The following is a 72,089-nucleotide window of genomic DNA, read 5'->3' as shown; positions in this document are numbered from 1 at the left end:
GAACCACTTCTGTAGTGATGACAACATGTAACAAATGTAAATATACCAGAGAATAAACTGTTATTTTCCTCTCCTAGCACTACCACAACCACATGCTATACTCATTTACACAAAATCAGTGCTGTTGATACAGCAATTGCTTAGTCTGAAAAGTCAACCTGACAAAACATTCATTTATTTGTAAGCTACATCTTCTTGCTAGCTTTAGTATCAAAGAGCATCTTTCTCTATCCCTTCATATTGTGGTTTTTCTCCCACAGCAGAGGTGGCTGGGTTAGTTTTTCCTGCTTTTCCATCCTTACAACTACATCCAACTATGTAGTTTTAAGTGATTAAGTTCATGCAGTCTTGTAAGCGAGTGTCTAACCAGCATGGAATCACACATTTTACAGATTCTACCCATAAAAGCAGCTCAAACAGCGCAGCAAAACTGCTCTGGATCCATTAGCTTCACTTTAAAAACTGTAATCCCTAAATTATAGATCTGTTTTTCTGTCGTTCCTCTCATTCTACGCTATGCTGGCGAAGGTTTCTGCAGAGCCATCCATAATCGTATCATGTTGTGTGGCAGTTCTATTTTACTTTAAATATTTAGCTATAAAAAGTGGCACAAGATTTGTAGAGGAGCAGCGATTTAAGGGAACTAATGATCTGGGACTTGCGGGGAAATGGTTTGGTGCCACTGGCTACCCTGCTTGAGAGCGATGCCTTATCACCCTGCATAGGAAATAAAGGCTGAGAAGTCGTGATGCTGGCAATGGTTTAAGTAACACTTACTTTGGAGTTTCTCTGCCAGGCACAGGGCTCTTCTGTTGCTATTTAATCATGAGTTTAACTTGTGTTTGCCTCTTTCTAGCAATGACAGTTAATCTGCCTGACACAGATTGCAAAATAAATGAACAGATCTGTGTGTGGTTCTCTCCCTTTTTGACACAGTTTTCTCTGCAAAGTACTTAACCTGTTTCCTAAAATGCTGTAGTTTTAAAATGGCACTCTATACACATAATGTGAGGTAAAATTTTCTCTGCATTCGAAAGATACTGAATCTTAGTATTATTTGAGTTTGAAGTGATGGCATTGCTGTGGTTTCTAAAAACTAAGTAAAATCATGACCTAAGGGCCTGAAGCCACACATTTCTCATCTCCTAAAGAGCAGACAATCTGCCTTTCCTTTCTCCTCCTCCCACATCCTTCCAGGTCTGTGCTAAATGTGAACCCTGGCTAAATGTGAACTTCTTTCTACAATTAATAAATGGTCTAGGAAATAAGAGGAGACCTAAACGTATTTGCTTTGGTAATATAAACTAATAACTGCAAAGTGCAGTATTGGCTGAGAGTCATGGTGTGTAACTGATGTCCTCAATGCTCTTAGTGATAGCAGAAGACTGGAAAAGCCTGTCCCTTGAACCAAGACTGACTGAAAACCAATACACCCTGCAACTTATGTCCAACCCCCTCTGAAATGAAATGGGAATCTGATCTTCATTCTATGGCGACACTTTTCTGGTCAAAATAAAAATAAGATGGTAACAGTGCTTAGACACAGGAGGACCCAAAGTCACATTCCTGTTCTTGCTCCAGATGTAGATAACAATGAATCCACATTTTGAAGCTTCCTAACAGTCTGGGAAAATTGAAAGAAATGTTCGCATTAAATATTAAACTATTTTTAAAAAATCTATATGCTCTGCCTAAAACCAGGCTAGAGCAGCAAATCTGCTCTAAAACAGGGCCAGGGTGTTAGTCCTAATGAATTTCTTGCAGGTGTGATGACTGGCACAGGTGTGGTCTATCAGCTCAGTAACGAGGATGAAACGTGGCTCCATGGCTGCTTATAAGTAAAGGCTCTGTCTGTGCCAGAGTTATTCACTATCCCAAAGCCTCAAGGTTCCCTGGAGGAGGCTGCCAGCAGGATTATTGCTGTACTTCTTGATCATGGGGAATGAACTCAGTCACGAGAGGTATTGCTGCGGAGAGTCTGGCAAGGTTGAAAGGCTGACAACTGAGCAAAGAACTCCAGCGGCTGATCCCCCTGCTGCCCGGGCAGCCCCAGGGGCTGTGTTGTGGAGCAGTGAGAATCACCCCCCAGAGGAGAAATCACAAGGCACCGCTACAGGGACGCAGAATGAAGATGTAGGAAGAGAAAATGAAATAGGCTCATCCTCTCTGCCTGTGGCACGGATCATGGTGAGAACTACAGAGCTCCAAGACCTCGGTCAGAGCCAGCCTTCTGCAGAACAGCCAGACGAGACTGAAAACAAGCCTGTTACACTGAGTCTGGACACACAGGCTTGTGCTCCAGCGCAGGAAAGCCCTGCGGCAGCTCAGCAAGCCGAAGGAGCCACAGGAGTCACAATAACTGCCTTGCCTCTGCAGACCCCAGCAGGAGCTGGAGATGCAGAAGATGCGGTGACTGAGCAGGTGACAGCGGAAATCACCTCGGTGGCACGCAGGAGAACAAGGTGCAAGCCGAGCCCGGTCTGCAGGTGGCTGAAGAAACTCAGGTCCCCTGCAGAAAAAGCTCAAGTCAAGCCCAAGGCAAATACTAGCAAAGAATGAGGCTTCCTGTGGACTGCAAAAGGACTGTAGTGCCCTGTTCTGTACCCTCAAAAAAAGACTGATAAGTATGACTTGTGTATAGTAAAAGAAAACTATTTTTTGTCATCTTTAAACAGTATGTCTACTATATAGTTCTGGCTTACAGTCCCGGGTGGAGTACAGAGGGTATTCACTCTGCAAGTGGTGGAAAGGGGAGGTTAAACGTCTCTGTTCCCTTAGCAAGCAACTTGTGAGGTGCATATTTGGCTTGTCTTTTTCTGCTGCTCATTGGGGGTTTGTCTGTAATAGTTTCCCTTTTGAAACTCTGCAAAGGTGCTGTGTAAAAATTTGCCTCTTCCTAGTGCTTCCTACTGTTATTTGACTTCCTTTCCCCTGCTTTTAATAACTTGCTCTGCCTGATGGCCCAAGATAAGTGCATTACTATTATCAAACTAAATAAACACATTATAAAAACACTAGATGTTTATAAATGCATAATGGTAAGAGTGGGTGTTGTGTGGGAAGGCTGGTAAACAAGGGGCTCTTGTTTTGTTATTCAAATTAATTGCTTTGTGTATATTTTTGTATTTGTAAGTCAATAAAAGTTAGTTTCATTGCCTCAAATGAAGTGTTGAGTACAGCTGCAAGGGGGATAAGGGAGGGAGGGGAATGGGCTGCCACTACCTACTGGAGCTGCAGAGAAAGCTACTGAGAACTTGGGGGGCTCCCAGCAGAGGAGAGAGGGAAATGAAGTATAAAGATAAGTAACTGAAGCTGTAGAAAGGTCTTTAATTTGATTACTGTAGCTATGTGGCTCCTATTGATGTCTTGGAACTGACCTAAGCACATGGGCTAATGAAGGGGAAAGGTGCTTCAGAATGCTGAACCTACTAAAAGAAACCAGCCCAGAACCAAGACTCTTCTGGGAGCTGAAAAAGACGGGGAGCTGACTTGTAGGCAAAGCCAAGGTGTGGGCTGAGAGGCATCCCAGCTTATTAGAGAGTCCCAGCCTGCTGGGAGAAGCTGGGAGGGTGAGCGGATCTGCCGGGAAAGCTAATGAGCTGACACCTGCGCTGGGGAACTCGCTGGCGGCTTCTCCGAGCTGCCCACGGTAGCTCCGCACCTCCCAACCACAACCTGCCCCTCGCTGCTGATAGCAGCTCTGCTTTGGGGCCCTCGGGAGATTCCACCCATTTCTAGCCAGGTCATAATGACTAGAAGGAGGGAATTCTCCACTCCTGTCCTCCTCCAGCTGTACAGAAGCCCCAGTTTAGCATTCTGCCTGATGTTTCTTATCTGGATAGTGCATCCCCAGCTTGTGGAAGGTGGTTGGGGCAGCAACAAGCTTCAATATTGTCCAACACCGTGTTAAATAAGCTTGGGGTGCACCTTAGTGCTTCCCTTGCAGCAGAATTAAACAAGAAAAAGACGAGTTACAGCATCTCTCTTTCTACACCTCTACCTTAATCAAAAGTGGTTGGCTGTGCAAGCGAAGAAATAAATAAGCAGGAGAGCAGCTGGTTTCCAGCGTGTGCTCGGAAGCACCATCTGCTGCGCTGCCTCTTCTCATGCAAAAGGAATCCCTGGGCTGCTGACGGCCTGGGAGGACGACATTTGCTTCACACAACCTCCAGGTCCCCCAGAAAACATCACAGGGAGCTTTTAAAGCTCAGACACCCCAAAAGATGAGCATATTTATTACTGTAGGTATCAGATTATTCACAAGCATCCTGACGAGTGCTGAACTGGGCAGTGGGGCTGGGATTGGGATGGACACACCGACGTCCCCAAACATGCTCTGATCCCTGTCCCACGGGGACACCTGGACACGGTGTCGCTGTCACCCGCAGGAACGATGCTCACGGTGACACCACAGCCCAACACCACAGTTTCTGGGGGGCAGAAATCACGAAATCACGCCCCCACACCCCCCCAAGTGATTTTCCCCCATTTCAGCACACAGGTAGCTTTTTTTTTCTTTAAATGCAGGTTCCATATATTACTTTGTGTGGTTTTATTAGAGGTGGGTGCCACATGTTATTGATTCCGTTCCATATAGTGATTAATTTGGTTCTGTGTGGTTTTTTGGTTGTTTGGTCCCTGAACAAGGGAGCACTGAACCACAAGGAATTTGAGAGTCATGTTTTCTGTGTGTGGAAAGAGATGAAGTGCTGAGCTCTTATTTCTGAGCTGGACTTGCTGCTGTCAAGCAGAGGATTCTCCTTGCAGAGCAACTTTCATCCCACTTCTTTGTGCCACTCTTGAGCACAACTGATAACCCTCGGTGTTCATCCATTAGGAGGAACCCTGGTTTTCATTTGGCAAACATGCTTCAATATTCAACACGTAGCTTAGCAAAGGAGATCACGTAACAGCCTGTGATTGCCCCCATTATCAAGTAAGGAACTCTGTTTAAATCCGGTTAACAGGTTACCTGAATACTACCCTAGGATTTCATTTTAAGACAAAACCTTGAGAGGTTTTACCTTCCTGAAGTGCCATGTACTATTTCACTATCACAATTTGGTAGCAACAGCCAGTGATGGTGTGAACTGGATATGGGACACGGTCCTGTTTGTTCTCCTGCCACTGATCTGCACTGTGAGCCCGAGTCAAACTCTTCTTCTGTTCCCTTCCTGGCTTTTGAATAATCTGCCCATCTACACTGTACCCTGCTCACAGTAACGGGATGTGCTCAGTATAAGCAGCTCTGAATTCAGCAGGTAGTAGAATGCAATAATCTCATATATAAAATTACACACAGAGTGGAACAGTCTGGGGCAGGATTATTGCTCTGCTTCACTAGGATGTTACATTTCCCTGCACCGGGGTACTTTTGAAAACGTGGCTTTAAACTGAAAGTCTTCACAAGCAATCTCACTGCACAATTCAACGCAGCAGTTCAGTGCTGCAGCTCTGGATACGTTAAACAGCGTATAGCGAAAAAATTATTAGGTGGAACTCACTGTGAGGAGGTGGCAAAGCTGCTCAGGGTGGATCGCAAGCTCTGTTTGAGAACAGCCTGACGTTGCAAAGGCTTTTACGCAGAATTGAGGAGCTTCCCCTCTTTGCTGTTACGAAAACATTTGTGCTTTTCTTCTTGTTCCTTTATGAGAAGGGCATTTCTTGTAGTTATTTGTTTCTTTGTCAGTTCTTCAAGCATAAGTTGATTCTTTACTTTTAAGGGAATGCATTAGAACACAGGTATTTGCTGCAGTGCTTAGTGCTTCCTGTAGAGATCCATTTGGAAAAGGAGGGTTATAAATGGGGGCACTCTCTGTTTTAGCTCCCTGGCAATAGGGAAAAACTTTGATTCCAGAACACCAGTGAAAACCTAAAACTTAAGGCTTTGGTAAATCAATTTAAAATCTGTTATCTGCCACATGTTTCAGCTTATAGAAAGATAATGTTATTACTTCTTTCCTTGGGAAATCACAGCAAATAAGCTTTAATCAATTCACTAGCAAATATCATAGCACTGCAAGTAGGTCTGAGGCAAATGTTTTAGCCTTTTAGTGTAGGGCAAATAACCTCACATAGATTTGTTCTCTGTGTGTTGACACCTCAAATGACCTGAAGCTATCAATGTGAGTAGTCTCTTGCATGTGTTTGAACCTCTTGCATTCACCCACATCTTCATGCAGACAATAAAAAAACCCAGTTGTGTTGAAGGAGACTCTTTGTTACAATCTGGGTCAAAATACACATCAGCATTTATTTTATTTTTAGCATTAGCAGAGTAGAAGAAAAGCAAAGCCACTGTATAGCTGCAGAAAATAGAATACATGTTAATCCCAAGCTGCTGGAGGCTGAAGAGCTGTTCCACAGGACCCCATTCCTGTGAACAGGCACCACCCCTCCAACTTGTTAGTAATACAGAAACCGCATTTACGGTGCAAGAGCCACCTTAGCAGCCTGCGTGCATTTGTCCTGCCTAACCGCTGAGGAAAGATATTAAACTTTTCAACATTCACCTGCCTAACTGTATGGAAATAGTCTGACAGAAAGAGGACCCAGCATGACACTTTTCTTCAGTGTGAGCTTGTAGCACAAGATACCGTCTTGTTGCTTGGTGAACAGGATCTCTGAGAAAAGACTTCTTAAAAAATCCAATTACTGCTGCTGCCTGCTTAAACCAGAAATGTTTTAGAAATGCAGTAAATCAGCACGATGGTGACTGTAAAAAGCTCATAGTTATGAACACTACATATCTGTTTAACTGAGATCTGCTGTAGCGTGGTTGCAAAGTGCTGCTTTTTTTTCCCCTTTCAATTAGCCGGCATATTCTGGCACTTGAAAGAATAAGCACCGGGATTTTCATGGCTTTCTTCTGATAGAACCAAAAAATGGGAGGAAATCTTTGCAAGAAGAAAGGAATCAGCATTGCTGAGAAACCTAAAGGGCAGGGGGCCGAAGCAGCCACCACTGAACAGAAATAATAGAACAGGGAGCCCGTTGCAGAGGGCACAGAACCAAGAATGTGAAAAATGATGGGCCAAGAACGAGAGGGAAAAGCCCAGGCAATTTTAGTCTGCCTGGGCACAGACAGCAACTGCCAGAAAGATCTGGCACAGGATGCTGCTCAAACCCAGAACTCCACAGCAAACTAACATAATAAGTCTCCTAAAAACTAACTGCTAGGCAAAAGACAGTTTTATATTATGAAAAAGCAGTGAAGCTTATCCCAAAGTACAGCTAATGTGGAGTTTCTAAAGCACTACGCGAAGCACACGCTTCCATTCTCTAACAGATTTTCATAGCTACACCAGCCAACTGCACAAAGTAACTTGCTGCATGGGTCTACAATTTGGCAAGGAGAAAACCTGCAGGGAAACACAAAAGGCCATTTATTTCACCTAGATTCTCATGCTTAGAGTCTGTGCCCGGCTCTGCTCAAGGTCCTGGTCCATCAGGGACCTTTGGCACAGCCAGCCAGGCACAACACAGGGTTTATAAATTGGGCTGTGAGAGTGCACGAGTGATACCAGATTTTATACAATGCGAGAATAAGCTAAGAATGAAGTGCAGAAACTGGAACTCCGCACTACAAGCTCAGTGAATAAACTCTCTGGCACTCACCCATCAATAAGCATCTTCTTATGATGCCTGAAATATGAATTTTAATTGATTCCCTTTGCCTTTATAAGAAATTCTGCTTTCAGGCTGTGGCCCTATCTGAATATTACTGGTAAAGTGGCTTGCACTGCTCTTCTGGTTTAACATTAACAAGTCACTCTAGAGGAAGCTTAGTAACTGGCCACGTCTGTGTGTGTCTGCAGCAATACCCCAGACACTGAATACTCGCAGATAAATTACAAACTCTGCAGCTATGTGAGGCCCTTAATATTAAGCACATAGGCAGACAAGAGGGGTCATTAAGTTCCTCACCATGCTTCTGGCAAGACTTGGCTTCTGTTGTGCTTCTTAATCAATAAAACAACCATCGAGTTCTCACTGCAGCCCTTGTGACTTGTGGTGCAAACAGAACAGGCAAACTTCCTAAGCAAAGATTTGCTCTGCTGCGATGGTGCTGGTGCTGGCAAAACAGCTTCTTGTGCTTGTAGGCGCCGGTCCTTGTGGGATTCAGGAGAAAAGAACAACAGGAACTAATCAAGTGTCTCATCTAAAAGAAGCCTTGCTCTACATTTCTGTGTGATTCCAGCTGTATGACACTGCACCACCTCCTGGTGCATAATTGAAGTAAAAGCATAATTAGAGAATGTATGTAAAAGGATGTGGTATCTCTACTAAATACTTAACAACATTCATAAAACACGAACAAGTGGTAGCGGAAATGCTCATCTAGACAATGAGGGACCTGTCAATTACAAGTTGCACACAATTAACAGCAACGCACCAACACACTTATCTTCTTCTGCCAAAGATCCCAGTGAAACCAGGCCCTGCAAAGGAGCTCTACTGGTATGACTTGCTTGGAATAGCTGCAAGCTGCCTTGGAGAAGCGGTGCCGACTGTGCTGTCACAATAGACAGGATGATCTCAAGTCAGCTACACTTGGCAAGGAAGGTATTTATTGCCAGCACTTAGTGAATCTGTGGGGAGCTGGGCCGCTGAGCACCTGCTGCTGTGGCAGTAATACCTGGAGCTTAACCCAGATCCTAGAGCTGAGCCTAAGCCAATCAGCCCCCTCTCATGTGTATTTAGTGTTACACAGGCTATCGAGCCACCGCTGCTGCCATCACTTGTGGCATAAGCAACTCTAGTTCATCCAATTCTCCTTGACTCGTGAGAACAAGCAACGAATTCCTCCTTCAAAAGAGGGTGATGAAGAAGCCTCCTGTGTATTTCCAAGACAAAGAATTACCAGTTATACCTTTTACAGGGGATAGGACACTGAAAAGCTGAGGCAAATAACGTTGAGTGCCTAGAATACAAAAAAATCTTTTGACACTTAGTCATACCCATCAACTTAGTTATTCATTTAAGTCTTACTGGCTTAATTATACTGTTGGCTGAATGTGTGACTTATAACTCTCTTCTTCCTTTCCTAATTCTGGAACCTGAGCTGGCCCCAAAAGGAAAAAGCTGCTCATCGCTCTAAATGAGAAGCTCTCTCTACCTGTCAGAACAGAAAATGTCTGGTGAAAAGTTTCAAAAATGAAAAGGTACAAACCTTGCGTGTTTGCACTCTTTCAGCTTTCCTGGTAGAACAATGTTCCTACCCACTTCCTGAAATCTGTGTACCTGTGAGACACGCCGTGAGATGTCAAAAGAGCGCCAGGGTAACTTCTACCTGTGTATGAAACAGCAAATGAGCATCTCTTTGTACGGATCTCCTCTATCTGACTCCCAAGATAACAAAATATTAATACTTACACTGTAGAGAGATTTGTAGCAGGAAGATCCATGACGAAAAGAGGTACTTCGCACAGGCGACACTATAAATAAATGAGTTTTGATGAGCGAAACAGAGCTCGCCTCCCATACCCACCCATTGCATTTATTAGCCTTCCAAACGCTTGAGTGTATAACAGTAGGATTGCTCTTCATGGATTTCTGGGAGAGAGAAAATCCCTGAAGAAGCCGGCCTGTTTTTCCTCTGGAGGAGCACCTGCATGTTGTCAGCTCAAATTTATAACAGCGGACGATAAGTAAACAAAATGCAAATATGGAACCTCTTTTAGGTTTACTGGTCTGCTGTGTAAATCACTCAAACAGCATTCTGAAAACACATGACTAACTCTCAACTGCTTAAATTGCTTCCAAAAATGGTAGTGTTAGGTACCTGAGGCATTTAAGAGCTTTTTGAGGAAAATGCACTTATTCTATGTCTACATTGCACTGAGCTGGCTCTGTCCCGTGACACTGGGTCTCCTCTGACAGCACCTCAAAGCCCAGGCTTTCAAAAACAAGCACCAATCACTGTGGTTAAATTCTAAATAAGTGCCCTGATTCCTGCTCCGTAACCTCAAGGAGCATTGCTAGGTGCTCGGCATTTCATTTCAAACCACGCCACCCATTTTAAATTTAAGTTTCTATCTCTTGAAAGACATATGGTACAGATTTTGACTGCCTCTATTTTTCTTTCTCTCCTTAATCACTTCTCTAATGGTAATTACCAGGCATTACTCAGCTACAGCTTGTGCTCTGCATCTCCCAAGCCATGAACGCCACAGCTTCCCCTGACTAAACTAGAATCTGTGACCGTATCAATGAAACTGGCCAAAGACATAAACAAAGGTCATAAACTGAATTTATTTGACTTCTGATAAAACAACTTCTGACAGGTTTGTTGAGGTTTTGTTTAGCTGACAATTTTTGTGCCGGCACTGAGATTGTTTCAGGCTTGTTGCCTGTTTATCGTGCCTGTGGTGGACGCCTATTAGAAATACATCACTTGCTGGCATCAAAACAGAAGGGTAAGCAGTAATTAATGGCATGTTCTATAAATTTCACCTCTTTCTTCTTCTCCTTTCTGCTACTAAATATGCAAGAGAAGAGTGGAGACAACAGCAAGAGAAAAGAGTATATCCATTCCTTACCTCAATAAAAAGGAACCTGAAAATGAAATAACTTTTCTGTCACCTTATTGGTTTAGTTTACTCTCCTTCCCACAGGGAGAAGTTTACTCTGCTTCCCACAGTTATCAAGCGCTTTGTGCTTCTTAGTTTAAGCTGATCTTTCTGATCCTTCTGTAGCCCAGTAAGTGTTAAAGGAAAGAAAAAAACCCGCTGCGTGCTCCTCTGAAGTCTCAGCCTCTCTTTGTTCTGGCTTTGTTTTAAAAATTAACTTTTATGTTTTCTTGGAGCTGAGAAAGCCATTACAGAAAAGACCAAAACAATTTTTCTTTCCAGTAGATGTGATTGTTTTCTACTTCCCTAAAAGGTTAATGTTTAAAATGAATAATGAGTAGTGGGGAAGAGGAGAAAGGAAGGTTTTTCCAGCTCGCCTTTCTCTGAACTCACACAGCACGGACGTGCTGCTGTTTCCTTGCGCCTCCAGCACTTTTGTAGCCTACAGAGCTGCCTCCCCTTGGGTGGTGGCCTCCAAACCAGATTCGGGCCTACTGGTGGATCTGCTTACAAAAGGGAAGAATTTTGTCCTCTTTTCCTCTCTTAACGTCTCCTGATCAACAGAGAGCTTGACATTATGGAAAGAGCTTTTGAGCTGGAGCGGAATGTAGTTCTTTGCAAGAGGGAAGAAAATAAGGAAATGGACGAGGTCAGTGACTAGTTTAGTCCAAAAATACATGGCTCAAAATCTCAATAGAAATATCACAGTGCCTGGGTTTCCCATTGGATATGTTAGCCTAAAAATAAGAAAATATTGACCCAACAGTATGAGTTAACACATACATCGTGTTTCAGGAAGACGGCTCAGCCTTGTATTTCCCTCACCTAGGTGACTTTCAATTTTGCTGTTAATCTCTTCCTCCTCCCCACATATTATCAATTCAGATTCATTCTCTCTTATTTTTATACTAAGAAAAATTTGGGCAAATCATGATCTAGTGGTCACAGAAGACTCCAGTAATATCATATCTAGGCTTTGTTTTGTTCACCTATTGCTGCTGTGTATAATAACTTCATCTTTGCATTCCTTAGTTCAGTCTGTTTGAATTACAACTTCCTTAGGGCCAAGACCACACTGTGTGTGTGTACGTAATTATGAAGGCTTAGGAGAGGAGAAACCTGGACCTTGTGGGCTCTACTGGAGTACGAAGGATAAATCCAGAGAGGCCACCTGAGCACAGAAGGCTGTAAAAACGCCCATCGATGAGTATTGCATGTCATAGTGGAAAAGTGAACAAAAGGGGAAAAATTACCTCTGTGGATGGCATAGCTGAGTTGCACTTCATTCTACAGCTCTGGTGTCACGCGGAGTGTGATAAACTGTTGAGACAAAAAAATGAAACCTGTGTCACAGGCAGAGTAAGGAAGCACATTGCTAAGGGTGCATTAAACTTTGATGGCTCCATTTATACATTATACATGTGCAAGTCAGCAAAGCTGTACTGGTGGTAATTTTCCAAAGGAATCAGCTAATAATGTTGCAGCACACGCTGGAACAAATCACTGCACAGGTTGGTTCTGATTTTTTCAGTTTCCCTTCTGCTTATTAGCACACAAAATATGTAACTCCACACTATTTTATACCCCAGGGTATGGTCCAAAGAGCAAAGCAAGGGGGAGCTGTAAGGTAGATTGATGGAGAGATGCTTTGCCTCTATAAATGGCATGCTGATGAAGAAAGGAGGAGGTTAAAACTGGAGGTCCCCTTACATTTGAATCACCTATGACTCTCCAAAGGAAATGCCCGCTGCACAAATTATGCAAACTATACCTCAAGAAGCACGAGCAATTTTAGGAGGAGCTGGACTCCTTCAAAGCCTAAGGCCACAGGTGTTCAGAAACCACGCTGGCAAACAGCATAAAATATCCTGATAGAGAGGGGCTGGCAGCAAAGAAAGCAGCTGATACTTGCGTAGTTTTCTCCTTTGAAGCAGAACTCCAGCTGATTACACAGCTGGAATATGAAAAAAGGAAAAGCGAGTCAGGAGAGGACAACAGCGAATCTCGGAGACATTTTATATTTTCATCCCCTTGATAGAAGTGTCTTTGTCTTACGCAGAGTGTCAACTAGTCCTGGTCTGCCATGTGCTTTCCACCAGTGATTCATGAGACATTTGAGACCGACCAGAAGGAGTGGACAAGCACCCAGAAAACTCCAGTTCCGCAACAGTGGGTGAAAAGGCATCATCTGTCTCGATCATCTACTGAAGAACCCCTAAAGCTCATAAAATTTTCCAGGCTCTGAGGAAAATGTAAGACTTGGTTCATTGTTTCTGTGGCAAATAAAGGAATTAATTAATATCCTCCCTACCCATATGCTAATCTCAAAGAAGAGAGAGTAACAGATTCTGAGTCATGGGAGCAGTAGCAACATGTTAATTTGATAACAGGTATTTCTGAGATTTGAAGAAGTTGTATTAAATGGTCCCATGATCCAGCTTAAATATCTGTGTTTTGAGAGAGGACTACAGGAGAAGTGACATAAAAACGCTTTGAGGCAACAATTATGTTCTCATTCTCTTTTTGCCCAGCAACCAGCACAGTAAGTAATGAGAACCCCCAGTTGAAGTGAAACTTATTCCAGATTATAATCTAGTAGGATTAGACTCCTCTTCACCCAAAGTGAACCGAAACAGAAACACGCTGTAACTTGTGTGACTCTACGTTCAATTTGTACAACTCACTTTCAATACTCACGCACAGAGAATGTTGCCCCTGAATTTAAGTGCTGCCGAACGCTTTTCCTATTTCTAAATCTCAAAAGCAATTTTGTGCTCGTTGCGGGATGAATCTCTGCTGAAAAAGATGAATTGCTCTCACTACAGAGCATGATTTTTTCACCACTCACTGCCATCGGTTTTAGCTGTTCCAGCCCCTTCTCTAAGCTATTCCTTTCTTTTTGGTTATTCCACCATCACACCTTGCTGTAGCTTTTTTGAACTCCGAGTGCTGTGCGGCACTGGATTATTTTGTACAGCGCTGTTCTCCCTGCCTGCTGCTCTTACAGACAAGGGAACACAAAGAAGGATGTGGCTCCACTCACACATCCCCGGGTGCTATCTCAGCAGCACAAAACTATCACAAGCACCGCTCACGTTTGCAGCGTACAAAATTGAAATTCCACCAACAATGTCAGAAACATAAAGAACAAGCACTGGAATTGCTTGTGCTTTATAGATACTTCCTGACAGGAGCTTATCTCCGCCTGTACAATGCATTGTTATTCCGGTAAACACCGCATGTTGGTTTATTGTGGTTAATGAAATGCAGTCCTAACAACTCCTAAGATACAGGACTGTTAGAGCTTCTTGCAGGGACCGGATAATTCAATGTGCTGTGGGTAAAAGGAAGAAAAACGTGGGAAAGAGAAGATTATTAGCGCAAGAAAAACAAACTAGAGGGAACTTCATGACCAGAGGGAACTTTTTATGACTTTCTGGCACTCAGGTCTCAATTATCAGAGACACAACTCACATCATAAACAAAATTTATCTCTGGCTGCTTTATTACAGACCTTTCCATAATGAAGTTAAAGGGAAACCAGAACTTCCCAATTTGAGAGTAGCCTTTTCTGATCATGACGCTAGTGCAGTGCTAGGTCAAAAGGAAATCAATAACGCAGCCCACGGGAAGGCTCTATTTATGACAAATTCTGTAAATTGATGCTTATGTGCCACTGGCAAAGAATAATATTTTCTTTAAGGGGCTTAAATCTCAGAAGATAAAGAGAGGTTGTATGGAAGTCAAGGTATATTTATACACTGACTGTATAAACACACACGCCGTGGCTGAATTTATCAAATTTAAAATATGAGAGTATGAGTGGTGAGAAAAAGCTCACGAGGGACCTCCCTCCGACCCGTGAGTTTTGTAGGAAGGGATTTTCAAAGCTTTATTTTCTTTGAAGAGCAAATTGGTCAGATAGAGTGAGGAGCAGCTGGGGGCTCTACCACCCACCTTTACAGCAACTTTGTCCTACTGCTATACTCATAATTCCCCTGTTTTACAGTTTGTCCAGCTTAGCTTCTGTACAGAATATTATTAAACAAATGCTTTTTTGGACAAAGAATTCCACTTCCACAACTGTTTTATTCACAGCACATGAATGATGAAATATCTCTTGCGGCTTCTACCCCCATGAGGCCAAGGAAATCACGAAGCACAGGCACATTTTAAAAGACTCATTCAGTAAAAGGTGTCTTTGGATGCTGGTGGAAGGAGTGTGTGTGCACACATCTCTAAGGGTTTTCTTGTTGTTTCTAATTCAAGGAGTAATGGGGACTTTCAGAAACCCAAGGACAAGTCAGCTACCTCTCAGCTCTCACAGCCTTGCAAAACAATTTGCTCGTAATTGCCCTTGTGCCACTGAAGATCTTCCTCCAATATTTTCTCGCTGTGACAAGGAGGGGAACGGCAGCTTGTGTCTCTGCATACGATGTGACCCTTGATCAACAGCATGTGCCTGTTTCCTACCTCACTCACAAATTCTCTTCCTCGGCATTATCCATTGGCTTCGGGTAGTTGCTTGCCTTTACCAAAGTGATTAAAAAAATAAATAAATCTGCTATTTTATATATAGCCTTGTATTTATCACTCCTTAGTTTCAGCAGTTCCCTGAGGTGACCACATTAGCATCTTAAATTATTCCACGCTCCTTCCATAACAAAAGTAGGGACTTCAGATGTGATGAATTGTGCTCTGAACATCTCTACTAACATCAGAGAAAGCTCAAGGCACCAGATTCCTACTCTACGTGTTCCAGTTTATTAAAATGTGGGATACATTTGGACAGTTGCACTTTTGTATGTGTCTTCTCAAACCATAGGATAAACACTTGCAGTTTTATGAACACTTATGAACAGCTGCACTTTTGTTTCTGTCTTCCCAAACAAAACCAAACAAGTGGACAAACCTTGCAAGTGAAACAGGCACATGTGCATTATTACACTAACCATGCTTTATAAACCATCCTTATCCTCTGTGGCGCTTCACACTCCATCCTGCAAAGGCTTAGAACCAAGCTCAACATTAACTATGTGTTCGCCCGCTAAATGCCTAAATCTTTGCATGATTAAACCTTTAGATTTATAAACTGGCATGGGTGACTGGTTTTGTGCAACACCACGGTTGTAACAGCATTAGAAATGGCTGGGGAAACATGCAGAATTTGGGCAAGTTTCTCCTGCCCTGTTTTCAACTGTCTGATTGACTCCTCAGCACAGCTTTCCCTGCTCTCCCGGGGAAAAATGTAATTATCTCAATTTAACAAACAAAATGTAAACTCAAATAACTGTGTTACTCATAGGTCACACAGGGAATAAGTGGTAAAGTTAGAAATGGAACCCAGGAGCCTTGCCTACCACTTCCCTACTCTAATTTAAATTAAGCATGAGGAAAAATAAGCCTGCCCATCTGGACATCCACAAGATAGGGATATTTTATTGTAAAAATACCTTTAATCGCTGCTTCAGCAATCGGGTTTGGAATTACAGATGGAGTGGGAATCTTCTTGCCCTTGCCAAAACTGGCTTTGAAGCTTCCGCTTTTCCTCTTATTTCATCAAAGTCGCAGGAATAGAAATTCAGGATCAAACTGTGTCAGTAGAAAGGCTTTTTCATTTGCACCATGGATGCTCGAGCTGTTGGCTGGAAGAGGCCACCTCACTGCTGCAGGAACTGGCCAGCTGGTCATCAGAACAATGCGGTTTATTAATTTATTTGTGTCTGCTAACATAGCGAGGGTTAGTAATTAATAAGGCTTTGAGGGAAATGTTTCTGCTGGATTTACTCCAGTCAGAGTCCGGGATAAATGAACTATGACTCAATCAATACAGAACAGGATTATTTTATTACCCTGCCCATTCCCAAGTGCATCAGAAGAAATCTCAGTGCTTGCTTGTCAAAGGACACTAAGAAAAAAACAGAACCAATCTGTAAAAGTGTAGAAGGCATTTTCAAAAATGTCATGTTAACTACAACCGCATGCGAAAAACATATTGGGGAATAGGAATGCAGGATGTGTTTCTGTGTACAGTATCAGAAGTTAACACCCTGAACTATCAGCTTGATGTGTTAGGTCTCTTTTGCTAGCTCAGATACAACAACATTTTGCTTGTCATACCTGACTGCTTCTAAAATAGTATTTTTTCCCCAGGATACTATATATGCAGAATTATAACATCAGAGCTTGGACTGACAGCCATAGTCAGGTTTTTAGAGGGCTATTCCTGGCTAAATTTGATAAAAAAACCAAACTAATTCTACTAGCAAGTTCTTTGATTAACCAGACAATGGTGATTAAGGCTTATCTTCACGGTTACAGCCACAATAGGTTACGGGACCATCTTAAAGACTCAGCTCTTCCAATGCTGCATGTGCCCTACATGATCTTCTGGCCTTAAACACCAGCACAGCCCCAACTCCCATGCCTACCAAGGACAGGCTCTCAGAATAAAGTGAGGTCTGTCCTTAAGTTAAGACATCTGGGAGGTGCACAGGGAGTTCCTTCCATATTCACAGCAGTTAAGATCTGCAAGATGCACAGAAATAGTTTTCAGCAGGTTCTGATTGCTGTACAAAAGGGAACATTCTGTCTTACACAGCCCTTCTTTCTTCTGTTTATTGTAAAGAAGGTTTCAGAGCACTTGGTTTTATGTTAAAAAAAACCAACACGCAACACAAACCATCATCTATTCTATGGTTTCTTTGGTGCTGAAGTCATTTAACCATAATGATTAATCCATAGGAAGCCCTAATTCAACACATGTGGTATTCAAAGGCCCTCTGCCTTGAGGTGTAAGGCATGGTTGTGAAGTCTATACAGGAACCTTGTGTGGAATTGAAAACAAACCAACCAAAAAAGCCAAAAACAAGAGAAATGTAATACTGAACCACATTTCATAACCATATAATCACTCTGTAATTACCCAACAATTACAGTACACAATGCATTTGTTTGAGCACTTTTGAAATTACCACTAAATTATGTAACTGGAAATGTACCACACAAGTAGGAAAAATTACAACATAAATATGATGTAGTTAAATATCTAGAGTTTAATAGCTCTTCATTACGAATGATATCCAAGGCTGTTATGCTGTCATGAAGTCACCTTCTAGGCATAAGGATAAGCATTATTTACATATTTGGAAACAAAACTGAAATGTAATTCCACTGTCATTACACACAGGCAACTGTTATGACAGTCACTACTATAAAAGGTGACTTTATATCCTACTTCAGTAATTCACATGATCCAACAGGTAGAAGCTTAAATGTACTATAAAGCTGAAAAGAGAGGAATGTCTATGAGACAGTGCCACCCCTCTTGTTTCCAGAACATGTTGACATTTTTCAATCATCTCAAGTTTCCATTTCCCCTGCTATTGTCCCTTTAAGGTTTAAACTGAGATCTCAGGAATTCCAGCTCACTGGAGCCACGATTTCTGACGCTGGGCCTCCTCTGCATGTCCTGTTGTCTGGTTCTATCTTGCCTGCTGCATTACGCACAGCAGTAGTGAACCACCCAAGCGATAACCACTGCACTTCAGCTAAACTATGATGAGATGCCATGTAAAACAAAAACAACTTGCACAACTCTCAGGTTTTCATGAAAATTGACTTCTGTCTGCGCCTTCAGCAGAGCAACATCCCTTAGGTGATGCAGCTGGGACGACAGCTCTGCAATCTGTGAACCCACACAAACAGAAGTTTGAATCTATAACATTGACTAATTACAGTTTTGCTTTTCGTTTAAAAATCCCATTAATCCCCCAAGTCTTCTCTGCCCCCTTTACTGCTCTTGGCTCAGCCGTTCAGAAATTAAGAGGCAAAGGCAGGTAGAGCACGGGACACCTGCACCCCATGGCACTGGAGCTCAGGAGCCTCCGCACGGCACAATAAGAACCTGGGAAAGTTGAGCTCAGAGGGAAGAAATAGCACAGGCAGAACCCCATAATCACAACTTTGCTTTTTGACTCAATACAAAGGTTGTAATTCAATTTCAGAGTTCTGCTTCAGTGCATCTCTTATGATGTTAGCAGAGCATCTCTCAGCTGAGTTAAAGAATTGTATCAATCAGCAGACATTATTTTACAGAGAGAGAAAGCAACAGAAAGACAGTTTATCTACGTCCGTCTGCACTGTGTTCCAGTTTAATTACTTATAATTATAAGGTAGCGGGATGTGAAAAGCTAATTGAAAATTTTGGGTGCTTACGTCTCAAAGTCTGAGAAGAATCTGTGAGCCCATCTGGTTAATAGGAAAGGGATTTTATTTTCTAGATCATTGATTTATCATCATTAAGGGCCCAAATACAGCGTTCTGTAAGTCAGCTTCAGGAATATGTCTTTTCCATTACGTTTACACTCCAAAATTGCTTCTAGCGCTGTGAATGTTAAAATTGACTGGATTCAATTTCGTGAGATCGCCTTCTTGCTCTGTCAGGGGTTGTCTCACTTAGCTTTCATAATGAAAGCTTTTTCGTTCTGTTTTTGGTTTTTTATTTAAAATAAAGGCCCATGTAATCATTCTTTTTTTTATTCTTACTAAAAAACAAGGCCCAAAGTCTATTGATTTTGAATGGTAACAATGTTGTGATGGCACCTTTTGTGTAAATATACCCAACTCACTCTTGCCAAACAGAATCCAAATAATCAGAAGTGAGGCTGTTGTTTTACTACAGGCTACACAAGAACAAACCCCCTCTAGCAACCTGAAATTCCTTCCCCGCCCAGTGCAAAAGCTCAGGGGCTACTCCAGAACATTAATTAAAAGCCAAATCCATCACATCTTATATCAGCTTGACTTACCATCCAGACTATTGAGAGTTTGCAGAAGAGTAGCTGCTTATAAAAGAGAGAGAATGCCCTGAAGGAGCCAACCTTTACCTCTGGAAAACCTAGGAGTAGCATTAATACCCATTGTGGAAGTTCATTGTCAGCCCTTTTTTGTGTGCAGATGGAACAGGCAGTTAGGAAGAAGATTTGATGTCTCGTAATAGCTTATTCCTAAATCTTACTTGCTCATTACTTCTTCCACAGACGACCTTACTGAAAGTAACTCTTCTTTCAAACTACCTGAAAATGTACCAGCACTATAATAACTGGCCAAAGAACTCTGGTTAAACTTTTCAACAATTGAATGACCGGTATCATTAATATACACAGAATACCAGGAGCTTTCTTTTCAGCTTTCAGTTACACAAATGCCAGCTAAGGATGCTGCTTTTCACACTGATAAGATTAATACATGAGAAAACAGAGAACACCAGTCTCAGAAAGGAGGGAAGATGGCCAGTGTAATTTATAGCTCAAAGAAATAGACAAATACAACAATAACATATAGTATTGATACAATACTACGTAAAGAATATGGTCTTGTAGTTAAGCATCTGCCCCAGTCTCAAGACAGATGGGTAAAATGATGGATTTTTCAAGGAACAGTATAAAGAGAGACATTGTGTTTAATCTTCCCAGGCCTTGGTCCCACATCTGCTATGCTTTCTGTATAGCGCTTATTACAACACATCAGTTACTAACAACTATTATATATAATGCTAATGTTAACAACACACATAAAAGTATAAACACAAGCCTGTCCAGAGAGAGCAGAGTTCAAGCGCCCAGTGCTCAGCCACTCCGCCAGCAAACGGCTTTGCACCAAGGCAAACTGCTCCCTCTGGCATCAGTAACTGCACCCAGACACACTAGTAAAGGTTTGGTACTTCTGAGGAAATCATCTTAGTACTCCTAATGATTTATTTATTCAGCAACTCCTACGGGAACTGCAATCCATTCACCCTTCTGCCCTTCCCCAGCACAAAGTACTTAATTTTTTCCCTTGATTTTCTTTTTCTTTCCTCCCTTTTCCTTTTACCCAATCAGCAAGTCTTGATTAAATTTTTTCAGGGTTGCAATCTCAGAACAAAAAAGCACAGAGATTTGCAGCCAAAGCCTTCACTTTCACAAAGCTGTGTCAAAGGGCCATTTTCTGTAAAGTACAACTCTCATCTGCCATAAGCATACATCTTTTTCCTGGTTAGACATAGCTATTTTCCAGAAAGCAACCCGGTTGCCATTGCTAAGACTTGGCTGCCTATCATCCTGCGTGTCCTGGTTTCCTTTGGCTGTGAACTCCAGTGAATGAGCAAGGAGAGAAGGAACACGAGGCACCTTCCCCAGGCGGCGGACACAAAGCCCACTCTCCATCCAACAAAGACCACCCGGTTTAGGTAAGGAGACTCGGAGCAGATCGCAGCATTTTCCCAGGGTTCTTAAAAGTGCAGTGAGGCTGATAGCAACTTGTTCCTCCTTCCCTGCTGAGCCATTCTTCCATCTCTCTTATTTCTCTCACCTCCCACTAGCACAACCAGTTACATCCTTACCTGCCCTTCTGCTACTGCAAACCTTGCATGAATTTGCTATTTGATTTCTTCCAGCAGGAGCCCTGTGAAAGCTCAGATTGGCTTCCTGTAGAGGAGAGAACACCAGTCTATAAACACTAGGCTGGTGGAAATCAAATTTGCTGTTATGGTTCTTGAAAGAGACATCTTTTTTTCTGCAGCATTAGCTCCTGTGCAGGTCTGTCTTCCCAGCTGGGCTTGCAGCACCGAGGATACTGATTGCTAAACACTTTCCAATGAGCACATATTGGAATTCAAGACATTTGCAATCATCCAAACCAGTCTGTGGAAACCCAGTGACAAGATGCTCTCACATTTACAGCCAAGCTATTAAACCCTCTTCCCTGTCTGCAGCGAGCCAGCCCAGGCACACGTTCACGCACTGACAGGGTTACAAAGGAGAACACAAGCCCAAAAATGATGCTGAAGTGTACTTATTTATTTTTACTCCCTAGCTATACTCGTGATTTCATGAAGGCTTTCTGCTTATTCTTATATTCATTTGTAACTTCCTAAAATAATCATGTTTCCAAACCACTCTAGAAACTGCTATAATGAAAACCCCAGGTATACGAGCTGTATAAAGAGAAGCAAACTGGCTCAAACCCACCACCTGGAATGTACCCTCAAGAACCTCAGATATGACTTTACTCCCGACCCCCCCAAAAAAATCACATGCAAGCATTAACCTTTATGTCCGAGCTTGCAATTAAGGCACCAAGCTTAAACTTGCAAGACCTCCATTCAGTTTCTAGTTCTGCAAGTGAGCTCAGGCAAGTCATTTCATTTTTCTCTGTCTTAATTCTTTATTTTAAATGAAGAAATAACAGCTGCTTTTAACAGAAGGAATTGTAAGGAGGGAAAACAGGGAAGCTGAATCAGTTGGTACTTAGACTGTACTCAAACACGGTACTGGAGACAGCAGTGGCATACTGACAACTACAACTACATACTGGCTCCCTAACCAAACACAGGAGGAAAAAAGTGCCACATCTCCTGCATGAGAACATATGCCCAGATGTGCATGTCTGAGCACATGTATGTGCACACATTCCTGCATATGTCCATCAGGATACATGTGCACATGAGTGTGTCACATGGCTGGTGGGTCTTTCGAAAAGCAACGCTACATGGCTACAGCTTTAAGCTGTCTCATGATTTGAAGTAATAAAGCAATCAGCCTTCGTACTACAGAAGAACCAGGAGTTTTAGAATGATTGCACCTCTATCGAACAAATTCCCTCTGATACCTCCTTTTCTTCTACTATAAAATTAGCAGGGGCCTGGAAAGCTTATTAGCATGGGCTCTAAACTTCATCTGTAATGTGCTCACATCTCAATATCGTAACAGGAAGCCAGGGAGAGACGTGGAGGGTGAAGATCTATATGCAGAGAAGCTTCAGGCATTAATGAGTGAGGCTTGATTAAAAACCGGTCTTAGCCACCCACCCATCCCTTGGGAACTGTTCTTTTGTTGGGTACAGATGATTTTGCAACCTGTTTGGTAACAGTGATAACCCTCACCTACCAAATATCAAACGTGGTTTTAAGTTGAAGCCTCATATTAAATGTCAGAGATGCAAAATCCACACACTCAGGTACAGTGTGAAACCTGCACAGAACGTGATACAGTAGGTTGGAACAATATATTCCCAACTCATAGTGAGAAGCAAACAACTGCTGCAATGCTTCATTTCCAAAGCATAATGCATGTTTGTTATTGTCCATATGAGTGGGTACGACATTCTGTCATCCTCCTCAGCACTGTAGCAGCGCAATCTGCATCCAAATCTGGAAGAAGAGCTGTATTTCCAGAGATGCTTTTAAGAGGTGCCTGAGAAAAACCGCCTCCTGACAGGAACCAGGTAACGGGTGGAAAATACAGAAACCCATTTGCTAAACGCCACTTGAAAAATCACAGGCAGCATAATTGACTTTTACAGCTTGGATAATGTAGGTCACTGCGTTAGTGCAACAAGAAAATGAATGTATGTTGGAGTGAAAGACAGAGGGAAGTAATTACAAAATATAGATTAAATAACCATCAGATAACAGGCATAATAGTAAGAACAACTAGGGTGAAGATAGAGGAGAAACAATTTGTTAAATGGATTGTAGCAGGGTTCTAAGGAACCACTGGGCTCAGATGCTGGGCTTTTTTCTCCTTCACTGCAAACTCAACAGAATAAGCATTCCTCCCTTTTTTGGAGCTGATATCCTACTTCTCACGGTATCAGCTTACAGCTTGCTCGGCCTAGAGGGCTAATAAGTCAGAACCTGATTATATTAACACACAGTTCTTAACTCTTGCAGAAACAGGAAGCCATAAAGTCTTCAACAAGTACGAGGGATCACAGTCAAATCCTGCCAAGCCCTGAATTCTGGCAGAGACTCACCAAAAGCTTTGTACTCCCAGTGCTTCTGCACTTCAGCCCAAAGAGGTTTAAAAAAATATAACCAAAACCCATCTGCTCTCCTCCTAAACAAATGAACAACCCCAAGAAACCCAAAACAAAGGAAAAATATGGCATGGGGGACTAGAGATGATTCCCCCCCCTTAAACAATTTCAGTCCAGCCTGGCTTAATAGTGCTCTCAATGTACCAGTGACAGATAGCTGTTCAGTGAGCTCTCAAAGTAACATTTGGAAGACTGTCTGTCTTTCAGCAGGTAGTTGTTTTCATATCACATCAAATCACCATCACAACAAGCTCTCCTTCGGGGAGGGCACATGGCAGCGGAAAAATACACAGATCCAAACTTCTATTTGCTAGAAAAGGGTCTCTGCAAACGTACAGTGAGTGACACCCGAGATGATCAAGGTTGAAGAGGACAAGGCAGAAGGGATGTCACATAGCTGTTGCTGGTACTCAATCAGTGCCTTGTATCAATGTTTAAGTGACACTAACCTGCACTCCAGAAGAAACACCTCTGTTCATCTCTACTCCTGCAAATTCACATCAACCAGCTGATGTGCGGATGACACCCAATAGCATTCTGATTGTCATTCTGATAAGGTCAAGGATAGAAGCAGGAAAAGATTGAGAGAGTCACTGAAAATTTAGTGGAAGTGAAAGATGCATAATTTTCATACTGAAGAGGAACAAAATCCATCAGCTCAGTGTCCCTTGCACAGCTGCCCCTGAACCTTCCTTTATGAGACCAAAGGAAGCTGCACAACAGCCACAGAAAACCCTCGAGAAGCAGGAATGAGCTTTACAGGTACATCTATGTTCCCTAGAAAGGCGTAGAACATCCTTATACATATCAACATACAAGGCTACCCGCCAGCTCTTCTTTGTCCCATGAGTGCAGAAAAGGCATTGCCAAGGCAAAAGGGGACACTAAAAAGGGCTCTACAGAAACTCACTTGAGAAAGAAACCTTTGGTCCTTCTGAATGAGGAAACTACAACTATCCCACACATTGCTGCGTTGTACAAAGCACCAAATTCTCTTTGACCGTAAGAAGTGTTGAGGTTTAATGTTTTTCTCCCTTAAGAAAAAAGGAATTTAACATGGGGTTGTCATTTGTATTTGATCATGCACTAGAACGGCTAAGCACAAACACAAGGGCAAGGTGCAAGAAGCAGGCCTTGCTTTGGCTCATTCCCCACCTAAATGTGGGAATGGGCAAGAAGTTCATCTCCCAAGAACCGATTCTTGTCTTTTACCACAGCGAGGGGCAGCATTGCCTCATTTGGTGACTTGCAACACAGGGCACATCAAACCTTCTCCTGAAGCGTTACTTCTGCCATATGCAGCTCATATGCTGTGGCTGCGTTGGACCGTCCCTGTCCTCTGCTGCTCTGCGTATTAATCAATGGCTCCTCTGAATGCAAATGAGGTCTGAAAGAAGCCAGGTGAAAGGAATGACAATTTGCTCACAGCTTGATAATTACACATTATTTCAAAATAAATTAAAGCCGGAGCCAACAGTAGCACACTGTTTTCACAAGTCCTGCTTATACAGAGAAATTAATTGGAAAGTACATTGATTAGAGGGGCTGCTAAATTCCAGCATGGAATTTATTTCGCCATTGTTCCACGGCAGCTTCCAGACAGCTTACCAAACAGAACCTCTCACCTCTGCTCAAACCAGGAGGGAGAGAAAAGGAAACATAAATAACCTCTACTAATTTGAAACCATCTTAGGAGAGATCTCGTTTCCTCACACAATAAAGCAATGTTTGGGAGGGAAAGGGATCACAGTCTTCAGCAAATCTTTGCTTTTGGGTTACCCAAGGCAGCAGAGCTCCAAGATCAATTAAAACAACAAGGGATATGGCAATGAGAAGTTTTACAGTAGAAATGCTTCCAAATAGCTCTCTCATCCTGAGACACACAAGTCAGAGGTTTGGGTGAACAAGTGGCAGATAAACACAAAGTGCACAAAATGTCGATGTTCTTTAAGTGTTAATAAATAAATTTCACAAACAAGCAAAAGAAAAACTCCTCCACTCCAGCAGTACAGGCTCTTGGTTACTTGCTGTGGGAAGGCATCTCAACTCCAGCCCAAACACTTTGGCAACCTGCTACTCAATCCAAGGTAACTTCCGATTCCTGGCTCACAAGACACCACAGAACACAGGGCACAGACCCCAATTTAGAAGAGAATTCTTTCCCGCGAGCGCACTAAGCACACAGACTGACAGCAGGGTCAGGCCAGTCTTCCAACCTATTACTACCGTCGATTACAGAAGGTGGTTGTTGTCTTGTAGAACAAGTCCTGGGTTGTTGTTTTATTCTGTTTATTCTTCTTGTACAATCCAGTTTACACGTGTTCAAAAGGGCAGCTCTGCATAATAAATTGAGTTTGTATAATCAAATATTTTAGGAGATGAGATTAGTTTTAATTTGCTGTTCTCACATTTCCTCCCCCACTCTTCATAAAACTGCACCCGGCACAGCAGGAATTTATCTCAACCAAGGTTTTCCAGATCTAATGCTGGCATAGTCAGGCAATTATTGCAAATAAGTAAAAGAGAGAACCCACAAGAGAATTCAAACCACTTGGATCCACTTGCTAACATTTGTTTCACTACACAAAAAATAAGGTGGCAAGGAGGCAAATGCTGCTTTCTTCCCAAGAGCAAGGCACTGGCGTGCTCAGGAAAAGACTAAGAAAACTCTCCCATTCCAACTTGTTTAGATGTACACCACCTTCACCAATATCCACTGCTGCCCAATAGTTCAGGGTATATAATGCAGTTGTACCGTGACGCTTGAAAGAACGTATTAAAACTTGATCTCATTCCTACAGTTGCCCAAATTTACTTTTCTTGGTTTGCCCCATTAAGAAATGACAACTGCAAGCACAGTTTCCATGGAGCCTACATGTGACTATACCTGAGGTTTTGATTTATACCCTTTATATCTATCTTTAGATTTCATCTTTCCACATATCACCACAATGTCTGAGTATTTGCAAAGAAGAAAAAAAAACCAAAGAGAGTAATAGCAGGTAGTCTTCCCTTTACTCAATGCCAGGGTGAAATGGATTATATCCTGTTCCAGCTGAAATTGCTTCTCTTGGCTAAGCCAGGAGACATACGTATGAATTATTCCTGAGATCCTGGTGATCCATGTGCAAGGAAGAGATGTATGAATTCGCAAGACGGGAACAGCTGGAGCCCACTTCTCATTGCCTAAGCAAGACATCTTCATAACAGAAACCAAAATAAAACAAACCACATCATCAGCCAAAAGGAGAAGCCCCATTCTGAAGTATCATCTGTATTAACCCTTCCTAGACAGTCGGGTTATGAATAAGCAATGTGCTGTTTTTACACAGAAGGCAGAAAGGCACTAGGACATCGTTGTACGCCTTCCTCCTGCAATGTGTGATGCTGCTGTGTGCTGCACGAAAAAGAGCCAGAGGGTCATCTGGCAGAAACAGTAAAAGGTGGGGTTCAGAGAGCTTTTCTAGCCCCTAAGTGGCACCTGCATTTCAGACAAAGCGTAATTTTAACCACACACCTCACCTACATTAGTTATTCATATCAAGTATGCATACTTCAGGAACAAAATACTGCTGAACCCAGTGACAGTTTGATGATTAATGCCCTGGGAACTGTCTTCAACTCCAAACTCGTTCACTGTTGCACATACAGTCCCCTGAATTACTGACAACAGCCTCTCATCTACAGCAGAACCTATAAATTCCCTATAGACTCCTACACCCTCCACCTATAGTGCCTTGACACAAGAGCATTAATTCCTTATCAATTCTCCAGTTCAACACCGTTCATCAATCCTTATGTTAATGATAAAGCTTCTCCTCAGTGTCACGGTGCCCAGAAAAATGACAGATGTAACGGATCAGAGATAGCTGAGCTTTCGCAGAGCTTGCACATTTCAGTGTAATTTCAAGGGAAACAAATAAACAAACAAGATGCCCAAGGAAATACAGAGAGGAACCAAACAAAAGTATAGGTCAGGTTGCAGTATAGGTTGGGAGATTACATATTAGAGAGCAGTGTAGGGGAAAGGGACCTGGGGGTCCTGGTGGACAACAGGATGACCATGAGCCAGCACTGGGCCCTTGTGGCCAGGAAGGCCCATGGCATCCTGGGGTGTATTAGAAGGGGGGTGGTTAGTAGATCGAGAGAGGTCCTCCTTCCCCTCTACTCTGCCCTGGTGAGACCACATCTGGAATATTGTGTCCAGTTCTGGGCCCCTCAGTTCCAGCAGGACAGGGAACTGCTGGAGAGGGTCCAGCGTAGGGCAACCAAGATGATTAAGGGAGTGGAGCATCTCCCTTATGAAGAAAGGCTGAGGGACCTGGGGCTCTTTAGTTTGGAGAAGAGGAGACTAAGGGGGGACCTTATTAATGTTTATAAATATATAAAGGGTGAGTGCCATGGGGATGGAGCCAGGCTCTTCTCGGTGGCAAACAATGATAGGACAAGGGGTAATGGGATCAAGCTGGAACACAAGAGGTTCCACTTAAATTTGAGAAGAAACTTCTTCTCAGTAAGGGTGACAGAACACTGGAACAGGCTGCCCAGGGAAGTGGTGGAGTCTCCTTCTCTGGAGACATTCAAAACCCGCCTGGACATGTTCCTGTGCGACCTCACCTGGGTGTTCCTGCTCCAGCAGGGGGATTGGACTGGATGAGCTTTTGAGGTCCCTTCCAATCCCAAACATACTGTGATACTGTGATATTGATGTTGATAACACAAACTTGCAGTTGCTTAAAGTCACTTGAACCTCACAGGCCATATTTTTAAAAGCTTCCCATTTAAACAAAGTTACAAAGGATTTTTAACTAGTGTTTTTACATTTGCACTGCTTCCATTGTTTCAAGAGACCAACTGAGCACACATGAAAAAGCCTTTCTTTCTTTCTTTGTCTTCACCTGCACCAGACCAACTGTATCAATTGGTATGTGGGGTAGGAGCCAACCTGCAGGACTTTCTCTTCGTTCCCCGATTAACTTGTTTCAGTTCTACCAACTTGGATTTTGCTGCCGAAGCCACGTAGAAAACTGTGCTAAGGGCCTGCGTGTTTCAGAAGGGAAAGGCACAGTCCCCACATCTTCGAAAAATACAGAAAAGAACAAACCTAAGTGGCATTTACCTGTAACTTCAAGACATATTAACTTTTTATTTATGGATCTCAATCACAAGTCACATATCCAAAAAGCAGCCCTGCACTGGTTGCAGCTGAATCCTTCTCAAGGCAATTTGTAAGATTTACACTTGCTGTATTTAACAGGACTATTAAACACATGGATAAAGTGGACTTGGTGATAGGCAGTAACAGCCTTTTCATTCCTCACCCCTTAGCGATTCCCCTGAGGGGGCTGAGCTTATTTACAGCAACTTTTCATTTGTGCTGATGTGAACACCTTCGCTGGTGCTTTTCGAGTTTTGCAGAAATAACAGGTGCAGGGTTGAATAGCACCCATGGACAGACCCATCTCTGCCTCAGCGCAAGAGAGTAAAAAAACCAAATACACAGCAGAAAAACGCCGTTTCTGTCTCACTGCTCCTTTTGAAAATCCTTCTGGCTTTCATTTCTTTCATTTCTGGCTTTCGTTTCTACCTTCCGGTGGCCGTTCCTGCCACCACTCTTGCAACTAATTAGTATTATTGTGGAAAGGCTCCTGAACCCAGTGCTCTAGACACTCCCCAGGAAAGCCTGGCTCCTACTCCCAGACGTGATGCCTGAGATGGCCCTTATCCTGAGTTCCTGTGCATAATTACAACTTAGCATTTGTTCTTTATGTTATTAATATTTGCACCTATTCCAGAAACCACCACCACATTATATCAGTTCCTAAGAAATACAGCCACCTCAGGAGGACGGAACTTGGCACCTCTTAAGAGACACACAGCAGAACCAGGCAACTGCTAGAGACAAGGAAGGAGGAAAGCAAATAAATCCCTCTGTACTAACAGACATCACCGCTGGGGTCAGCCAAATACTCCACCCAAAGTGAAAGGAGAGGCACCCTCTACCTTGGGTGAGTGCAGCACTACAGTTTTACATCTATTATCCCTTGGAAACAGCAGATGATGTGAACGGATGCAGCCGCAGAGCACAGAAAGAGCAAAAGCATCAGCGTGTCTGTGCCGTGCTGCCCCAAAGCCCAGGACAAGTGCCAGCTGAGGCTTGTCCCTGGGTGCCGTGCCAGGGTAGCACCCAGAGCTCTGCGGCTCCCCGGCAAACCTCTACAGGTCTCGCTTCATTAACTCCGCGGGGCTGCTGCGCTGCAGAGACAGGCAGGGCATCCATCATCCGTGGGTTTTTGAAAAATTCCATTTAAACAGCAGAGCTGGGTAGGACTGGGGAGGCAGCAGCCAATTAAGGAACCATCAAACTTCTCTTAAAAACCTCCCTCAATAATGCTTCCGCCCCTGCCTCCAGCCAACATGGTAATTGTGTCTAATTTCTAAATTTTCATGCAGTTGCTGCATTTGCCTCCCCTTAATGAGATGTAAATGGGTTGCCAGTTTGTGGATTTGTTTAATTGCAGGGTTGCTAAACTGTGATTGGCCAGAAGGTTCGTTTTAAAATTTAGTTATTTAGCACACATGCAAGGCATTTATAAGATTCTATTTCCCAGCTACAAGAGGCAGGGGAACCTATCCTATTTTTCTGTTATGTTCAGGGTCCTGTCACAAAGAAACCATCTGGTGTTCCTAGTGTTTGCTAGTGAACTTAAAGGACTCCCAATGCATTCCAAGTGTCTGAAATAACTCTGAAAACCTCCTGTTTGATTCAGGTTCCTAAGCTGGACTCTGATGCTCACGAATCTTTGGTTCTCATGGAGCGTAAGAAACACACTCAAAGCATTTGAAGTGGCTTCACTATAAAACAATACTAATTCACTGGGCTTTTCCTCAACAGTCTCCAAGAAAGGCATTTAAAAGAAAGGACAGAAGACCCAGGTCCTGACCTGAGCGAGAACAGAGTTATCATTATCTAGTCTAACTCAAATAAGATTCACTAAAGCCTGAAGAAAATACTAACTGATTTTACTACCTTTAACTTACCACCACTTTGGAGTTTGCTGAAATACAGGAGAGCAACAGGCAATCTCCAAAACCTTAACTTTGCCAGTGTAGATAAACCCCAAATTTGCCCTGCAGAACCTTTTGTCCTGAGGACAATGACACAGAAAACACCTGGTCTGATTTGCACATCTCTAAACATCTGGAAATGAGAAAAACGTCTCCTACGAGCTGTGTCCAGCTGGTAGCACCGATGCAAATAGAACCACAAGGCTACTTCTGCAGGGGCAGCTTTCAAATCAGACCCACGCAGTAACAGCACAAAGTTCTGATTTTGCTGCTTTGCAACCCAGAGATCAATCCTTCCACTCTGCTGCCACTTAACAATAATTAGTGTGCTGAGAAAGCAGAGCTTGTTCAATACTAAGACCATTGTATAAATAATACACTAATTTTCAGAATTTCTTGAACATTCTGGTTTCGATCAGCTTTATAGCACCAAATGCTGCTTTTACCGCTTGCTTTCATGTAATGACTTACCCACATAATTCACTGAGACTTGCACACATGAATTTCCCCTCAACCTTCCAGTTTTAAATTTAAAGGCAGCAGCATTTGCCTTTAAGTCAGATATCTTAGTACAATGGATTCCAATTACCGTTATCTATAAGCCCCAACACCCAGTCTCCAGAAGTTGAGGGTTCCTTTCCCATTCTACAGGAATATCTGGAGCTACGCCTTTGCCCTGAAGCACTATAGGAGCACTACACCTGTGCAAATCTGCATTTAGACCTATATGTTTCTTGGGCTAGAAGGCCCAAACAATGCCATGGATAAGAAGGACTTACTGCACTGAGGAAATCTTCATTTCCTGGCAAATCTGGGAGGCACCACAAGCATATGATCGCTGGCGAAAGGTATCGCTGCCCAAGTGGTGAATATTTCGCTGTGCATGTCACTTCCATGTCTCCTAGAGAAAAGAATGGAAGTTGATTCCAGCTCCATCTGCCTGTTATTCCACCGTAAACAGATAGTACAGAGGTAATCAGCACGGCCCAGGGCCAAGGGCATCACTTCTCTCAGCCACTGTCGGTAGCGGCCAATAACACAAGCCGGCAAAGCAAAGGGAAGTGACAGCAGGGAAATAATTTAGCCTTTAACTGACACGTTATCCAGTTAAAAGCCATTTACCTTCTGCTGCTTGGTGTGTCGTTGCTCATTTTAGTTTTGAAGTGACATCTCCCCAAGTGCCATTAACATGCCAGCACTGAAAGGGAATTTATAGAGTGTGCACCCTGGAGAATTATACCCTGGGTGGTTGTGGGGAAGGCAAGTTCTTTGTTGACTCTTTTGTTTGTCCTCACAGCCCCTACTCCATGCAGTTCAGAGCATCCAAAGAGTGAAGCATCAGGCAACTCCAGCATTGTAACCTGCTCCCCAAAGCACCGGAACACCTGACAATGGATTTCTGCAGCAGTTATTGTCTGGGAGGATCCGCCAGCATTAAAATTCTCCTTTCTGGGGGAAGAATGTGTCTGTTCTGTAACACCTGCAGGCCAACATGTCCGAGAGGACCACGATAACATCCTAACAGCAAACGTAACTGTCCTGGGTAAAGCACAAAGAATTATAATGTAAAACTGAGGGGAATTTTGTGCAATGGCATGACCCCAAATGGATGGTTTTCTTCCAGAACTACAGTCCTGCAGTTACAAAAATACTACATGAAGCTGGATGTCCGTTCAGCATGTGAAAGACAGCACTCAGCTCACAGCTACTTCTTTTCTCATATTCAATGTACACCTAGGACTACTATCTTCCCTTCTAATCCTCCACGCTAACCATAAATAGCCATGAATTTCAAGCCAGCGGACAAACTGTGGATATTAAAATGATTTAATCGGGGTAAGGATAAAAGACACCATTTATCATAAACCAAAGAGTCGCAATAAAAACCCAAGTTACCGCAGAAGCCAGAATTACTAATGCTATCAGTATTGATATTTACAAGTTCCGAGTTGATGCAGCAAACAGATACAAGTTTGGTTCCACTGCAGTCGGGACTCAAACCAAACCAACACGCAACCTCCACAGGGAACTGTGCACCTTCAGTTGCCAAGGAGGAGAGGGACAAGTAGCCACTAATTGAATTCACAGTTGCCCTTTATTCTGATATTTTCAGATGTCTGATATTTTCAGATGACGGATAAATTTGCATTAGTTTAAAGTGAATCATCACAGATAATGGAAAACAATACTTATGCTAATGAGAAAACAGAGCAAAAGGTTTGCAAATGAGATGCCATTTGTTCACCAGCCAGGGTGCAGCTGATTAGAAACTGCGACAGGACTGATGGCTCCATCCAGCCCGGATTCTGTCCCACCACCTCCATGAGGCATCCCCATTGATACCAACCAACGATAAGACAAGGGGCAATGGGTGCAAACTGCAACACAGGAGGTTCCACTGAAAGAGGAGAAGAAACTTGTTGGGGTGAGGGTGGCAGAGCCTGGCCCAGGCTGCCCAGGGGGGTTGTGGAGTCTCCTTCTGTGCAGACATTCCAACCCGCCTGGACACCTTCCTGTGTAACCTCTTTCTTGCACACTTATTACCTTTGGCTTTCAATACGTTGCTATATAAATATTCATCAAATACAAAAGCGTATTGACCCGGAACAATGGAAATCAGCATCTCTTGGGGGAGGACTGGAGGTGAGGTGCCACATTATCTTGGGATTTCTTGAATATTTGCATTTAATTCCTGAGATTTCCTAAGCAACTGAATAGCTCCAGGCACAGGGTGGCAGAGGAGCGGAATCTGTTCTTCTGCTAGTTGTTATTCCAGCAGGGCAAAGATCTGAATAAATGAGTGCTTGAGCAATGTCTGAACTAAGAAGGCTTGCCCCAATGGGTCATGCTTACCCGAGTCATTTTAAGTGATGTAGCTGCATGTTTCCAAGGGCGGAAAGGATAACTGCTCAGCAGGGGAGGAAGATGCTGCTGGGAAGTTTTGTCCTGTTTTGCGCCTTTTTTTCTCTTTTGCGTGTTTGGCAACTTTTCTAATGTTGGCGATCTGCGGATGAATTGCTCTGCTGGCATCGTTTTGGCAGAGGCGGGAGTTTGGGGGCAATGCCATGGTGTTTATGGAAGTCGCTCACTGGTGTTCAGACCAAATGATGACATGTACATGATGACATGTGTTTTCCTTTCCAAGGAGAGCTGTACCAGAATGGAATTTGCATTTATCTGAACACACAGTACTTAGGATTCTCCTGGGACCCTGCTCTCTGTTGAACCCATTTTTATTCATCCTTCAAAAAGTATTAATTCTCCCTTTTGCGTTACTCTCTGCCTGGGTTTTTTTATATTTTCATTATCTTTTAAAGCACTGAGGAACCCCATCCCCTTCTGCTCAAGCCACAAGATGATAAAGTTGTTTTTCCCTCCGGCTCTTTTCAATGCATCATTGAGCAGCCCTCCTCTAACATGTTCTGAAAAGCCTCTCTTATCCCGGGCGGAGGGTGAGAAGGAGGATCTGTAGGCTGGTGGGACTATGGAGTTGAAATCCATCTAGGCTTAAATAGCTCAAGGTCAGCTCAGGATGGAAAGGACAACAGCAGATTTCTGGAGACTTCATTCAATGAATTGTTGATTGGAAAAGCTCTTTCAGATCCCTGTGGAGCAGAATCTGGAAGAAATGTGTTTTCCGAAAGGAGGACAGCGGGTTAGTTGTTAATGATTTCAATAAAGCAAGAGAAGGCACATTAGGAGGTTGGCCGTAAGGGTAAAAAAGGAGACTGTTGTATTGCTCATTAGTGGTTTGCTAAAATTAACTCCATTACCGTGTTTGCTTTCATTGCAAACCTTCCAGTTAATTGCAATTACCACTGAACTGTGAAGAAGGGACCCTGCTCCGTGCTACAGGTTGTCAGTATCGGGAGGGAACCCCAAGCTGAGATGTGTGAACTGCTGCTGTAGGGACTCTCGGTACAGCTGAGCCTGTTCAGCCTGGTTATGCTCTGCCCATGACTTGGGAGCATTTCCTGTTGTTCCTTTCCAAAGATATCATGGGTATTATTTTACAAATATGGGCAGGAAGTTTGAATTAAAAAAAAAAAACCCAGAAGACCTGATCCAAAGGGTGGTGAAATTGGTGACAGCTCTGCCTTGGATTAAGCCCAAACCCTTACAAATTTAGTTTCTGTAAGAAAAAAGTGGGGGTTTTTTTGTACCTTTTCCCTCTCTGTACTCTTTCATTTCCTTTGATGTTCCTTTTCTCTTTCACAAGCTATTGATTCCTGTCTTGTCTTTTATTTACTGCCAGTTCTCTCATTATGTCAGGAGTCCTATACTGAAATGCTGTTCGGTTTTCTGCATTCACAACCTTAACTAAAGAACAGGCTTTGCTGTTCTCTGTGAAGGTGGCTGCCAGTTGGCTAGTTAGTGTTGGAGTTTAGAATGCAGAATGAGAAAAAGGGAATAGCTGGAGTGCTTTTCCAGCCCTGAGAGGTGTTTTGCTTTCCCCACACAGCTATCCAGTCCATTCAGAAAATGATAACGGGGCGGTTTTGGCTGGAGACTCCAGGATACGTTGTGCAGCTTATTTCTTTCTAGTGAAAGCCGTGAGCATTTTGGGAGTCTATCCACAGTGTGACGACAGGGAGAGTGTTAGTCCTGTGTTCTTAAGGGCTCCTCTGAAACCTCTGAGGAGGCGATTTCAGTGAGTTCAGAAGAGAGAAGGACTGAATTAGACACATGTAGATTTGAACTTGTGGCTTCATGGTGTGAAGTTCCTGCAAGAATCCATTCCCTCCAGCCTTAGTTTCTCCTCCTTAGGTAAGTGTAGGTCTTTGTGGTGGCAGCACGAAAACGGTTTGGGAAGGGAAGGCTGGAGGCAGCAAAGAGAACGGAAGGCAAGAAAAGGAAAAAGAAGCAATAACAACTCTTTGATGGAAGTAGGTCAGTCTTTAACGCTATGGCCTGTCTCTTTGGGCTCCTTAGGAACAGCTATAGCAGCAGTCTGAGCTGGAGACTGCACTACGAACAGAAAGCAGATGTTCCCTGAATGCGGTTAGCTACTAGCAATAAAATGCTAAGTACTTGGAAAATGCAGTAATTCAGTCATATGATTTTTATTTCTGTGCTTTGGTCACTGACCCTGCAGTGGCACTGCAAAGCAAGGGTAGATTGCATATAGGAAGAAAATGGAAGATGACTGCGGAAAAAAAAAAGGCGGCTAAACCCACTTTAATTAAAACTCAGGGTGAAGTAGTTGTCTCATTCTTGTAGATGGTTCCAAAGCTCTGCTTCCCACTGTATGATGCTGTTTTTTGATAAAGTTAATTCATAGAGTGATACAAATATGAGGCTGCTTCTGGTAACATCCAATGTTAGTGCAAACATGCGGGTTAGTCATAAATGTAACGTGAATGGTGGGATTATGATTACCTGATTGCACGGGAATGTGCTCAGCTTTTGTGGGGTGAGGAGAGCATCAGAAATGCTTTGCCAGATCTCTGCCCTATGGTCAGGAGGGCATCGATCCGTCGGTACAGCTCAGGAGGTAGAAAAACTGAGGAATGGGGCAGGAGGGGAAGGAAGCGAGTCTTCCTTCTCTGCTTAGCCAGAGGCGGAAATATCAGAGCAAAAATACTCTGGTTTTAGCTCTAACCTTGGCAAACCATAGGTAACCATTTTCCATTGTGAAAGCTCAGCTTATTTAGCTTGTGCCCTGAGGATGCTGAGCAGTTTCACCCTGTGCTCCCAGGGCCCTGCAAATGAGCCACAAATGAGCTTCCAAACAAGAATGTATTTTGTGGCAAGCGGCTATAGGGTGTGTGGGAGAGCGCTGGCTTGGTACAGGGAAAGCTGCCACTAGAGCATTGGTTTCCCTCGCAAAAAAAAGTAATAAGTGGAGCTGTGTAAATAATCAGTGTTTTTATACAGCAATGTGCTGAAAAGCAGAAAACTCACTTTTGGGGAAAGGAGCATTTGTTACTTTCTCAGGGGGTGGAGGGAAAATGAAGAAGGAACTATGTGTTTCAGGTTGAATGAAGCATCGATTTGTTTTGGAGGAAGAGGGAGGGAGGTTATCCATTCTGTTACAATTTGGCATATTTTCAAAATAAAATAGTTTGGTGATGTAAGAAAAGAGTTAGTTTAAAAAAGGAAAATACTGAAGATATGTCTTGGGTTTTTTTTCTGATTTGTTTTCTTTGGTTGAACTAATTTATGAATTTGTCACATTAGTCCCTCTGCATACGTCTATCAGTAAATAAAGTCTTTACTAGAACCAGCTTCCCTTGTGTGTTGAGAATGTTTTCTCCAAGGGGCAGTGGTTATTTAATGCCAGCAGAGGTTATTGAGTTAATTTCTGTGTGTATACAAAGTAAAGAGTCTCCAGCATTTCATTCCGGGAAATACTCAGCTAGAATGAAGAGACATAAACAATACCTGTCCCCACTGTGTTTATCCGTGCCAGACCTGATAGTCGCTGGAGCTAACAGTGACTGTATCGTTACTGATGCTGAAGGGGACTCTGTTATGTTGTGATGCAGCTCCAGATACCACTTATTTTTTATGCTTTCGGGATACTGCTCTTGAAGGACAAGTAGCGTTTGAAGCAGACCAAGGTTAGATCTGGCGACCTTCTGATATTTTTTCCTTCTTTATTTCCTCTCCCCTGCCCGCTCCTCTTGTTCTTTTTTTGCATTGGTTCGGTGTTGGAGGCACCTTGTGGTTGAGCGAATCTCGGTGTAATTCTTTAGTGCAGCTAGGGCGTTGTACAGGGTTGGTGTACAGAGAATGAAAATCAACATTTGGGAAGACAGCGGTACGGAAAGTGAATATACAACTGTGGTTTGTAATAGCACTTTGGGGGGATATTCTAACAAGGCCTGAATATCTGTGCATGCTGGAGCTGAGCCTGGTTCTTTCACTTGCTGACTGCAGCCAAGCCCAGTAAAAGTTGGTGCCATCCTGTGCCCCGGAGTGAAATGAGTCAGGAGGTGGTGCTCGCGTCCCCCAAAAGATCAGTTCTGCTGGGCCTTGTGGGTTTCTGCTTCAGGGCTCAGTAAGGCTGATGAAGTCTGTGTCACTATGGAGATGGCTGCTGGAGGGCAGGATTGGGTCAGAAAGGCTCTGGAAAGCAAAGAGCTGCTGTGACAGGTCCTGGCTAAAAAGAGGCTCTAAGACTCAAGCCTGGCATTTCCCATTCTTATTGCTGGTTTAAACAAATACGTATTGTGTGGGTGACCAGTCAGCCAGCAGGAAAATGGTTTGAAGAGAGCGAGGTGCTGCGCTGAAGGACGGTTCGTTACCTGAGCATCAGCAGAGGAACTAATCCAGCCCCTCTGGTACCCACCAGCTTTGATGTGGTTCTGAAATCAGCTCGCGCTGGGTCTCTGAAGCAAGACATTGCAAACGGCTGCTCCCTGCAGAAAGTTAATAAGGAGGCTTTGGATTCCGCCCTGCATCTGACCTAAGCAGCTAAATAGGTTACACTAAGTTTTAAGATTCGCCCCAGTTTCCCTTTTAATAGGCAATTTTTCTGCTTAATTTGCAGAACAAGCAAAAAGCTATTATGTAAAATTTATCAGCAGCAATTGGCTCTCATTAGAGATTTGGAGCAGGAGGCTTTGTTGAAAGGGAGAAGGATCCTCCAAATTTTCATTTCCCAGCCTTAGTTCCCAGTGTTTATGCTGACCCATGCCCTGAACAAGTTCAGACACTGAGCCATCAACATTTCTTTCCCGTTCTCACAAGAGCTGTTCTCCCCTTCCTTCAGTCTGGCTTTAGGTGTCCTTAAGCAGTCAGTAACCAGTTCTGCTAGAAGCGCGTGATCCAGGCTGAATGAAGCGCCTGTAAATCACAGTGCCATCATTACAGTGCTCAAGCAGTGAATTTTGCCGTGTTGAGCAAACTCAGCTCCAGTAGAAATATTGTGTTCAAGAGCATTGGAGTTCAAGAGCTCTGCAGAGCTCCTTGCAGACGTAGGAAGAGCCGCTTTCCCAATTTCCCAGAGACCAGCACGCAGCGTGGTCTGAAATTGCTCATGTTTTCTTCACGCTGCAGCAGCATCTTTTGGTTCCAGCTCAAGACAGTTGTGACTTGCGCTGTGTAGGGGGACAGGTAAACTGTAACATACCTTCCTGTGGGAGACATTCAGGAAGTGGAAATTATTACTAACATTGATACTTTCAGATATTAATTATACGTGAAGTTTCACTAGCAGAAGGGATTATAATTAATTTATATTTGAACTATAATAGATTTCACTACAAACCACGTTTCATTGCAACAAAGTGCAATTAGTTGCTGCCAGCAATTTACATGAACTGACCACAAAGCATTGCATCCATTTATCCTGCATGAAGGACAGCAGCAGGCAGATAAAACTATGAAAGAAAAATAAAGCTAGTCTGTTTAACTCGTGAACAGAGACCTTGTACTTGGTGCAGAACCTATGTCATCTACCCTGAGAAGTGCAACAAGTGCTTTGCACCACGTGAATTTGTAGGGCAGCATTTGGATCCAAATCCATGTCTGAACATGCCTAAGAAATGAGAATCTGTGTGTTTTCTCTTTACCTTAGCCTGAAAAAAAATCAGAATCCATCTGAAAGAAGAATAACCTGTTGCTCTCCTCAGTGCCCAGTGACATGCCAGAGCAGTGTGAAGACAGTAGTGATCTGGGGGATGTGCAAGCAGGTTTTTGTTCTTGACCTGTTGGAAAATCATTTACTTTCCTGTGTACCTCTCCCTTTTTCCAGTCTTACCTACCTAGTTTTGTGGGATGGGAGTTTCTTACAAAGGTAGGCTGGAGCAACTCCCAAAGCAGAGTCCCTGTTGTTGTGTAAGTACTAATCCAAATGTGTCAGGCAGTATATTAAAAGCATAAGACGGCAAGGTGATAACTTTTAATTGGTGCTTCCTAATTTATTACTGCTAACACATGAAGCTCACAGCTCTCCTTCCTTGCCATCTTTTTGTGATGTCTCAGTGCTATCAAGTCTTGGCCCTTGGTTTCTTTGCCGTCAGGCACGCCCTGACACCTACAGCCCTGCACTAGGGAGCGTATCAGGCTCTGCTGATGCTATCTGCTGTGCTGCATGCTGTCGCCTTCTGTCTCCGAACATAACATAACAAGCTTTCATCCGCAGACAGGAGCTTCATCCCTGATGACCCAATCTCAGACTGTAGAAAAGGGCAAGACAGCTTGTCAGGCACTTCAACAAACAGCTCGACAGCTGTTGTAAACAGCCAAGAGGAAAGGTCAGAGCCAGCCCTCCTCTGCCACCAATGAACATTTCCTCTCCTGCGCTGCCAGGGTTTGGCCAAGCGACGGGAAATGCAGCAGAAAGAGCCAGGGGAGAGAAGAGTTGGGAACAAGCAACACAAACAATGTCAGTTTGCCCAACAGAGAGGAGAATTTGGATTTTGGAACTGTGGCCAGACTTTGCAAAAGCCTGAGGCTGTCTATCAGAACAATGAGAACGCTTTCCGGGGAAAGGTTTGATGGCTGTTTCAATTAATGGCCAGCTCTCTGATTATCCCTTTGCCATTTATTTCTACAAAGTGTCTCGTCAGGCTCTGGAGATGCGAGTCACCCTCACCTAGAGAGGTTCAGATGACTGAGGGAGTTATGTGTCAGCACTTCTATCTTCCACAGAGGGCTATTAAAAGCCATGCTGATATCGCAGCTGAGGTCTGTGTGCGTGGCACATCTGGATGTACTCAAGCTGTCTTTGTGCTAGAGGGCTTGGGCACCAAAAAATCAAAACTGTGGTAGCACAGCTCTCAGTGCAGTCAGCACAAACCTGCCTGAGACCCTGGAAAATCAGCTGCTAGCTGCAGTGCTATTGTCCTCAGCTTCTGTGCGCTTCAGTTTACCTACATTAAGCAACCTCATATTGCTGTTGTTTTGTGGAGGTCCTGAAGCATGTTCTCTATTTTGGGGCATTCTTTGCACTTTCTTTGCTTTCTGGCTATTTCATGGCTATGCTGAAGGCACTCGTGGCCACTTCATCGCAGTCTGATTTGCTTCCAAGAGCTTCTTACACAATTCATACCTATACTCTAGCTGTAAAATTAACAGACTCTTTTATTACACAGGCTTTATTATTCAGGAGGACCCAACCAAAGGCTAGGAGCAGTTTTAATCCCAGCAGAATGACACCTTGACAGTAAAACAGTTTTGCCAATAAGATGTTGTTGGAGGTGTTTGCCGAGAAAGGAAGAGAGGTCCTATAAACAGGCTACTCTGGCTCCAGTTGACACAAGACGATGCAGGATAGGGTGTCCGAAATTTAGACCAGCACCGAGTGACAATGAGGCCAATCCCTTCACGGGAGAGCAACTGCAGGGAGTGTCGTGACACTGTGATTAAAGACCTGGCACCATTTCCTTCCCACCCCACAGCAGTGAAAAGTACCTACAGGACCCACTTTTCCTGTGCCATCTGAATGTGTACGTTGTCCTGTAATCTGAGGTGTAGGAACAGAAATGGCTCCCAGAAATTCCTTTTGTCCTGCGGTGAGACAGAAGTGACAGTCCCACACTAGCAGGCAACTCTTCTGCCCCTTTACTTGCCTCTGACTCAGCCTCTGAGATAAAAGATCATTTCCAGAAAGCACTCAGGGTGGAAATATTTCAGTTTGCTGCTGGTTTGCAGTTGCCAGTCTCACTAATTTCAGCTCTGATGTCACCAGCAGTGGCCCCATTAATGTTATTTATAGTGTTTGTGCCGTGGGCTTTGGCTGTGTTCAAGGCTCAGTTGCTGGTCTCCGGGGAAGGGGAGAGCAGCTCCAGCACTTTCAGTGACGTTTCTTTCAACCTGGACTGTATTCCAGGCTCTTCATGTCACACCTGGGCTGCCTGAACCAACCCCATACTCCTGTCCGTACCTTGGTTTGCTCCAGCAAACTGAGCCATCCTGGGGTTTATTTTCATTTTCTTAGAACTTAGTTTAAAAAAATGCAGTAAGTCATGAGCCCAAGCAAATCTGATGATGACGCTTCAGGGGAAGGCAGGCTGCAAAACCAGATGCAAATGCAGCCAACCAGAAACCAAAAATATATTAGTACTGAGAGAGCAGATAATTATTCTCCTATCAGAGTCACAGGATTTTCAGTGTGTGTGATTTCAGTGCTACTTCAGGACAGGCGGGCATCCGTTTTTGGCTGAAAATGAGCTATGGTTGCATCAAAGCCCATGTCTTTCCCTGCATGACACCCATGAGCTGCAATTAATTGATGCATTTAAGAAGCACGTTCCAGTGTCTGTGAGAAGGACCTTTGGAGCCGCTAACTTGAAGCGCTGAAAATCATGAGTCAGGCTTTTTATCTGATCCTACTAATCCTAAAATTAAAAAAGGAAGATGAGGAAGCAGCCAGGGCTTTGATATTTACCTGCAGAGATCTAAATCATTGGAGTTCGTGTCTAAACGCTATTCTACCAGAAAGCTGAGCTTCTTGGGTAATCTAATGACTCTGTGAGCTGAGGCATTTTAGAAAAAGCACCAAATATTGCCAGAGACAGTACATCTGTAAGCACTGGAAACTCTGCAGTCAAAAATATGTCCCAGACAAGCTATTTCAGCACTTCAGCTGACCTCCAGTATGAAGTGTGCCCTGGTGTCAGTGTGTAGGAGAGAGACTTGGGCAGATAACATGTCTACAGAACAGGTCATTGTATCTTTAAGACATCCCATAAACCACATGGCCTGGCATAAGTCCCTGGGTGAAAAATTTTTTACAGTGAACTTGCGCCCTGTTCCTTATGCATTTCACATTTTTCTGCAATATTTCAGCTGTAGGAAGCCACTCAGTGTATTAATGATCAGGAAATAATAACGTGCTCAACCCAGGGCCAAGTGCCCTCCGTCTCTCTGCCATCTGTAATCACAGCGCATTTAATGGATGTGTGTGAGATGGGCTCTCGGAAACCCTTGGGGAAGCACGGAGCTACACTGGAAGCACAGTTGCTCAGCTGTTGCTTGAGGATTTAAGACCAATTTTTCAGTGTCGGTTTGGTGACTTTCCCAGTGACATCAGCCTCTGTTACCTGCAGCAACTTTGGTGTTGTTTCCTGTCTGATTTCTCCATTGGCACAATGATCTTGTGCGTGTGCTGTGAGCATCCTCGAGTAGAGATTGATAGCAACCAGCAAGCAGCTCGTGGTTGCAGAGTCTCCCAGCAATTGCCATGTGTGATGGAGGAGGGTCAACGGTATCAGTGTTCTGTGAAATCAGATATACCGGAGTGGCTGCCGGTGCTGGTAAATTGCCACTGGGTATCACTTGCCGTTTGCTCAGATCTTGCTCCATACTGTCGCTGTCTGATTGTCTGTGCTGCCTTTCTTTTGTGAATTTAAGCCAATATATACACTGTTGCCTCCCAACCCAAGAGAAATCCTATTTTGAGGGATGCTTTTCAGAGTGATTGTTCGCAACCATTAGACCTAACACATGGCTCGTTCTGCCATCTAATTCATCTTTAGTTCTTCAAGAGACCGGCACTAAAGAAAGCACGATTACTGGAGTTGATCTAGAAATCGCAGACTTAAAGCTGATGGCCTTTGTTAAGTGGTGTGAACATAATGGCCTCCACTAGGCATTAATCACTATAAGATTTTGAACGCAGGAGCTTGGGCTATTTTTCACAACCCTGTCAACTCTGAGCTGTGTCTTTGGGCAAGTCTTGTCTTTCCCTGTGGCCCAAAATGTCCTTCAGCTGAACAAAGCGTGTAGTAATACTGAATGAAGTGCCTCTAAAGACTAGGTCGTTGATGAATGAACTCTTACTGCAAATTTTTTGAGATGTTTGGATGCCAACCACAATTTTCGTGCTAAGTGGTATTGATTATCATCATGCATATATAATAGAGTAAGTTGTTATTCATTTCCTGATTGCTTCTCTTCTCTGACGTGATCCCTATTAGGTACCTCAGGGAGCAGGTTAATAAAACTCTATTTCCTTTAAATCCTAAGGGGTACAATCTCACTCACTGTCCCAGCACAATCAGTTTGTTTGGCACAAGGCCGCAAGGTGCTGTTCTAGCACATCTCCTGTGTGTCGGGCTGGGATTCTGCAGTGATATAGGTTTCCTTTCTTTTTCTTCTGCTGCATTTTGTAACTGCTGGCTGACCTAGCATTGCTACCTGTCACAGAGAGAGGCTCCTTTTTTTCCTGAGTAATCTCACAGTAGTTATTTTTATAGGTATATTGAAGATAATGATCCTGCTTCTGAATGGGAGATAAGAGAGAGACCAAGACAGAGCTGCTGGCTTTTAACTCGCATGAAAAGCTTCAGATCCTACTTTGATGCGGACTGTATAGGAAGACAGAGCAGTGTCGTGACTGGTAAGAGAGTGAGCAATGTAGCAACTTTGATATGAACAGTGACCTTCTCGGCATTAAGCTGCATTATGTTGCAGGAATAAGGCTTAAGACCCAGACTCACGAAGGTGACAAAGTGATGCTGAATTCAGCAGCGTTTGAGCCTCTAAATACCTTTGTAGATATGGACATAAATGCCTCATTTAATCTGCATTAACATGACTGAAAAATGAAGCTTTAGCACAGTGGAACAAGCTGTCTGCGGTTGTGTCTCCGCTTTCCACTGTAACTGCCGTTTTGTATTAGGGGTTGCTCACGTTGCCAGCCTTGCCCCAGGCAAGGTTAATGAATTGTGTTTCCTGTGATCCGCCTGGCTTCAGAGAGCCAAACCATATCTTGGTGAGGGATCATGGCTTGGCAATCTGGAGCCCTCGGCTCTGGTTGTCTCAGTGGTTGGCCAGACGCCACCATGGGCAGCTTTGCAGCACGGTGGTGTCGGTGTGGCAGGCGTCTCGGCCGCCTCTCAGCCCAACACATGGCGAAAGGCTGGGGAGAGCAGGGAAGCCAAAAACTGTCAACTGTAAGCAGGAGAGAGAGCAAGCGGGATGCTGCCAAGCCTTAATACACATAAACCTCAAGGCTGCAGAGGGAGACTATTAAAATAGACTTTCAGATAGTTTCTTTCCTCTTCCCTTTTGTTTCCAGTATTTCTTGGCTCCTATCTCCTGTAAGGACAAAGACTCTTCTCTCAACCCCGCTGGTCAGATTGTGTCTGAAATCTGGAGCGAAGAAGGAAACGGAGCAATTTCACCAGCTCTTTACTTACCTTATGCCAATTGTAGTGTGCAAAGGACTTATGATTTTGCCATACTTTCCCATACAGAGAGGGAGAAGCATTCTCATTTAATATTAATCTCCCTTCCATGGATCCAGGCTGCTTCTGACAGTGTATCAATTATTTAAACTTGTTTAAAAAATTTCCAGGATTAAAGAGATTAGTTTCTTGTTGATTTTGGTAATTCCTCCTGCTTTTGCATCTCTAAAGCTGAGTACAACACAGCTACTGAGTCTCTGTTTGCTCAGAGTTCACCCTATCCAGGGGCAAAATGGGAAGTTTGTTTCCATTTCTAATTGCCAAGTTCATGTCTGAGTGGTAAGCAGCTCCTGCAAATGAGTATTAGTAAAGCCATTGGAGACCTTTTGGGTGGCATTGGTAGGTGAGCAATCGCTTGTACCGCTACACAGGGAATATTAATTGTATTTGTGTGTACAGTTAGGATTTTTCTGCAGAATTTTGCATTATGAATGTAAATTGAAAACACACAACAACATTTGCACTTTTCCTCGGTGGTAGTTTGCATTTCTCAGCTGTGAAAAGTGAGCAGTCCCTTCCAGCATACCACTGAGGGGACTCCCCTGTCACATCAAAGGACCTTATGTGCTCCTGTCACAAATTTAGACAATGTCTAGAGATCCTCTGTCGTGTCATTGTTGGCTGTGGAAGAGCAGCTCACCTGCTCCAGCCTCTGTGTCAGAATCTGCAACTGCCGCTTAAGAAAATCTAGAAAAAAGGATTAAAAAGAATAATCAACGAGCTTTAAACATCAAAAAGCAAACAAGTCTATGAAATATACATGAAAACGCACTGAAACCTCAACCCCAGCATTATCTGTCTCCTATCCAATCATTAATTCATGTTTCTTTGCTACCAGGGAAGGTGAACCCCTTAAATGGGTTCTTTGACTGGGTCTTTCTCTTGCTAAGCAAGACTGCCCGAACAGCTCAGCTCATCACTCCGGCCAAAAGAAGCGTTTGTGGCTTCCAGTGATATCCCATAAACATGCCTTGGCCTTAATTAACTGGTCAAACAATCTCGGTTAACAAAGGGAAGACCTAGTGATATTCATCTCGAAAAGCAAGATTCTATAATTATGAATTAATCAGGAAAAACCCTCAGTAAATATTCACTGTTAGAAAGAATCAGATGGCCCATTACTTTTCTTCCCAGCTGTTTCACGCTGCATGATAGACTTTATCAATCAGCCCCAGAAACCAATCTTCTCCCAGTCTCCAGCACAGTCATCATCAATCACATCTCTGAGCAATGGCGCTAGAGCCCCATCACAGCCTTTCCGTTGCTAGCGAGCGTCACAGCTCGGAGAAGGAGGTGGAGATGTACGTTTCGAATATCGATCATTCTCTCCTGCAGTGGAAGGATGGTGGGAGGGAAGAAGAGAGAGCGATCGCATGTGTTAAAATGCTTTATTCGTGTTGTCAGTGTCTCTGGCTAGAAACTGATAAGCTGCATGAGCCGAGAGCACGGAGTCTGGCATGAATGGTGTGCGGGAGGAAGGTCGGGAAGGGAGGAAAACGACAACATGTCTTGCTGTTACTACCATTATTTGTATTATAGCAGTACTACCAAGCTCTTAGATTACACATTCTGTCCACCTACTGTGAACACCTTTATAAAGGTCAGGATCGTGATCTTTGTTTTTCCAAATGGAGAATCTGAGGAAGGTTTGACTTGAACAAGGCAAGCAGGCCCCAAAAAGAGATGAGAAAAGAGCTCAGTTTGCTTGACATGTAGAACAGCATTCTGTCCCCCAGGTTGCATTTCCTTCCCTTTATAAGAAGAGTGTATCTGAGATCAGGGTCTCACTGGGCAGGGTAGAGTACAAGCAATACAGGAAGAAAACAGATTTCCCAAAGGTCTCTGCGCTCTTTCCATTACCTGAGCTCTCTGTGGTTTTGGTGGTCATCAGTTGCCCTGTGGTTTTGTTTCTCAAAGCTTTATTGTGTTCCAGCTTCACGTCATTGCAGTGTGAACCAGTGGGAACCCCCGGAGAAGTGGGATGCTTCTTTAAAGATATTTCACTTCATAAGATCAAGGAAAGAAAAAGGAAAACAAAATACAAAAATACCAATTTATTTTGTACGTATGTTTGGCACTTTATTGATTTGACTTGAGTTATTCCTAAGGTACATGGAAAGGAAAAGCTTAGTCTCCTGGGTCTAGTTTTCCATCCATTCATACAAGGTGTATTGGTGTAAATCATGCTGATAATGTCTGCAAGGGAGACAAAGAACAGGGTGTGTGTCTTTCTTTCGTACACCCTGTAACACTGTTGATTCACCTTCCAGCACTGAGAGAGTTTATTCACTTGGGGTTTCTTTGAGCCATTCTTAGATGCTGAGAATGTAATCTCTTGAGTGTTTCTAGTTGTCTGCATTAACTTCTTGAAGAAATCTGGCTAAGACTGCACAGCCAGTTGAAATGTGGCTCCTTCTCAGGCTTAGGAAGGTTGAGAATTGTGAAGCACACATTTCCCATCTGCAGCATCGCCATGCTGGGGTCTGCGACTGTCCCTGGCCAGGCTGATGCAACCCAGTTGCGTGGAGCTGAACTGAATGTGGTGCTAGATGTGAGTTTTGCTTCAGGAACTTTCTGGAGAATGAAAAAGCCTGCAGCTAAGCACCTGCCTACATTTGCAAAGCACAAATGGTAGACATCTTGGAGCTGGGGTATAGGCTTTGCATGATGATATAGAGCTATGGGCATGTCCAAAATCAGGTGTGGAATTAGTAGCTGAGGTTCACAGGGTTCACAGCTCCTCCTTCCCCAGGTACCTGTGCACCATGCTCTTAGAATCATGTCCTATTCGTTCATCATCTAAGTAGAATAAGCTTTCTGTGGGACCAATGAAAATCTGCGTTAAGAATAAAGTGCCCAGGAAGGGGATGGATGGAGATAAAATGGTAATTAAGATGGCAAAGAAAGTTACGTGGAATCAAATCACCTCATGCTTCCATGCCTTTCTATCCTTTAAAAAAATACTCTGGATGCCAGTTTACCCTAATTGGCTCTTCATTCTGGCAAGCCAGAGACACAGCAGCTTATTTTTCACCGCCTTTGTGTCCCTGCTTCCCATCCTAACCTAGTGTAGTCTTCTGTGAAATTGTTTTCTCTGCAGAGACGGAGTTGCCTCATCTCTTGTAATTCCACTAGAATAATCCTTGGCTCTGTGCTAGAGAAGCGCGGAGTGTGGTCAGTGAAGGGAACGCTGGGGAAACACAGGCATCTGCACACATACACCTTAGTGCTGGGGGAGTTCAGGCAACTCGGAAAACACGGGAGATTTGCAAATCTCTCTTTCCTTTAGTGCTTGCTCGGTGGCAAAGCAGAAAAGGCTCAGGGAGCAGCCAGCCAGGAGGGCATGCCAGCTGAGCAGGAATAGCGGGTCACCGAACGCAAATGCAGGGGAACCAATGCTTTGTGCAGGACCTCACCACATAAGCACCTGGGTGGTTTGTGGGCAGCGCAGGTAGAGACCTGGCACTGCTTGACATCAGAGCCAGACCATCAGCGTCGTAACTCCTCTGACCTTACGCAATTAGCACAAGATGTTTCGTCCCAGAGTGCTTATGATCTCAAGTGATGGAAATAATAACCTAAGACTTACCTTTCTGTGCTATAAGAGGAGGAGACCTAGTCCTAATTATTTAGCTAAGGGCCCTTATCAACGTCCTGTGACCAAAATAAGCGTTGTCCTCATTTTTACACAGAGAGATGCAAAGGTAAAGCAGGGTTCCTTTAATAGATCTCACAATTCCCAGCTCACCATCTGAAGCCTGAAGCATGAGGTCCCAAACCAAAAGGAGGTGTAGCTATTAAATGTGTGTGATTTAAAGCCAGAAGCGAACACTGTGGTAGGCCTCCATACAACAGAGTAATTCTTTTCCCTTCCTAGATAAATGACGACAATAATACCAAGCCTAACAATTCCAAGTTACACTAGAGAGCATCTCTTTCTGAGAGTTAGCCAATAGCGATTTTCAGATATTATCAACATAGCCTACAGTTCCAGCCGTATCACACCAGAGTCCTGGCAGACAGTTCATTGCTCCCCATGGAGAGAATAGGACTCCTTTCAGAGCCTATTGTCACCGCAGCAGCATTGCGCCTCAGGTTATCAGCCAGCATCCAAATGGCAGGGCCGAGGAAGATGCTTATCCTATGGTCTGATTATTCAGTAATTTCCTGTTATTATTCTCTTGTATTTGCTTCCGAATCCGGGCCATTGCCAGTAAGAAGATTCGAGGTGGATAGGCACGCTCTAGTTAGTACGGCAGCGCTCACATTCATAGCCTGGTTGTGACCTCCGGTGCGCTGAACTTTAATGAAGTCTGAGAGGCAGTTGAAAATTTTCTGTAGTTGTATCAGCTGGAGTAGATTTAAATCTGACATCAATTTGTAGACATGGCTTTGAGATGGTTCAAGAGAGAAGGATGTAGAGCAGGAGCCCAGGAGTAGGGAGACAGCAATTGCTGTGTAATTATGGGGTCTGTCACTTAACATTTATATGTGACGGGTGTCCTAAAAGACAAGAGGTTGTCATTTGCATTATGGATATGCTAATTTGTCATGCTGACAGACAACAGAATCCCAACTCATTCAGCCATTGTAACTAATTAAACAGACAAACCAATCAACAGACATGGCAGATGGGGAATTTTAATGTGAAGAATTAAATATATAGAGTGACCTTGTGATAGCGCTTAGTGTAATTTTGTTTAATACCAGAATCGTAGCAGGAAATTACCTTAAGAAGCACATGAAGCATGACAAGGCAGTAGTGACAGTTTTTCCAGGGTTCCGTGGCAGCTTTCATCCGGAGGGACCCCAGGGCATGTCACCATTTCACTTGGTGAAAATGAGAATGCGTGAACGTGTAACCTGGGTACCAGTGTGCTTGACCAGTGTCTGCCAAGGTCAGTTTGGTTTCCGTTTTAGTTCAGGCACTAAAGATTAACTCTTTCTTTCTTTATCCATATACCCACCTGGTCTTTGTCCTGTTCATCGGAGGTGTACTGTACTATATAATATGAGGAAGTCTTTTGTACAATCCTCAATTTTTATTTTACTTTTTTTCCAAGCAGTAGATACAGTGTCTCTCCTGTACAACAAACTGGATCCAATAGCATGAGGATTTACTTCTCAGCTTTGTTGCTTTAAATGCAATGAACTGGGCAATCCATTCCCTGTCTCTCTCTCGTAAAGCCATCTGGGTACATCAACTGTGATGGATCATTTCAATATTATGCCTTCTATCCTGGAAATGGAGCTTTCCCTCCCCTTTTAGATGAAAGCTGCTAATATTTGAGTCTCCATTCTAGTCAACCAGGCCATGGGACATAAGGCTCCCTGACAGCGTATTTGTGTTGTGAGCGTGTGACACTGCTCCTTGCTTCGCCGGCGCAGACAATAAATATTGTGGAGCCAGAACAAGAAATGAGAAGGGGGTTTTACAGTGCATGGCATCACATGGCTTGTAGGCTCGGTTCATCCCTGGGTTAGTGCTGCTCCATTCAGAGGAATTATCCCAAGCAGTGAATCTGCTCCAATGGCAGGCATGCAAGACTGGAATTTCAGCTCTATATGTTTTTTTTTAACTTACTCTTGTCCAAAATATGTAGAAGGAGGCTTAGCACAGGGTGCTGGGGATTTATATTGAGCTTGGTTAATCCATTGCAGAGGCTGGGGAGCATTTTGAGAGTGAGATTTGACTTCAGCTGAGGTGCTATAGAGCTTCTAAAGCTGTCCAACGTCCAGAGGAGGAGAGTATTGTCAAAGCTGATATGAAAAGGCTTTTCAAAAGTGAAGGCTGATGGAAACCGAGGGAATGTCCCCAGCAAAGTTTGTTGAATAAGCAGATTAATTTGCTTGTTGAGAAATTCATGGTAAGTTGTTTTAGAAAATGTCATTCTTCTACTTGCAAACTTCTCTGAAATTTAACTGAACTTTGAAAACTCAGTTTGTTATTAGATAGCTCAACAAAATGCTCTTTGAGCACTTGGAGCAGTCAGACAGCCTAAAGCACTAGGAATAGAAAATATTATTGGCAATACTGTAAGTCATTACATCCCTCAGCAGAGCATCTCTTTTGGTTGAGGAGGTAATGAAACTGGAAGGGGTTAAATGTTCAAACTTGCTAATCAGCCAAGGGTTCAGAAAAAATAGTTTGTGTATCATCTGCTCCCCTTTTTAGTCAAGTTTTAGTTTCTTCACAGACATTCTTATAATCTTCCTGTGCACATGAGAAGCAGGAGAAGCATTTAGAGTCTGCGAGTGCTTTTCATGCAGATGAAAGGTGTTCATGCACTCAGTAGCTGCGCAGTGAGCTCCCCGTGGAATCCCAGGCTACACGGAATTTACCCATTAGGTTGCATTTTGAAGAACATCAGGTGGAAATCAGTGAAATGTATCAGATTGTCAGTTTTTCTTGCTTAGAAGAAAACTAAACATTATGGCATTTTCAATGCCTGGTAATTTGGATATACAATCTTACAGTAACAACCAAACACCCACCCGCCCCCCTGTAACATCAAACCATGTGCACTTCAAATTGGGGTTTCTTGAAGTCAAAATTAAAAGGTGAAGGACATGAATGGAATAGGGAATGGAAAGAAAATGATGCTATCACATCTGTGTGTACCTCTGTGGCCTTTGTTACCATAGTGTCTGGGCTCTTGTGAACCATGAACAAGCTTTGACTGCACAAACTAAATTCATCCTTCCTATGGAGAGTTAAATGGAGAGGAGGGGAGGGAGAGCGGTGTGCTGAGGTCAAATAAATCAGCACCATTTACAAAAAGGTTGAAAATTAACAGAGAGGGAGGGGAAGGAGGCAAGTGCTAACAGTAAAACGAAAAATGAAGAAGTGCCATGATAAAAATGATACAGTGCTCAGGCAGCCCAGTGCCCAACCTTGAAAACCCCATGAGTAAAACATTGTTCACTGGAGATGAATTCTTTCCGTTAACCTTGTTCACAGCAACATCTTTGCAGGTCAGAAAATCATTACTTTTGCACTTTCCAGCTCTCAAGTGGTTTCCTGAATATTTCTGCAAATGGGTGGGTAGATTGGATTGGCTTAGGCTGAAGTGAATTAGCAGACAGATTCCCTAAATAGGAATATCGTGCAACTTCATTCTTTTTCAAGAATATAAAGAGGAAAAAATCCTCCTGGAAACAAACAAAAGGGCCTCAGTGTGTTGCCATCAGGCTGTTTTTTAGCCATTGACCAGGCTGAAATAGCTGCACTGCAGCAGAGGTGCCGGGAAAAATTAGGAGGACTTCAGCAAAACTGCAAAAGATACAGGAGCAAGTTAGGCATGGCGCTCCGTCCCTAAGCGAATACAACCTTATTGCTACTTACCAATGCAATTTCATCCACAAAAATAGACAAAAATTGATAACGACATAGCTAACAGAGCACTGCGGCTTGGTGTTTATCGATCATCCTTGTCCACTATCCAGTGATCCTGAGCCAAACATGAGAGCCAGAATGTCCTTAAGAAGTTGCTGTTAGGCCAGCATGCTGAAAAATTAGGATTCTTAGCTACCCTAAACACTGAGCATTCACTTGGAATGATAAGGCCGACTGGTCAGACCTCACAGGTCGCAGATCCTTACGTTTCACTAAACCGGGTTTAAAAGGGAACCAGTTGTTCAGGTCTCAGAAAATGAGATGGTTCCTTGTCACAGGAAAAAGAAATAAGCAAAAACCTGGCGTGCCACCAGTGTCCAAGGTGCTAGGGTGAGAATTGCCAAGAAAAACCTGTGTAAAGGCAACAAGAAGCATGAGAAATTCTCCCTGATTCTTTTAGGATCAGATTCTTCAGCTGAAGGACACAGCAAGAGATTGCAGAACCACATCAGATCACTGGAAAAAAAAAGCTAGATAGAGAAGCAGAAGCATATGGCAATGAAAAAGCATGCCCTGAGAAATGGAAAATAGACCTTCTCTGGTTTTAATAATGTGTCAGCCTTTGTATAAACTGGCCCAGAGCCCGAAGAAATGGACTGTTGCTTCCATTTACAAGCAGACCAGGTCTGGCCTTCTGATGGGTCTATTAATAAATGCTCCATTATCTCTTAGAAATATCTTTCCAATATGTTATCTGACCCTAGGTTTATTCATTCACAAATTTGGTCATCTTTTATAGCAGAAGGTAGTCTCTTTCTTTTTTCCAGGCATTTCAAAGCGCTCCACACATATCAGTGATTTCAGCTTGTTAAATGTTACCAAAAAGGAAGCCGAGGCATATAGAAAATGAAATAAACGTATCCAAATTCATGCTGTGAGTCAGAAACGGAGCCAGGAATAGACCAGCAATGAACATATGAGAAACGATGAAAGGTCAGGACAAAACCCAGGGCTCTCTAGTTAGATGAAGCTGCCTCTTTGCAAGGTAAGACTCGCTAGAGCTGGGATTCGCTGGGTGCATGAAGAAAAGCTGATAAAGTGGGTATTCTTACATTGCTTACACTGCTCCTTTCTATACTTTTCTCGAATTTCCTAGACTATATGTTTGTGTCCCCTCATCGGAAGAAGGTGTGTTGTGATCTGTAGTAAGTATTTCACTGGTAGCTTTGAAACAGTGTTAATTTTAACCTTCCAAGATCTGTTAAGTGTAGGAAGGGCTTGCCTCATATCCTTGTTTTGCCTTATTTTTCTTGCAGAGCTTTGTATAATGGGTAAGCATATTACATAAAAGAGTCACTGCTTGATGCAATTTGTCTTGGTTCATTAAGCACAAGATATGATTATCGTGAACACTCCTTTAATCAACCAAAAATGCTGTTACAGGCACTTAAAAGCCCTGTGCACTTGTAGCTGTTCTTTTCTCCCCATTGCTGCTCTGCCCAGGTTTGTAGAGCAGGCAGTTCACAGTCTCTACACACCAGCATAGAACAATTTTGAGCCATGGTAGCAGTTTCAATACTGGATCAGAGAAACTGCAGAAGAATCTGCTTCTTGCCTACAAATAATTCTCCTCCTTTTGCACTTAAACCGTGTATCTGCGCTGTTAAGCACCAGGAAGGAATTATTCCATTAGCTGATGTATAGAGAGCTGTGTAATGCTTGATTCTTCTTTCATGATTCCCTCTGCCTTCAAGCCAGTTTGACACAGCAGTTGTTGTTTCCATCATTAGCTCCGTAAAGGTACGAACAGAGTCTATTATTGCATCTTACCTGGTGGTAGCTTGTTCAAATTTCAGTACTCTTTGTTACCACACGTGTTATTTAGATAAAAAACGACTGTCTCCTCACCGTTCCGTTCTTCTTTTCCTAGGCTTAGACTAGCTGAGGCCAACTGCATCTGTCCCGGCTGTCCTTGCCATAACGGGAGTTAGTTGGCGTCTCTCTGCCCAGTCTGGTATTATCAGACCACAGACCAAGCTGGACAAAGAGACACAGACGCCGCTTACAATTCACTTTGGCTACTCACTGCAGTCTGGTGATTCTCCATTACATCTCTGCTCATTATGAATACAGATAACAGACTATCATGAGCTGAGTAGCCTTATCCTTAAGAGATAAGACTAATCTGTGTGCTTAGATCAGCAGCCTTGTTCTTGCCTGATCTCACCTTGGAAAGCACAGTAATTGCAGCAACATAGAAAGGAAGTAAAGAGAAAGGGGGTGAGAAACCCAGTGAATATATTCCACTAGTTCTACCCTCTGAGCCTATGGGCTTGCACTGCTTCCTAGCCATGTTTTTTCTGAGTATTGTGCATTTACACTGTGCATCATAAGGAAAAAGTCTTTTACAATAATTCTTTTGTTCACATAAAACCAGAAATAAACCTTATGCGTGGCCTCAAGAATAATCACGCTGGGTAAAAAAACCCTTGTACTCAAAGTACAAACTGGTACAATGGGCACCATGTGCAAAACACTTTCCCTTTCATAGTAGATTTCCTCTCTTTTCCCTGTTTTGGCCTTCTTTTGTTTGTTTTATTCTCAGAACAAAAGCAAGATCCATATGCTCCGATGGCCTTGGTGTCAGATGGCTGCCTTAGGACCCTGCTCTAATACACACCATGCAAACAATAAACCCAAGGTTGGTCTGGGTAGAGCTGGATCTCTAAAGCAGGTTCAAGGAGTGGCACCATTCTGCTAACACTAGTTGTAGCTTGTTTTTGGAGAGAAATCCAACACGACATGCAGATTTCCTTCTGGGCTGACTTTGTAGTGGTTATCCAAAAACCCCATTGGTCTGGCCATTCCCAAACTCCTTGTCTTTGGTGAAAATTTATACCGAAGCTTTTGAGAGAGTTTTCTCCTTTCAACTCGTGCTGTTTCCACCTCCAGATGTGAGCTGAGACTGTGGAGTTAGAAATGAAAAACAAGAAGGCATCCAGTTTGTTAAATCTATAACTTAATATTGATTTTGGACATCCCATGAATTGAAATAAGCCTTCTGTGCAGAAATCCTGGAAGATGCCATGTTCACCTCTCCTCTTGACACAGCATTTTATCGATCTCCATGTTTGTGCCACATGAATGATGGATTATCGCATATCAAACCTTGCAGTATTCATTTAGTGCCTTTGAATAAAACATTTCTCACAGATTAACTGAGCAGTTTTAAGTGAACAACCATTTTCATCTGTTTTAAATTTTCATGGATACTTTTCTGGAGAACAAGTACATTGTTAATAATTGAAGGGAATGAGACCTTGCTAATCTCTTTGTATTTTAATAAAGTCTTGTTGCACCCCATCCATTTATTTTAAAACCCCAGCATTTATTAAAAATTTGTTAAATTTACTTGCCACCTTTTGAAATTAATAATCGTGAGATTGCATGAAAAGAAGTTATTATTTATGTACTAGGGAATTGGAATTTCATTGCGTCCAGCTATAAATGTCGCTTGTGATGGATTGAATGGAGGAGAGGAGAGAGAAACACTTTTCAGTGGAAGCAGAGATGCACTTGGACTCCGATTCAAATCTTCCCTGCCTGTGCCAAGAGCTTCTCAAAGCTTGACTTTACACGGTCCCGTTTCTCTTTTTCAAATACAATTACTCCTTTACACACAGCCCCAGGATTACATTTCAAAGGAGAAGCGAAAAACCAGTATGTACATGATTTCTTTTATCATTATCAGGATGCTGTCAGCCCTTAGAATGCTGATCTCAGAAATATTTCATTCCAGCAAGTTTCATTAAATTCAGTGGTCAGGTAGAGCATGTTTGGTACAGGGATCTAATAAAGAGAGTCCTGAAGGCTCCTAAAGATGCCGTGTGTTAGTCGTACATGGTCAGAACAGTGAAGAGGCTTTGGCAGTGGAAAAAACCAAACTAAATGCATTAGGTGTCCCACTCGGAGGGTGTTTGTGCGCACAGAGAGCAATTAGTTCTCTAGCTCTGCGCTAGTACAGATTTTTGTGACCAGTAGATTTTTGCTGATTCCAGCCGCTCCTCAGCTACTCCGCTTTCATTCTACATCTGGTAATTGTCCTTTGCTTTTAAGGGGCTGTGTCAAGAGGGTAATAATCAAACAGTCTCTGCCTCCTCCGAGAACCTCTTTGAAATGTTGCTTGTAAATCGCTTGTTGATATTTGATCGTGAGTCACCTCTGCATAGGTCTTTGCCGGGTGTTAAAACCATTGGAAAGATGTTGGAATGCTGAGATAAGTTGATGTATTAGTGGGGAGAACAGAAATTGGACTGGGCAGCGCAGCGTGCATTTAGATAGACAGCCTTTCATGTCGAGCTATTTCAAGCAACAAGTTGTGAAAACCTGTGGTGGGAAGGAGCTTAAAACAGCTCTGCATTAAATCTTACTCTAGGGGAAAAAAACCCTCCTTTTCCACATTTTAAATCAAGTTTCTGCTTAGCTGTTTACTGATGAGCGCATGGCAGGGGATAGAAAAAGGCAAAATCAGTGCATGAGACACATTTTTAATGGAGCTGCTGTTATCGAGCTAAGCAGGTTGAGTTTGATCAGTATTTAGGGTGGGACTTGTCCAAAAAAATGCCGCTGTACTGCTAGAAAGGGTATTGTTCAACAAGAACATCAGTGTATTAAGTACCTCTAATCATGTCCTTGGCAAAGGAGTATGGTCACAGAGGGTGGTATCAGTCACTGCCATGTGCTTGGATATAAAACTGAATGTCTGAGTACTAGTGATCTGGGACGCCTTCCCATTTGCAGACTAATATTCTTCCTATCTCTGTTCCCTGTGGATTTGCACGAGTTACAGTTCTTTCACTTCCTATCTCAGGCTGTGTAGCATCATCCGTAAATAGCTGTCATATTCCACCCAAGGTGGAATTTGCTGCATTTCAGTGGTGGATGAAGCGATTTCAGTTTTCGTGTAGGAGAGAGATCGCATGGAAACTGGGCTAAGCTCTGGGCCATGCCCTAGCGATTTGTGCTCCTTCTATGGCACAAAGCAGTTGGGAAACAGGATGATCCCTCTGCAGACCAGTTCCTAGAAGTGGACATAGCTTTCTGTGTCACCCCATCCACAGCCCTGCAGGGGCACATCCTTGACATTCCTTCTCAAAGTGTTACTGACCACTGCTGAGCCTCGGGGTTGTTCTCATTTATGCCATGGACCGGTACCCAGTGGCACCAGTCACAATGCAAAAGTTGGAATTTCACATCAGTTGGAATTTTCTCTTGACCACATACATTAAATGCACAGGACCAGTTTCATCTGGGGATAATTCACACATGCTCGGTGTTTGTCCAGTTCTGCTGTACGGTAAATTATTTCCAAAACACAGCCAGGCACACTGAATATGACACCTAATTTGCATTTATCATTCCTTCTGTATCTCCAGTTATGGTCTTTGGCTCGTGCATCCACAGGCAGTGAAGAAGGAGGTTCTCTCTTCAGGCAGTAAATACCTGGCTTGTCCTCTCCTTGAAAGTGAAATAGGGGCCAGTTTACGTCTTTCCATTATGCATTTGTTTAGAGCGATTGCTTTCTACCAGGTCAGCAGTTCATCCCTATGTACCCACTTATCTCTGAAAGATACAGACTGCCACTTTCCTGCGGTCCAGCCCGCACTGACTGTGACTGATGGCTTTGCTGAGACCTTGGGAACTTCAGGCCAGTGGTAAATCTCTGCAGAAATGAGGATTTAGCCTTTTTAGAAGACAAACGACTTGTCTGGAGGTTGACTCCTCTCTGCAGTGTAACACAATCAGTGCTCACACGACTGCTGCGCGCACTCTCCGTGGCCACAGGCTGGAGAGCAACGTAAGGCAGGACTCAGCTGCAAACCCTTTGTACTTCTATGACATGGGCTTATTTGGGCTCGAACTGCAAGTGATGTCAGTGCTCTTGTCGCTTGAGGCTCTGGCCTCCTGATGATCCTATTTTTGCAACTGGCTTGTCCCAAACTGACCTCCTTTAGCTGCTGCTTAGCAAATGCACAGTCACACACACCCTGTGGCACCTCGGGATGCAGTCACACAATCCCAAATTCACATGAGCCAGTCTCCGCTGTCCCGTCTCTTTGCATTTACATGCATTTTTGCATTCTTACAAACAGAATAATGCAGGTTAAACCTCTCCAACACACAGGCTGTTGTGGGCACATGCTTTCCTGCTTGTATGTGCAGCCAGACACACAATCCCAAGTTCACAAGCGGTAACATTCACAATACAAATATTCATACTGTATGGCAGGTGAAGTTATCCGGGCCACCCAGCTCTGCACCGCACATCCATCATCAGTGCAGAGACCACGTGAAAACATGTTTTTATTTTTACTTTACTTGAGATGGACATAATTAATGAACTGAACATTACTCTGGGATCGGTAAAGCAGCGGTGGGAATGTTTTGAAATCACATTACATTGAAGGTCTGTTATTTTTTAATATCATCAAGTGTATTTTCAAATATGATCTATGGGTGAATACTGAACCAGCTGTAACCCTGACAACAATGACCCAGATGGTAGTCAGCAAAATGGACTAAGTGAATAATGTTGAGTTAGAACCAGTGCTTCGCAGAAATCTGTTAGACCCTGCAGTAACTCAATACAATTTAAAGTCGTTGAGTGAATTTCACATTCTCCATGTGATCCCACACGTGGAGGTGCTGGAAGGGACGTGCATATGGACAGCACAGAACATAGAAGAGAAACAGCTCAGTACAGCAGTGTGCATCGGGCGAGATCTTTCTGGAATTATAAGAACTGGATTTATTTATCCCCATAAAACTCCGTGAGGCGCTTGAATAACCTAGAGACACCACTATTCATTGCCAGTCAACCATCATAGTCAGGGACAGATCTGCCGTAGAGCAGAACAGACTTTAGCAGAATTAGAGCGCCGTGATTCAGCCGTCTCCAGCGGCTGCGTTTCTGCGAGCATTCAATCACCCTGGCTGCAGCGACAGAGAGGGATGGCTGGAAGCACAAAACAAAGCAGCTGTGAATGGGAAGGGGCATTGACTTTCTGTCGTTAACCTTTAAGACCCTTTTTGGCAGCCCTAGCAAGGAGAAGAATAATGAGCAATGGCCAGTGTTGGTGCTGTGCAGAGACCCTCCAGCCAACTAAGTCATTCAGCCTGCCCCTGCAATGCTGGGTTAATTCTTGTTCAGCCACCAGGCCCGAGGTGAGCCTGGGGCAAATGGGCTTAGGATGATTGTTTGACAAGCTGCCCTTCCTCACTGTGCACGGGACACTGAGCTGAGACAGAAGGATACGAAAGAAAGAGGCAACTGGAGCGGCAGCAGAAAGATGCTGCTGGTGGGGAGCGTTGGGAATAGTTCTTGGATTAATGGGGAGCCCAGAGCAATGCAGCATAATTGCCAAGAACGAGACCAGGTCAGTCCAAGCCCGGAGCATGTGTGAGTTTAGCCATGGTAATTCCAGCAGACATGCACAGCTTTGTCCCTGCTTGAGAGCAGAGACCAAGGGGACCTCTTAGCTGCAAAGGTCTGAAGAGTTTTCTCCTGCACACAATCATTCCAGCTATGGTGATTGTTTGTGTGCTGCCAACTCCATCAAGTGTAACAACTCCAGGAATGCTATAGCCATAATGATGCGTTACCACTGATAATGAGTCCATTCGTCAGAATTACAGTCCTCAGTGGGAAAAATGTTTTGAGTCTACGTTGAAAGGTCCATCAGTGGATATGGGTTTGGAGTGAAAGGCCAGGAGAGGGCTGAAGACACCCATGTATAAGGGCGGATTGGGGGGAGGCTGATGGTGTGCTTTTGCCAAGGTAGTCTGGGTAGCATCTGACATTTCAGAAGGCTGTAAAAAGCCAGAAAGTAAACAAGCCTCATTAGTTCCAACAAAGGGCAATGTACGTAGCTGCCAGCTTCTGGTTTTTTCTTTAGCTTCCCCCTTACTGTCTAAGGACTGCATTATCATAAACAGCTTCACAAATTGCATAACAAACAGAGCTTTAAAATATTTTAAGAACAGTCGAATGATAGGTAACTCATATTCCATGGGGTGAGTCTTTTTCTTCCTTCCTTCTTCCCATTGCCATAGATCCCTCCTTTTCTCTTTCTCCCACTTCTCTGTTCCCTTGATGTCTTCCTTGCTCTCTGTTTCTGCCCCTGTCTCTGTCTCTCTCCATCTCTCTCAGCTTCTCACTGTGCCAGACAGCACGTGTATGTTCCCAGTGCCTCCAGTGTTCAGCACAGTTATTCTCCTAGCTGTTGGGAAGGAAGAGATTTGGGGTGGAAAATTTAATGAGGTGATCCATAAGCCAGCTGTTACCCATTTGTGTTTGTTTCTTGCTGGAACGAGGTAATTTGTACATCCGCTTGGCGAACAGAGGGACAAAATGTCAGAGTCGAGCGTTGTGACACACGCAGCCCTCCACGTGCTTTTGCTCATGGGTGACTGGGGAGATGCAGAGCTGTAACCTGGGGTCACAGCTAAACTCAAGCTAAGCCCCACCCCGAGTTATGCCCAGCTTAAAGCTGCCAGGAGGAGATCGGCAAGCGGGGCGCCGTTCAGACGGAGGAAAACAGCTTGAGAAAGCAGCTGACATCGGAGGGCACACGCAGCAGTGACAGACATTATTTGCAGAGGTGCCAAATCATTTCTGCAGGCTATTTCGGTTCAGGCACAGATAGCAAAACCACAGTTCCTCTGTATTGTTAGATATGAAGCATCATATTCAGGCATGAATTTATTTTCAGAAGCAAAGATTTGTAATCCGTTCCTGTTTTTGGAAAGGTCCCTTTTTGAATGCCCTGAACTAAAAAAAGATACAGGCTCACCTATGGATACTGGAGACAGAGCTTCATTCCTTTCTTGCTGCTAAATTCTGTGAAATTCGAACTGGGCAGAAGTGAATATTGCTCAGCCAAGGATTGTTTTATTATTGAACAAGCCTACCCAGAGTTATCATCAAAGGGAAGAGCAACTTGGGAGTATATGTTTAATACCATGCTCCAGGGTTATGTCACACTGTGTCTCAAGGCTAAGATGTGATGTTGGAGACTTGGTTACTCCGTATGCACTGGGGTAGGAGTTTATACTCAGGATGATCCGAAGCGGTGATGTGACAGTCTTATCTTGTGTCTCTTGGCCTCCTGCATTAATCCTTTGCAGTGTACCACAAAGTCAGCTTAGGCTTGGAGGAGCAATCAAATAAATTTGAAAACTGCTCCTAGAGGAGGTAAATATTCGCTAGACAAGCAGAAAGAAAAGCAATAATATACCGTGTAAGCTACTGCCTTTTATTAGCTCAGCTCCCTTTTCTCCCCTTGTAAAGTGTTGTTGCATTGTTATATTAATCTTTACTCGGAAGCAAATTAAAGCAGGGACAGTTGTCAGAGTATTATTAAGAACATCTGTTTAATTAGGGCTGCCTTTGCATCCATTTGAGAGAGAAATGTAACACCCCTGTTCATCCACTCCTGCTGTTTTGCTCCCCCTTCCCACCCCTCCCCAGCTACGTTGCATGCCAGAAGAAGAACGTGCGGTGAATGTAGGAGCACCTGGGGCCTTTATTACCTTCCATTTCCTCTGCTCATAAGAGGTGTCATTTCTTCCTATAAATGCTGGGGAAGGAGGCGGCAGGCAGGGAGGTATAGCTGTCGTGGGGTTTTTTAGTGATCTCTGTCTTGAGAGCCTCTATCCCTACTTCCTTCCCCTCAGAAAATAATTTGGAATTCTGTAAAGAGATCATGAATAACTATTAATTATCATTAGCAATTTGCCATTCCAGGCCAGCCTTTCATCTGGGAATCTCAGAGCAGTTTTACAAATGCTAATTAATTGAGACTACTCCATGAAGTAGTCTGTTAAGCTCATTTTACAGGGGTAAATCAAGGCTAAGAGATACGAAGCGACTTGCTTGACTCTAATGTGGTGCTGCCAGTGGAACCCAGGCTTCCCAGCTACAAATCACATCACAACCACCCCACAAGTGAGGTTCTCACGCTCTCCCACCTTCCCTGCGGTGCCCCAGCTGGACGATGGCACCCCCCAACACACAAGGCAATGCCAGAAGGTGCTAAAAACATCTGCCCAAGCTTTGGCCTTGTCCATTTCTTGGTCTTCACGAGATGGTTCAAAAAATACAGGTTCCCTAATAATGATAAAATACAGTGATCTAACTGCAGTCTGCCTGTGGTTGCCAGAATTTTAAGGGACTGCTCTGAACATATTCTGTTCTTCCTTAATCATTTGCTACTGGTCTTTGTCAGGGCTGTGATCCAGCTTTTGCTCTGACCCATTCAAAACAGTTCTTACAATCTTATGCCTGTCTGTCTCCCTTTCTCCATGTATCTCTGCATTTCTGTGTTTTTCCAGATTGCAGTATCTGATCGTCTAGGCACCATTTCTTCTGTATTTATGTAGCTATTTGCCCAGGCAGCCAGCAGTGAATTAATCATTATGTCTACAGTCTCAGCCGGGAAAGGTATTGACTCATAGATTCAAGTCCAAGAGGCCAAGAGCTTGTTTGTTACCTGGTAAGACTAAACTTCATTTGGGGCTGCTCAAGGTGTCACGGGTGGTTTAATGAGCTAACTTCATGAACTATGAAGGTCGGAGCTTAGCTCTTCGCCAGTGCACGGAAAACACGGTTTGCGTGTCTGATTGCCTTATTCTATGTGCAGCAATTCGCTCTACTGCGCATCACAGCAGTGCAGGGAAGCACTTGCAGCAAAGAACAGTTATGAAATCACAAGAGTTGAGAAAAATGGACCCAACTTCCCCCCTGCAACCCTTTCTCCATGCTCTATCATATGGTTTTGAAAATCCGAAATTTTGAATCAAACCTTTTTCTCCATTTACCATGGACCATTATTCCCTAAGAGGATATTCCCTGAAAGGTCTGCCTGTTCAGTCATATACGTTATCCCCTGACTCGGGCTATCTGGTGACTTAATCAGGTTTAAAGCTATGTCAGGTCACTCAGAAGTTCAGACCAGTCCATACCTATCTGTGAAACCAAATTCCAGTGAGTAGTCTGAGGTATTGTAGCAAGAGCTACATGCTAGACATAGTAAAAACCCCATAAAGCCCAGCTCAGTTTACAAGTGCTTGGAAATATCTGGGGCTCTGGGATAGTCTAAAAAAATCTGGACTCTTGAATAGTTGAGGCTTTCCTCTCATTATCAGTATTAACCATATAATTAGGTATTATCTGACAATTATCCATAAATACTCACCACAACATGATATTTGCTAAGTAATAATTAGGCTATGAAAGGAACTCAAATAATACCTTTGTCTAGAAAATTAAAGGCCCTGCATTGCATTTATACAGCACCATGCTGAGGGGGTAATCGGGTTTAAAATTGCAGTAAATTACAGTTAGACCAAATCTCAGCCCCCTTAAGTGTAAAGAAGCTACAGGGCAAAAGAGAATCAGGTCTCTGAAGAAATTGTAGAGGAAACCATGTGGATTCCAGTTCTTTGCGGCAGGTTTGAAATGCAGCCAGTGGAAGATGCCGGGTCCGCTTCACCATCCGCTCCGGTGCGGCCGAGTTGGCGCCACCTGAAGTGGGGGCTTCTTGGTATAGAGACTTGTCATGGTGGGATTTGGCCTTGCCAAACTCAGTTCATGCCCTACCCAACCACCTCCAGTCAGTGCCAGTCTGGATTGACGCAGGACTGGGACCTGGTTATCTCTGGAGCAGGTGACATTGAGAGTCCGGCGTCTGAATTTAATTCTAATGTCTCTTACACACACCCTCTGGCAAAGACCCTCGGCTTCAGGAGAGCCCTGATCGTTTGCTAACAGAGACAGCCTGTGAAATTTTCATCCCATTAGGAAATAACAGAGCTGAGGAAAGAAGACCATTTGTCTAAAAGAAGAAAAGTGTGTGAGGACATCGATGGTGCTTAAATCTGTGCAGAAAGTGCAGTATAAACATTAGCTGCTGGGCAGGAGGCTGAATCAACTGAAGCCTCAAACATTTTAAAATGTTTTTATTAAAGTTCCCCTTTCAGCCTTTTTATTGTAGGTTTTAAATTCTAATGTGCAGAGAGGACAAAGTAGGTGACTTAAACCTGCCACTGCCTGGTGAACTCTGGCGTTTTATATAGGGAGGCTTTGAAGAGAAAATGTGTTTCTGTGCTCTGATCCGTGAAGGATCTGTGCAATGTTTGTTCACTTGACAGAGGTAAACACCTGCATGTTGAGGACAGAAAATGTAAGAACAATGCCATGCCAGCATTAAAACTGGCTTAAAACCCTTGTAAATTTGGCTGAGGATGTTTAGAAAATACAGTATTTAGTGTACACAGATACACCAGCCTGGACTGTTCAGATCTGCGTCCCGCCTAAGTTTTGGACAGGAGGCTGCAAGTTAAAATGCAGGCACCGTAGGACCCTTCAGTTCTTAGTTGTTCCTCAGATGTCTGATGCAAAGGGCCTCACGCTGTTCATTTTGCAGAGCCCTGTAGGTCTGAATGCTGCAGCCCTGCCCCTGTTTGTAACCCGTATCTCTTCCAAAGATTACTGTCTGTGGGAGGAATGTTTCGCATGAGTGCTCTGTGAGCGGCTTCCATCCGACTCGGGTTACTGCAAACATATCATTTATGCCATTTGAGCTAAGCTGACCGATTATGGCTGAAGTGGATGGAGGAACGCTCTCAAAAAGCAATCTGGCTGCCGAGCTGCGGGGACGGCGGCTTCTGACAGCGGGGCAAGAGCAGTTCAGTGGGGTGGGGAGACAGCGTAAACTTCTCCAGCTGCTCTGTGGAAGGGCCGTCTTTTGGAAAAGGTGTCTGGCACGGATGCCAGCCCGCTAGCTGAGGTTCCTCTGCAAATGCGGGGCAATCCCAGTGTCGTATCGGTGTAAATCTCATAGCAAGTTTTGCAGGTGTTGTTTTGTGAATTGCTGCCATCTCCGCCAGGTTTCCCCAGTGAATTCAGGTACACAGGTGAGGGGTTTTTACTTGGCATTGCAGAATTTCCTTATTCCAGCCATCTGGCCTTTTGGGAAGAAATCCCATGGCTTTACAGTGGCGCATCTCTAGTTCAACATCCTCGGTAACCGGCATTCTTTCCTCGGCAGCTTCTCTCCGTCCCTGCTGCAACATGGGACGCTGCGCTCTGCCCGGTGAATTCAGCTCTCAGGCTGTAGAATCAAGCAGCTCTGAATCTCTTATTGCAAGACAGAGATCCCGCCTGGCAATAGTGAGCAATCGGCACCATCTGCCGCTGTGCAAAGCCTCGTAGGCTTCCGTGTAGCTGCAGGAGGTTTCTCTCCACTGCCACCTGTTTGCCATTTAAATTATGTATGTGTCCCCTCCCTGATATCTTTGTTTCCAAATGAAAGGCAGAGATGAAACAGCAAGATCTGTGTGCTTTCAAGCACGTGGTTCAGCCTGGGTTCTTGTGTGGTTCCTGCTTGGTCAAAAGTGGAAGACTCCTCATTGGGTCATGCTGCCATTTGACTATGTAGGCCATGGAATAAGGAATGACATCTCTCTGCAGTGCGTCAGCCTGGGTCAAGTCCCATTATCACTTTCTGTTTCTTGAAATCTTCTTCCCCACCTTATCTCTGTTTTCTTTTTTTAAACTTTAAAAAATCAGGACATGATACTGAGCTTTGGAGTCAGAGTCCCGGGCGGATTATTAACACCAATAACGAAGAGGACAACTTTACAAGGACAAGGAGTTTGTTAAAATCATTAATTTTATTCATAATAGGGAATTAATGTGCAGAAAGGCGGTGCCAGCCTGGCTGTAATTGCTGTTTGGTTTTAAAATATGAAGTGCAAAGTTAAAAGTCATTTCCAGCTGCTGCTTCCTTTCTCTTCTCCTTCACTCTCTCCTTCTTTCTCTTACTCTTCTTGCTTGTTTTTGTTTCACAAGAATTGATTACTTTTTTCCCCTCTGCTTCTTCTTCATTACAAGTCATTATATTTCATCATTACAAGATTTTGGTCATATTTCATTGCTTTCCCATTATGTTTTCATATTTTTTTCTGCCAATATTACCATACGGAGCAGAGCCAGGCAGGGAATTCAAGCAGCTCAGGACTATTTGATGCTTTAGCTCTTGTTGGAGTTAATCAGCAGTCGTATCTTTGGCTACTTTTGGCCTTCGAGCCCAGAAATTCTTGGTCATTATGGTCTGACTCATCTTAAGTTTTATGCAGAAGAAGATGTGCAACTCGGTTGTCAACATTTGATGTACACATGTACCCAAATGCACGCAGGCAGCTTCAGCTCTGCCGGAAGACAGGGCGGGAATGGTGTGAAAAGGTCAGAGACAGGCGTCACACTTCAATTGGAAGAGAGGAAGGAAGGAATAAAAAGTTCAGTCTTTTAAATTCAGTTTTTATTGTTGCAATAAATTCTATCAATTGCCTGAATGCAAGCAGATTCTGAAATGCCATATGCAAAGTTCCTTGCAGGAGAACTGGAAACTTTGAGAGGCCACTTTTTTGCCAGGGTGCTGAGCTGATTCAGGGAACGTCTTGAGAGCTGCTCTCAGTCAGACTTGGCCCCTGCTGAAGAGTCTCAGCTTGAGCTTCTTTTTAATTGTCTAGACCAGAACATTAAGTCTGAAAAACTCCTGTGACCCAGTTCCAGTTGCAGAGCTCGTGATTCACCTCAGCTACAACAAAATATAAGAAAAGTTAGTTACCGTCCTTTTCTTGCTCTTTCCCTCTCCTTTGTTATATCTTCAATATTTGTATAGCTTCATTTTAGTTCTGATAAAAGCAAATGACATTTTAAGTTTTATAGCACGATTTATTGTCATTTGGGTTTTAATTTATGAAAAAATAATTGAAAAGAAAGAGGGATTTAACCCTGACAGGCATTCTCGATAGCTATGAGCCGTAGCTGTGAGACTGTAGCTGTTTCAGGACATATTTTAGTCACCCAAGAATGACAGAGACTTATTTACTGATACTAGTTCTGTGCAATGGGCTGATTGATGCCCCTTCCTCACCCCCCTACCCCGCTACTTTATTTTGTGTATTCCCAAGTTTGCACATCATCACAAGACGCTGTTGCATGGGTGTGTTAGGAGGGTTCTCTTTGGCGCCTGCTGTGTGTGGGCAGGGGGAAAGCTGAGTATGCGCAGGGCTGCAGCTTTTCCTTTGCTCTTCCTCCTTCTTACTGGTGTTTGTGTCTCTGTGCACTTGGCCACTGGGGATTTACGCAGCATTTTTTTGTGAAAAATGGGATACAAAAGGAGCTTGGCTTCTCTTTCACCTGCAGAGGGAGCTCTGGGAGGGCCAGGGACATACCAGCTCTGCCTTTTCAGCACAATTCTGCAGATTTCTCACATTTCAGACCCTGGGCTGTTAGTCAGAGGCGTTTCACCAGGACTAAACCCATCTGAAGTGAGCGCAGCACGGTGAAGAGCGGCGAGCAGATGTTTGCATTTCACACTGCGCCTCTCCTCTCTCTCCAGCTGCCCCTCCTGGAAGCGGATTGTTCACCGATAAGTGCAATGGGGATTCTTATTGACCAGCCTCTGGAAAAATGTTCTGCGAATCCTGGTCGTGTGCTGGGGCTGAGGGCAGGATGCTGGGGAGCCGCAGGGATTTCTTGCTTGGGCAAGACAATTCTGAGTTGCTCCGGCGTTGTCTTTAGCAGAGGGGGCAGATCAAGGGCCACTGACCAGAACTTTGCCAGGTTTGTGAAAAAACTGTCAGCATGTGGCCTCCAGTGTTGAGGGACTGATGGTGTGAATCACAGCCCTGGTGCCTGCTTGTCAGTCTGAGGCCAAGAGGAAGCAGCTTTTGGTTTCCTTTCTGAAACACCCACATTCTTATGTATCAGGAGTTAAAATCCTGGTCCTAATGTCCTGAAATAACACCTACTGCATTTAAATACTGACATTTATTTGGGTGGGGAAGGAAGTGAAATCCTAACTTGTATAAGCAGGCTTCTAAAGTGCAATTCTGGCCATACAACACAATATTCTAGAAACAGATAAAATCACTGTGCTTTGCATATATTAGGGATGTGGTGATACAACAGGCATTCTCAGTGGATTACACTAGGAAACGTAGCTACTAAAATTGGATCTGCAAATGGAGTGCGTTTTTGTAGCTGGCACATGGCAGGTCCTGGGATGGTATGAAGCCCTGGACATGCGTTCACTACAGGTTCTCCCCCTTTGGAAACGTTTTCTCTGATTGTGATTCCTCTCAGCAGTTTCCCTCTGACCTTTGAGTTTAGAAAGCCCTTAAGTACCAGAAAGAAGGGAAGCAAAATATTTGTAGTGATAAATTTTCACCCCTGCTGGCAAGTCAGTATTAGTCCTGGTTTTGTGACACTGTCAGGCTCTAATGGATCAAAAATGGACCTTATTTCCAATAGCTTTGACTCCCCAAGCAGGTACCTGTGCAGTAGGCCACATTTTATCTCCAGAATGTAATAAAATTATATAAAATTGTATGCATGTTACATGTATTGTTTATGTGCTTCATTTTATATGTTGCTGATATTTTTGATATTAATAATATCAGCTGCCTCGCTCCATTCTCTGACTCCCTATTTCCCCATCCTTCACGGTTTGCAGAGAGGCAGAGCTCAGTGGAAACATTGCCAGAAGGTTGGAAGTGGCACCACGAGGCTGGAAATGCCACCACGAGGCTGGAAATGCCACCACGAGGCTGGAAATGTCGCCATTTCCACCCAGCTCTGCCTCTCCACGAACTGTGAAGGATGGGGGAACAGGGAGGTGGAGAATGGATTGAGGCAGCTGGGAGATTATTAATATTGAAAATATCAGCAAGCGTCAGCCCTTTGATCACAGGGCATGTTTACAAAAGGACCTTTCCTCTGTGTGAAGGTGCTTGCACACTCCAGCAGGCTTGTTGGCATTCACTGCGTGCCACAGCATCTGGTTGTGTCTCTAGCTCTGTGGCTGTCCAGAGAGGGATTGTAAAATGAGTCGACAGGTAGATAAATAAAGAGAGAAAACTGGGCTATCGTCAGAGACAAATGCAGGTTTATGCAACTTGGCAGGAGGCGGGGAGGGATAAGCCAGAGTGTGTGTGGAGGCATCGCAATCGCACTGGAATCTGTGGTGCGAAGGGTCTGTGAGAATGGGAAAGGAGAGGGTGGACAAGCACCATCAGTGACCTGGACCTGGTGTCCAGCTCCAGCCCTTGTGCTGTACCTGGTGCCACATCACCTCTCCAAAGCATTTCTGCTCTCCTAGGTCATGATCTGCTTGTGTTGGTGCTGATTACGGCTCTTCTAAAACAGAAATAATAAATAGCACCATTCTGCTCTGTGCTGCATCCTCATCTGGGTACTGACATGGACCTTCTTCTGAACTGTCTCCTTGGGAGAGGGTTTGAATCACTGCGAACCAAGGGCAGAAGAAGAACTGTAGGATCACCCAGTCCTGTCAGCCCTAGCCTGGTCTGCAGATATTAATACGATTTCTGTTTGGTTGTTTTTTTGATTTTTTTCTTTACCATTAGAATCTAGTATATGAGTCTGATGGCTTTTTTGTTTCTTTTTAAACCAGAACTCAGCAAGATCCATCAAGACAATGGGTGCATGTTTCAGAGCCTTACCCAGGTATGTTGTGACTGGTATAAAAACACCTGTAGCAGGAGATGGCACAGTGGCATCTCTCTTCCCTGGCTAAGACTGCCGGATGCTAATCACAGTGTAAATACTAATCATTAATAATAATGTCTGAGTAGCTGTCTGAAACTCTCCCGTGGTCGGTGCCATCCGCGTTGGCAGGCAGTGGCAGGAGATGGCTCGGTATTTCATCAACAGCATTTGCAAGCTTTTGTTCAGACCCAGTGCAGATGTTTGGTTCAGCCTTGTTTGTGCCCCTTTTTATTCGCTGTTGGCTGATACACGGGGAGAGTCCGGCTGTTTGGAGGAAAGGGGTTCCTTGTGCACATTTAGAAAGGCAGTTATGGGTGTGAGAACAGACCTTAGATCATGAAACCTTTGCAAAAGGTGAAAATCCGTCCCTTGCCAGGGTGCTCGTCAACCATCGTCTGCCATGCAGGGCTCTACATTCATTAGATCAAAACAAGCAAAGCAGTAAGCAAACAAGCAGAAAAAGGATTCAAAAGAAATTTAGGGGGCAGTATCCCCTCAAGGTTTTTGTCCAAAAAATAATGACCATTTTTTTTTTACCAGCTTGTCCTGAGACTTTTGGTTCAGTCCTACATTTTTAGTACTTCTAGTAATGACCTGCTGTAGTACGAATCAACAGTTTCTTAATGGTATACCTCACAAATCATTTTAGGGCATTCTTTATATAGCACTGCGGTGGGTTTTACCCACAAGAGCCTTTAATGGGAGATGCTTACACTGGGAGGGAAGATATTGCAGCTGAGTGGCTGGACATGAATTAGCTATAAATTTCCTCAAGGGTGAATGTTGCTCTAGCAGCATTTTTAGCATCTTTGCCTGAGAGAGAACAGGGAGCTGAATAAGGAGTGATACTCTGACGTCATTTTAAATGTTCTTAGGGCTATCTCTACTCACACGGTTTATACAGTTTAAGGCCTGAAATGTAAATGTTACTGTTATACCAAGATAAGACACAATGAAATGGTGTCTGTAGCTGGTGAGGGTTATTTCTGTATATCAAATTATTTCATGCTACTAGGTTTTCAAATGGACTCTAATTAAATTAAACAGCTTTTATTTTTTTCCTTTAGCACCACAGGCAGATCGAGGTTGTGTTGCAATTATGGGGGAAGATCTATATTTACAGTCTTGAAAGAATTAGCGCAGAAGCCACAGTTGTCTGTGCCTGGCATGATGTTTTCATTCTGCACGGATGTTGTGTAACCTTCTGGTAAGTAGAACAGGCACAAAGTATTTACCAGCATTGCAAAAACAAAGATACAGGTCTTTCTTCTCTTGTGCTTAAAACGTGATACTAGATGCTAAAACCCCTTTCTTTCTAATATGTTGGTGGTTAGAAGTTGAAAGCTGAAACTCATACTTACTGACATGAGTGCAAGAACTAGGGCTGCAGGAGAAATATCAGGTATCCTTGGTTGCAGCAGCAAAATACACAAGAAATACAATACTGGTAATATTTGCTGTGGAATTCCTATTACACTTTGGCTTTCATTTGCTGTCTCATACGTTTGTATCTGAGCATCTTATAATCTTTCATGTATCTGTCCTCAGAACGTCCCTATGAAAAATTGCTGCCCTATTTTCCCAGGAGTCACAACAGAGATTGGCGTAAGAAGTAGTTCATAACTTTTCCAATATCAGCCCCTCATCAATTCACTGTTGACAAAAGTTACACTGGAAAATTAGTTTCCCCCAGCACAAAAACAATGCGGTTGGAGGCAGTCAGTATTGATGAAAGATGCTCTTTTTGTAACAGGCCTTGGCTAGGAAGTTGTAACATCTGAGTCCAGTTTGTAAAATCTTTTGTAAGATCTGAGTTCAGTGTTGGCTCTGCCAGGGACGTCCTTGGTGTATGTTCTTGGACAAAGCGCGTCTTCCTCTGCCTCAGTTTTTCCGTGTGTGAAATGCACAGCTCTGTCTGATTAAGCGTTCTCGTTAGTGGTCCAGATGCACTGGGATATTCAGGGACTGAAACCACACCAGTTCATAATCATGTGAATTCCAGCAGTGCTTTGCAAATAGCATTGGGACACACAAATGCAGGCCTAGGAAGCTTCCCTGTCACTGAGCTTGTCACTTGTCGCTGGGCTTTCGCATTACCATAATCAATACAATTTACACCCAAAATAATCAATGAATAGCTGTCAGGAGCATTGAGAGCTGTGTATCTAATCTTCTGCTCCAATTCTGATGACTATTTTCTCTCCTGCTTGCCCTACAGCATTGTTATAAAAATATCTAGAAGTTGAGCATAATAAAATCAAATAAAATTTTAAAAAGGGATTCAAAGTTAAAGGCGCAGTCTCATTTCAGGTTTCCAGAATAGCTCAGCTTCTGTGGCCCATGCAGTTATTAAAAATTATTTATTTTAATGCATAAAAGAATAAGGTAGGTATAAATGCAGAACCCACGTTCTTTGTGACTTTCTGGTGATAACAATTCAGATTAAGAAGAAATGACAATTAGTTACTGAATCT

The 72,089-nt window shown here is 43.6% G+C and overlaps 1 long non-coding RNA gene across 1 annotated transcript; it reads left to right on the top strand.

Annotated features, from left to right (window-relative positions):
• The first annotated feature begins 35,201 nt into the window (after positions 1-35,201).
• LOC309448537 lies at positions 35,202-69,536 on the top strand. The gene is made up of 3 exons (XR_014185816.1): positions 35,202-35,267; positions 43,649-43,791; positions 69,521-69,536. It is a non-coding gene; the product is annotated as an uncharacterized lncRNA (long non-coding RNA).
• Positions 69,537-72,089: the final 2,553 nt, after the last annotated feature.

This window comes from Streptopelia decaocto (assembly GCF_964273445.1).
Source record: "Streptopelia decaocto genome assembly, chromosome: 21".
Taxonomy (NCBI): domain Eukaryota; kingdom Metazoa; phylum Chordata; class Aves; order Columbiformes; family Columbidae; genus Streptopelia; species Streptopelia decaocto.
This window is presented reverse-complemented; position numbering and strand designations above follow the sequence as displayed.